The 72,089-nt window shown below is 43.4% G+C and overlaps 2 long non-coding RNA genes across 2 annotated transcripts; one reads left to right on the forward strand and one right to left on the reverse strand.

Annotated features, from left to right (window-relative positions):
- Nucleotides 1-16,938: 16,938 nt before the first annotated feature.
- Nucleotides 16,939-31,562, reverse strand: LOC140583981 (uncharacterized). The gene is made up of 5 exons (XR_011986039.1): nucleotides 31,351-31,562; nucleotides 31,034-31,065; nucleotides 18,649-18,687; nucleotides 17,589-18,218; nucleotides 16,939-17,509 (listed from the first exon to the last, which is right to left on the reverse strand). It is a non-coding gene; the product is annotated as an uncharacterized lncRNA (long non-coding RNA).
- A 196-nt stretch (nucleotides 31,563-31,758) lies between these two features.
- On the forward strand, nucleotides 31,759-35,076 carry LOC140583985 (uncharacterized). The gene is made up of 2 exons (XR_011986044.1): nucleotides 31,759-31,845; nucleotides 32,427-35,076. It is a non-coding gene; the product is annotated as an uncharacterized lncRNA (long non-coding RNA).
- Nucleotides 35,077-72,089: the final 37,013 nt, after the last annotated feature.

The following is a 72,089-nucleotide window of genomic DNA, read 5'->3' on the forward strand; positions in this document are numbered from 1 at the left end:
CAGGGACTGATCTGATACCACACACACACACACACAAACAGGTCTGTAATTATATCTTCGTGGGGACTCACCATTCATTTCTATGGGGAAAACTGTAATCCCAACATGACAACCTTAACCTCTACCCAGCCCTAACCTTAACCATAAGTAACCAAACCAAATACAAGACTTCTGGCATCTTTAGTTTTTTATTGTATTGACAGATCTTTGTGGGGACCTGAAAAATACCCCCAAAGCATCAAAATAACAGGTTTTTATCACATTGCGGGGGACATTTGGTCCCCACCATGTAATATAAACCTAATCCACACACACAAACAGACACACACACACACATGTGCGTGCACACACACACACACAGATTAGGTATCTGAGTCTTTGTGGGGATTCTCCATTCATTTTTATGGGCATAACCCCAATCCTAACTATGGCAATCTTAATCCTTAATCCCTACAGTAGTAAGCAAGAAGTAACAGTAAGTAACCAAACAAAATACAAGACTTTTGGAATTATTATTCCTTTGATTGCATTCACAGAATTTTATAAAACTGAGTCAGTTTTTTCTTTTGGGGACCAAAAACATGTCCCTACAAAGTCAAATTAACGTGTTTTTATAACACTGTGGGGACATTTGGTCCCCACAACATAATATATACATGACCACCCACCCAAACACACATAGACACACACACACACACACACACACACACAGACTGGCTTACCTATATAATCTATAGATTCTTGAATGAAATATCTGCAAAGCAGCTATTATGGCATGGCCTTAGGTTTGAACATGCAGTTTTTAAGGACACTGCACTAACTATAAACGAAACACTGCACTTATTCTGCCCTCACTTCAGAGTGTCCTACGCTTTCTTCAGCTAGGCAGAGAGATAACTCGTCCATGCACGTCGTATTTGAATGGTTTATTTTAATGCTTCATTCGCTTGGACAGTGTGCCAGGAACAGAGTAAAACTAAAACACAAGAGTACATATAATAGATATAAGAGACATATAAGCATGAATAATATCATAAATTTACCCCATAAACCAAACAAAGGTCCAAGAGCATCACGAATTAGAAAAAAAAGAAATCCCAATTTAAATATGTATTAAATTTCGCCATATTTCCTCAAAGATATGCATAAAATACAGTTTAACAGGTATAGTTGTAATCATACTCACAGACGATGCCTCCAACATATAATTGCGTGTAGGATGGCCTTAGATGCACATATTAACTGGTGCACCATGTGTTTCTCTGTTGCTAAACATAGAACTAACTCAACCCAAAGGGAAGTGGCGCTAAAGGCAACCCCAAGTAACAGCACCACCTGCAGGCTAGGAGTACATTAACACAATAACAGAACACTCCCCGCCTGGTATCCAAGGGATACCATCAAAAAAAACAGCACAACATGAACACATCATTTAAGCCTCTGAAGGAAGAAGTAACACAGTCTCGGTGACTGGACGAAGGAATGTCTTCCACGTGTCTCTTTTGGTTGTCTTCACCTCTACCTTCCTCACCTTCCCATCCTCACTAGCGAAGGCATGTGTGACTACGCCTATAGGCCAGTCATTCCTTTTAACCGTATTGTCCTTCAGCATCACAAGATCACCCCTTTGGAGGTCCCTCTTATCTCCTTGCCACTTCCTGCGAGCCTGCAGGGTCGGAAGGTACTCCTTCCTCCACCGGTCCCAGAAAATGTTGGCGAGGCTTTGGACCTGTTTCCACTGACTTGCGTACAGATTACTGGCATCAAACTCCCCTTGGGGAGGCGGGAGCACCCCGACCTTCTGAGTGAGCAGTGTTGCTGGTGTTAAGATGAGAGGGGAATCTGGGTCAGTGGACACCGGTACCAGCGGACGAGAGTTCACAATAGCAGAGACTTCGGCCATGAAGGTGGTCAGGACCTCATGAGTGAGCTTGGATGGGGCTATCTTTGCCAACATTGAATCAAGAATACGCCTGGTGACTCCTATGAGCCGCTCCCAGCTACCCCCCATGTGCGAACTGTGCGGAGGATTGAAGACCCAGACGCATGTGTTTTTGGATAGGTAATCTTGAAGTTTCCTCTCAATGAAGACTGAGTCCATTTCCAATTTCCTACACGCGCCGATAAAATTCGTCCCACGATCTGACCTGATTTGCTTAGCTGGTCCCCTGATTGAAAAGAACCTTCTCAGGGCATTTATGAAAGAAGAGGCGTCCATTGACTCAAGGACTTCAATGTGGATGGCCCTAGTGCTCATGCATGTGAATATCGCTGCCCAGCGTTTGCCTGTAGCCAAGCCTCCTCTAGTACGGCGAGCAGCTACCGTCCATGGCCCAAACACATCTACTCCTACGTGAGAGAATGGAGGGTCTGTGTTCAGGCGCTCTAATGGGAGATCCGCCATCTTCTGTGTTTCCGTCCTTCCACGTAGCTTCCTACAAGTTACACACTGGTGGAGTATGCTGCTGATGCACCGTTTCCCACCTATGAGCCACCAGCCAGCAGTCCTTATGGCACCTTCAGTTAAGTGGCGTCCTTGATGGTGAACCGTCTCATGATAATGACGTATGAGCAAAGTTGGAACATGACTCCGTGCTGGAAGAATGAATGGGTGGATTTCGTCCCTTTCGAAGTTAGCTTGCGACAAGCGTCCTCCAACTCTAATTGTCCCACGATCGTCCAGGTATGGGTGCAAGTTGTACAGCACGCTCAGCTTGGAAATTGGCGAACTGTCTTTGAGGGCCTTTATCTCCCCACTGAAGGCTCGCTGCTGTACACTTCGGATTATAGCAATCTTAGCCTGATTCAGTTCTTCTGAACTCACACTGTCACAGATGTGCCATCCCTTGCAGGTGGCTCCTTGTCTAAATGACTGGGCAACATGTATAAGGTTTTTTACTGCGCGTAACAGTGACTTCCAAGTCGAGAACCTTTCAAAGCGTTGTGGGTCTAGACCTTTAGCGGTGACAGCTGTAATGTTGTTCATGACCTCTGGATGAACTTCGATGTCTGACCCTGGTTCAAGTAGGTCAAAGGACTCATGTGACACCTCTAGCTCAGATTTGAGCAGGAATGGTGGTCCTCTCAGCCACGTGCTGTTAACTAAGCTGCTTGCCGGGACTGACCTTGTGGCTTCGTCTGCAGGGTTTCGATCACTTCGAACGTACCGCCACTGATCCGGAGTAGTCGACTTCCTTATTCGTTGCACACGGTTGTTCACATACACATAGAATCGCCTTGACTCATTGTGAATATACCCTAAGACAACTCTGCTGTCTGAGTAAAATATCACTGCGTCAAATCTGATGTCCATCTCATCAATGACTGCGTCGGCAACTTCCACTGCTAGTACTGCAGCACAGAGCTCTAGACGTGGGACTGTGATCTCTGGGCGAGGTGCAAGTTTTGTCCTCCCAAATATGAATCCGACCTTTGCTATCTGATTTGAATTGATGGTTCTGAGGTATGCCACAGCCGCGATAGCCTTTATGGATGCATCACAGAAAACATGCATCTCCCTTTTGTATGCTTGGCTGATGGAGGCAGGAGTGTATTGCCGTGGTACCTCGACTTGTTCAAGCGCAGAGAGTGAATCTTCCCACGTTTTCCATCTGTTGTATTTGTCCTCTGGCAGAGGTGCGTCCCAGTCACACGACTGCAGGGTAAGCTCTCGCAACAAAGACCTCCCCTGAATACTCACCGGGGCAACAAAGCCTAGGGGGTCAAAAAGACTGTTTATGGTGGACAGAACTCCTCGCCTGGTGTAGGGTTTTCCTGTCACTGACACCCGGAAGGTGAACAGGTCTCTGTCTATGTCCCAGCTCACTCCCAAACTTCTCTGCATTGGAGAAGGCTCCTTTTCCCTGTCAAGGTCTTTGAGCCCTTTAGCCAGATCCTCTAGTGGGAATGCTCTCATCACGCCTGGTTTGTTGGAGGCGATTTTATGCAACCGCAGGTTTGAAAGACTGAGCATCCGCTGGGTGTTGTGAAGAAGGGCTATAGCTTGCTGCTCTGTAGGTACAGATGTGAGCCCATCGTCCACATAAAAGTTTCGCTCAACAAAGTGCCTAGCTTCCCAACCACAGCCACTTTCGCCATGGAGAGCTGCTTTCCTGAGCCCAAACATGGCCACTGCTGGGGACGGGCTGTTGCCGAAGACATGTACACACATACGATATTCTACTACTTCATCATCGAAGATGTTGTCGCGGTACCAAAGGAACCGCAGGAAGTTACGGTGATCTTCACGAACTACAAAGCAGTGAAACATCTGTTGCACGTCTGCTGTCACGGCGACCAATTCTCTTCTGAAACGCATCAGTACGCCGACTAAACTGTTATTCATGTTGGGTCCAGTGAGGAGGATGTCGTTGAGTGAAACACCGCAATACTGGGCGCTTGAGTCAAAGACCACTCGTATTTGTCCTGGCTTTTGGGGGTGGTATACTCCAAATATCGGAAGGTACCAACATTCGTCTTCTGGCTGTACAGGTGGAGCAATCTCTGCATGTGCGTTTTCAAAGACCTTGCCCATAAACTCAACAAAATGTTCTTTCATTTCAGGATGCCTCCTGAGCCTGCGGGTAAGTGACTTAAGGCGATCCTCTGCCTGCCCACGATTGTTCGGTAGCCTTTGTCGGGGGCTGCGGAAAGGGAGTGGTGCGACCCAGCTGTTGACATTATCCTGATGGAACTCCTTCTCCATTATCCTTAGGAAGGCAAGATCCTCCATTGAAGGGGCTAGTTTGTCATCATCCTTGGTATAATAGAAGATATGATCGCTTGTTGAGTCCTTCAGCATGGCTGGTGCCCACTGTTGTTTTCTATGTAAAGGAAAGAGGTTCGGAGGTGAGTTGTAACCTTCTTTAATGTGCATGGAGCTAGAGCAAGGGGTCATGCAGCTGGGACGTCCATTCTCGAGAATGTTAGTCTTAAACGTGTGTACTGACGTAGGTTTATGTGCACCCCGAAGGCAAACGTCACCTATTATTACCCATCCAAGGGCTAGACGTTGCGCAAAGGGAGCACCAAGTGGTCCGTTGCGTTGTTCTAGCACTTTGTGAACTTGGATGATGTCTCTTCCCAGAAGGATGAGAATTTGAGCGTTTGGATCCATTGCTGGAATCATGCTAGCTAAGGCTTTAAGGTGGGGCTGATGCGCTGCTGCATCCGGTGTTGGAATTTCTGCCCTATTGTCGGGAAGTTCGTCACACTCAAGAAGAGTGGGAAGGGACAGACATGTCTTCCTGTCGATGGACTCCACCACAAGTCCTTTAGCTCTCCGACCGATGACATCTGAAACACCAGAGCACGTTTTAAGGGTGTAGGATGATGCATAATCGGTAATCCCAAACATGTCGAATAGCGTCGATCTAGCCAGAGATTTATTGCTCTGGTCGTCCAGAATCACATAAGCCTTTATCTTCCTTTCAGGTTGACCTTCAAGATAAATGTTTACGAGACATATTTTAGAGCAAGACCTCCCTGATAAGCCATTGCCGCAGACTTCAGTACAGGTGGTAGTGGCATGTGAGGTGGCGGAGGTCTGATCTTCCTCCCCGCCGTGACTGGTCGAAGGGTTGACTATCTCCTTGCTTAACCATGGAGCTGGGCCGTCGTGGAGTGCCGCAATGTGCCTGTTGCTGTCACACTCAGAGCACTGTATAGCAGCTCTGCAGTCCTTTGCCTTATGGCTCGTCGAGGAGCAGCAGCGAAAACATATAGAGTTTTCCTTTAAGAAGGCCTTTCTCTGCTCAAGTGACTTCCCTCGAAAGCCCCTGCATTTGCGCAGTGGGTGTGGCTTCTTGTGGAGGGGGCAGTTCTTATTAAGGTCCTCAGTGTTCTTAACAATATCGTTGCCTTTCATAAGGCTGCCCACTTCTGTCTTGTGCACAACAATTGAGGCATGTGCCGGCCCTTTAAGCGGCTTGTTAGCTCTCATTGGAGGTGCACTGGTAGTCACCATTTGGAAACTCGGATCGTTCCTTATTCGAGCTTCTGTACGAACGAAACTAGAGAAGAATGAGAAAGGTGGAAAGCCCACACGATGTTTCTGTTTATATCTGGACCCTGTCAAAATCCACTTCTCCTGTAGGCTGACTGGAAGCTTCTCCAGGATGGGACTGATGCCGCGAGCAGTGTCCAGGTAGGACAAGCCAGGCAAGTAACCTTCGGCCTTGGCTGACTCGAGTTCATGGAGTAAGTCCCCTAGATCTCTGAGACGTTGGGGCTCCCTGTTAGAGATCTTCGGGAAGCCCTCCAGTTTCTGAAACAGAGGCGCTTCTATTGCTTCGGCTGATGCATAACATTCTTCCAACCTCTCCCAAACCCTGTTAAGTGCTATGCCTGGGTATCTAATGTGCACTGATCTTACTCTTCTCACATGCTCAGCCGAGTCAGGTCCTAGCCATTTAATGAGAAGGTCGAGTTCTTCACTTGGCTTCAACTGTAAACCTTCTATGGCATTGTGAAAGGTGGATTTCCACGATAAGTAATGCTCTGGTTTATCGTCAAACCTTGTCAAACCTCCTGTCAGAAGGTCTCGTCGAGCTAAGAACCTGGCCAGATCGATGACACTGGATTCGGAAGGATAGACTGCACTGATCTTGGATCTCTCACCAGCTGGGAGGGTATCCCTGTGGTGAGTTGGTAAAAATGACCTGGCTGATTTGTAAACTGGTGAATTAATTGTTCCTCTATCGACTTCGGTTTTCTCTCCTAGCTTGACGATGTCCTCCCAGGGCATGGACTGCTGATGTGGAGTACATTGAGGTGGCATGTTCATGACTGGAGAGAAGCAGTAGGGCTGATCATTCCTCTTAACACAAGATGGTGTATACATAAAGTCAACTTGTGAATTGCATTTTTGTGAGGCAGACTGGTTAGCTTTAACAAAATCCATTTGATCTTGAACATACCTCCTTGTGTTTTCAGACGAATTAATGGATGCTGCGTGGTGGGTGCTAACCTGAGAGAGCTGCTCTGAGTTGGCTACATCAGCAGCTGTTTCAAACACAAAGGCTTCTGCAATAGCGACTTCAGCCTCCCTTTCGTGTCTGAGTGCCTCTAATGTAGCTTCAAGACGTGTTTCTTCCACTTTAAGCTGCGCCTGTTTTACCTTTACTTCTATCTCCCTTTGTGCATAAGCAGCTCTCGCCCTCAATGCTTCAGCCTTAGCACGAGCTTGTATAGCAGTTTGGCCAGATGAAGACCTTTGTGAGTCTTTAGATGATTTAGTGGAAGAACGTGAACTCACGGATTTAGTTTCACTCATCCTTACTTCTGCTGAGGATATTTAGTTAGTTAATACAGGAAACGCTGAGAGAGAAAGTGATCCACCTCTAAGCTGCAATCGCAGATGGCCGTCTTTTTACTATTCTGCCCTCACTTCAGAGTGTCCTACGCTTTCTTCAGCTAGGCAGAGAGATAACTCGTCCATGCACGTCGTATTTGAATGGTTTATTTTAATGCTTCATTCGCTTGGACAGTGTGCCAGGAACAGAGTAAAACTAAAACACAAGAGTACATATAATAGATATAAGAGACATATAAGCATGAATAATATCATAAATTTACCCCATAAACCAAACAAAGGTCCAAGAGCATCACGAATTAGAAAAAAAAGAAATCCCAATTTAAATATGTATTAAATTTCGCCATATTTCCTCAAAGATATGCATAAAATACAGTTTAACAGGTATAGTTGTAATCATACTCACAGACGATGCCTCCAACATATAATTGCGTGTAGGATGGCCTTAGATGCACATATTAACTGGTGCACCATGTGTTTCTCTGTTGCTAAACATAGAACTAACTCAACCCAAAGGGAAGTGGCGCTAAAGGCAACCCCAAGTAACAGCACCACCTGCAGGCTAGGAGTACATTAACACAATAACAGAACAGCACTAATTCTAAAATGGTTTTATGTGAACTTTATTTAACATAGAATAAAAAAGAAATCAAACCAAAATTTAGTCTCTCGAAAAACTTGTATATGACATATCTTCGAAATTTAAAATACCAGGATACAGAATTTGAATAACAAGAACTATAGTCTTCCTTCTCAAAAGCGTGAACAACTATCTGAAGACCTACTAGTTCCTGAATTGTTGATGTTGCCTATGAAATTCGCTGAGAGTTGACGTCGCCCTACCAAAGTCGCAAAAATGCTAATTGCGTCAACCAGCTATGGAAATACAGCGGCGGTACACCCCCAATACAGTGGTATTACGCATTACCGTAATGCTGCCTAGCAAAAACATAATGTCATAAAAAAAATTACAGACAGACATTATAGACAGAGCTGCGTGGTTTCCTATTGACAAGTAGATATATGATTTGGGGACTGAAAGGCGGCTAGATATCCAATCACGCCCAGCTACAGTAAGCACAAACTGAAGATACTACTCCTGATTGGACTAGCTTCAAATTCGTCCCGCCCTGACAAAAAATTCTTTGTTTTCATTCGTTGAACATAATGTCAATACATATCTTCATACTATTCGACCAATTAAAACTCTCGGTGGTTTCCATAGAAACAAAATAATTGCAGTTTAAAGACAAACTTTCTGACAGAGAGATGGCGCAGAGGTGAGCAGCATCTCTTCTTATGTTTCTTGCTATTTCTTCAGATTATGTTTTGTTAGCATATTTAATTCTATATTTATTTTTATGTCCTGATATAGTACATGCAAATTTTGCGGCACAATATCGTTGAAATATATATATATAATTAGTTGTTTAAACTGTAGATGCTGTGGCCATTATTCTAAATATGGTTGTTTACATTTAAATGGTAAGAGAATATATTTGTGTTAAACTTAAAAACAATAAGTCTTATGGTTGATATGATTGGTTATACTCATCCGGCCTGTGATAATGCATTTCATCTGAAGATGTTATTCTGAAAAGATCGCCTATACGTTTACTTTTTAAATGTCCCATGTTCTTGAAGTAAGATTAACTTTTTGCTAGGTTCGGTATCATGGTGATGTTATAGCGTATCGAAGCAGCGTCATAATTTCGCAAGCTTTACTGTATTGTGAAGCAGTTTTAGCAATTCGGTCGTTACTGCCGGAGTAGCCTCGACGCCACGAGCAGCTAATGAAGGCTCCATCTCTTTCCATAGGCATTCTTGATGAATAGCATTTAGGAAAGAAGTTGAAAAAATACCGTGCCTAGTTTGGCTTTGCGAGTATCACATATGGCTAGTTAATTATTAGTTCTTATTTATTCACCAGAATGAGAATTGCGAGAGCTGTTTCCTGGACCAACGACCAGTACTGGGGAGCCTGGGACCTGTGGGACGAGGTGATCGACTGGGGAGATAAGGAAGGTTTGGAGGAGTACTCACCAGCGACACCCCCCACTGTCCAGACTGGGGAGGTTATGGGGGGACTGGGAGGTGTGACTGACTGGTGTAAGGGAGGGGAGGGTATGAGCATGAAAGGCTCTGAGACTCTTCAGAGCAATTACGGCCTGACATCTGAAGAGTGGGAAATTTATAAGACGTACTACCTTCAGAAAAAGAAGAAGGTCAGGAAGAATAGGAGCACTCAGGGGATAGATGAGGTAAAGGGTGCGATTAGTGGGGAAAAGGTGGAGCTGGCAGAGAGGGAAAAACATGTGGGGGTGACCTCCAGTGTACAGGTGGAGGCCGCAGACCTGAATGTAGGCATTAATAAAATGCAAAATGGAAGCAAGGGGAAGCAAGGTGAGGTGGGGGTGAATGTGAAGGTGGTTAAGGTGGAGGGGGGGATAATTTCCCTGAAGGCAGAGGATACGAAAGGAAATGTGAAGGTGGAGGCTGTGCAAGTCCAAGTGTGTGAGTTTGGGCTTGCAGAAGTAAATTCTGGGGATGTAAATGTTGAGATTGTGGGGGTAGAAGTAGGGGAGGTAATTATTGAGGGTGCGGACATGGTGAGTGATGTAACCATATTGGAAATTATAGTAAATGATGTACTAGTTGAGATTATAAATAGAGAAGGAGGTCAGGAGGAAACTGGCGGTGTAGAGATAGATGTGGGTCAGGTAGAGATAGAAGAGGTAGAAGTGGTGGGGAATTAATATAAAAGTTGAGCGTGTAGAGCTCATTACATAGAGAAGAGCCAAAATACGAAAAAGATGAAGTTGTGGTTCTGCTGCTGCTGTTTAGGAAACATTAAATAATTGAAACAGTATCTAAGATAATAAATCAAGTATGATAAATTTTGAGATATGTGGAATGTTTCATAATAATGTTTAACGTTTATTAAGAAAAAAATGTATATTTCTAAGTAGATTTGTAAACTGCTCTTTAAAGTATTAATTTTCAGAATTCCAGAATTTCCAAAATCTCCAGGTAATTTAATTTGATTTCATTTTGTTTAAACTGCACACACATAAAAATGATTAGCCCTGTTATGTATTTGTGTTTTATTTATTGTTTATTTATTAAGCACCCTATCCCTCATGGATGGCATGTTGTACAGGTCACCTGTGTTCCCATAAACTTTAACTTGTCTTGCAGTCTTGTTCCCCCCACACCCTCTGCTTTTTCCCTTCCTCTGTTTCTATCTTCACTCCAGGTCCAAGACGTTTCCAGCCCACTGTCCTTGGGAAAAGCCACCATCCGTGGCCACCGCTCCGGTTTCTCTGGGCCCTCCTGCCCTGCAGGCCCCTCGGGCCCCTCTGGTTCCTGTTCCTGCCCCCGTCCATGTCCTTGCCTTGCAGGTTCCCCTTCACCCTCAGGTCCCAGGCTTGTGGTACCGACGGTGTCCCTCCCCGCCCTATGGTCCCGACAGCGCCCCACTGCCTTACCATCCTTTCGTCCTGGTCCTAGTTCTCTCTTACCCGATCGTGATCCGTTTCCTTACTCCTGCGTGGTCTTCTCCTGTCGGGTCAGCAGTCCATATGGCTCTTTGCCCCGCTTGTGTCCTCTATCTGGCCCCGTTAACGGCCGTTCTCGTCTTCCCCGGCTCCTGTAACCCACACGAAATGTTTCTTGTCCCGTGTTATCACTCGTCTGTGGACCTGTCCTGGTGTGTGATGTACGTTCTATCATCCTGGTTGTCCCTAGTCTGACCCCAGTTCTCCTAGTGGTGTCCCGTCTTGCCCCCAGAGTGCCCTGTGCTGGTGTTGCCCCTGCCTACCCTGGTCTGCCTCGTCCCCTAATGGTGTTCGGTCTCTGCGCCCTTGTCCCGCAGCAGTGCCCATCTGTTGTCTTGTCCTTGCCTCTTCCACTGTGTCTCCCATCTTAGTGTACGTATAGCCTGCTGTCTTCCCCGCTGTCCCATCTGCTCCCTCACATGCCCTGTAAAAAGTGTCCTTCAGTCCTGCGATCCTCAGTCCAGTCATTGATGTTGCTGCCTGCATGTGCTCCCCAGTGTGTCCTGTGTCTAGTGTTCTTGCCTGATCCTCCCTACCCTGTTTGGACCCCTTGTGGTCTGTTTCCTTTGCCCTTCCTGTAGTGTAGTTTTCTTTAATAAAGCCCCTTTTGGTTTTCCTCCATGCCTGTCTTAGCCTCTGTCCTTGCCCTCGACGTGACACCATTACAGTGTGACCAGGTAAATGCTTCTAGCTGGACACCACACTACTGTAAATGCTGCTGAAGGCTTACCTCAGTTTATCATTATTCCCTTCATCTTGAAAGAGAACAGCAGCAACAAGTGGGAAAATGATTAAAAAGTAAAGAACACTGTTCTGTTAGTAAGCTTCTTAAGGTAAAGTCATTTTAAATAATAGTAGTTACTGATACTTTATTAATCCCTGTGGGGAAATTGTCTTTACGCCTCCCTCAACTTGCTCTTCATAGAGTAAGCTCTCCATAAAGGGCAGCCACCCATAGTGGCGCCCAGGGAGCTGGGGGTTAAGGGCCCTGCTCAAGGACCCGCAGACATGCTGAGGATGGGTTTGAACCGGTGACCTTGTGCTTACAGGCACACAGGCTCAGCCCACTGAGCCATGAATACAGGTATGAGATTCGCTGCTGAAAGTTGCAACACTGGCACAAAGCTTCAGCAGCAGAGATGTATGCGTGTGCCATGTTGTAGCCGATCAGTGTAAACACTACCCAGACGTGCTCTTGTTTATTTCAATCACAATGGGCGTATTCACATATTTCTTTACCCAGTACCAACTGTCGGATTATCATGTTATTATCATGGGAATAGCACGATTTGCAAGTGGGCAGGCGATCAGAGCTGCTTCGAGACGCCAAGTCAGTCACTCTTGTTCTTCCTATTTGTATCACGAAGCTGTAAAAATATATTTAGTTTCTACCTATATATATATTTGAAAAGTAGACCGTCCAAGGTTTCTGAGGGTGTTTTTTATATGACAAAAACTCGCAGAGTTATTTAAACGGTTTGGGTAAATTTCTGTCAGATCCCACCGGTGGGACGGCCGACTCCAGAGGGTTAATATAGCCCCTTTTGGTTTTCCTCCATGCCTGTCTTTGCCTATGTCCTTGCCCTCGACGTGACACCATTACAGTGTGACCAGGTAAATGCTGCTAGCTGGACACCACACTACTGAAAATGCTGCTGAAGGCTTACCTCAGTTTATCATTATTGTCATCGTCTTGAGAACAGCAGCAAAAAGTGGGAAAATGATTAAAAAGTAAAGAACACTGTTCTTCTTAAGGTAAAGTCATTATTGGAACTGAAATTAGAATAATGAAATACATTCAACAGAATGGTTGTCCATCCATCCATCTTCTGAAACTACTTTATCCCAACCAAGGTCACAGGGAGTCTATCCCAGGAACAATGGGCACAGACAGGGACCAACCCTGGGCAGTTGCCAACACACCTCAGGGCACACGCACACACAACTACAGGGCCAGTTTAGACTAATCAATCAACCTATCCTGCACATTTTTGGACCGTGGGAGGAAACTGGAGCCCCCAGTGAAAACTCACACGAACAGCGTGCAAACTCTACACAGATAGGACCCAGGACCAGACCCAGGACCTTCTCGCTGTGAGGCAGCAGCACTAACCACCGCGCCACCCTGTTGAAATGGTCGTTTGTAAAATAATACATTCAGGTTATGTTATTGTAGATCTGGAACGTGGTGTTAAAATGTAGTGGTGAACTTAAGACTGCCCATTCAGTATCGCTGTTCTCCTAATGATAGACACAACAATTAATATTAAATATTTTATATAAGACATCCGGAGGCTGCAGGACATCATCCAAGCAGCAGAGAAGCTCATTGGCTGCAGCCTCAACCTCAGTGATTCACTACCTGCCCCAAGAACAAAAAGGCGACCTGGCGAGATCATCGCCGACCCCTCCCACCTCAGCCATAAACTCTATCAAATTCTCTGTTCTTGGGGACGGATCTGATCCATCAGAACCACCAAATCAAAAGAAGAGCAAAGCTTTTTCTCCGAGCGGTTGCTCTGCTCAACACCTGATCCGCACTCTGCCGCTGGACTACTGGGCACTTCACTCTATATTTGAATTTATTTTATTATTACATATTTTTTTGCTTCTTTAAAACTAATCCCCTGCTTATTGCCTTTAGACTTTGTTTCAATATTTATTAGGATAGAATAGAGAGATAGAGACACACCTCAGAATAAATGAAGGCGATCAACTACACAGTTAAATGTCCAACAACCCAACCTAAAATCGACCTGCCCAGATGCACAGTCTTACTCTAAGGCTGGTGGAGAATGATGGAGGGGGTCCACTGTTCACCTGGCAGACGTCCTGAAGTCTGTTTCGACAGGGATTCCACAATGAAATTGGCTTGTTGCATCTTGGAGCTCGTCTGGCAGAGACGTCCTTTGCAGGGTCTCAGGAAGGGATTGAGTCAACCCAATAAAGCAGAGAGTGCTCTGGCCACAGGGTCTTTCTTCCCAAACATAAGCATATACAACATATATATCCATATATAGATATAAATTTAACTGAAGACAAGAAATATATGCAGTTACCAATGTAAAACAGGCATGCATACATACAGGAACTATACATAACAATGTAAACTATAGATATGGGTATGGTATCGGAATGTGCAGTGCAAAGTGGCTGCTGCTTATCAGTCCAGAAAACTTAACCTATACATGACAATATACATGCATATGAGGACCGTAGGGAAGAAGAAACTGCAGCATGAAGTGACTGGTGCTTATCAGTCCAGTATAAAAAGCAGGTGCAACTGCATGTAAGGTGCAGAGTGCAGTGAGCTGGGTGACCATTACCATAGTGCCTGGGGTGGGGGCACAGCTGGCAGAGGGTGGCAGTTGCTGGGGGTACAGACTGTTCCGGAGTCGGGATGTTCTGGTATTAACACTCCAGTACCATCTGCCTGGTGTCATGAGACTGATGATTTGTTGGGTGAGGTGTAGGCAGTGTAGACTACAGAAAGTGTAGGCATTGGTGAGCCTCCTTAACCAGCCGCTCCATGGTCTTTAACCAGTTTAGATCCTAAAACCAGTTGAAACAAGCAAAGCACGCAGGCACAGAAACACAAAGTAAGATGACTGAACAAAGCCAAGGCGGAGAGGGAGGGAGCAAGATGCATAAGAAGCCTCACAATACGTTGCTTAATATGATGAAGGGCAGCTCTGCCCCCTGCTGGTGGGATGGCAACAGCTGTTCAGTGAACATCTGCTTTAATTAAGTTCTGCATCATTTTCATTCCAGTGCTGGAAATGCTAGGAAACATGGATGGGTGATATGTAGCTTAATTAATTAATGTAGGTTAATTCATGTCAAAAGAAAGAAAGCTGAATTTTACACCACTGCATACAGTTAATTAAGAAGTTTAACCTTTTGCATGGCTGGATAGGCCAGCTTTACAAATACCAAACTGAAATTCACTAAGATGATTTCGGTCCAACTCGCAATATGCAAGGCTCATTTCAGCAGCATAGACACATGGTTCGAATTACGGGGGGAACTGGGGGGTACAGTACCCCCCGATCAAGACCTAGACCCCGCCAAAGAGACAAAAATAGCAGTTTGGGGGGGTTTTCTTTTGTTGTAAAGAAAAAAAAAAAAGCTAAACTCACCTTGCAGGAAAATTTCTATGTAAAACTATTTCAGACACCGTACTATTTTAACCACCTCGGCGCTAGAAGCAGCTTAGCCAGTCGGTTGCATCATTCATTCTCATTTACTGACCTGTTCATTGTGTTTGTCTGTCATGGTGCTGTTTGTCGTGCATTGGTAAGTGTAAATAGCCAGCAGAAGTCTAGCCTGTTGAAAATCTGTTATTTTACAACCTTCATTTATTCGTTTAAGTGTTTCATCTACTAATGCAAGCTGACGTCATTATAAGTTGAATTACTTACCATTGTACTTCTGAGGCCGGTACAGTCAACGTTAGTCAATTTAACTTGCAAGATAAGCTAAGTTCTCTATTTAAAACAGGCTTATTTGGTGAGGTAAAATCGATCATGGTCATTTTCCAAGGAGATGAACTCCCTATGTTTTCATTCTCATTTTATCATGAATAAATTGTGCCCTATTATTTGAATTTTAGTGGTATTGATTCTGCATTCCACTATTTCATATTTCTAGACATTTTTAGAAGCTTCATCTGATAGCCCAGATACTGCTTTGTTAAGTATAGATTAGATTTTATTCACAGACACACTACGAGGAAAAGGAAAGATGGAGACATCAGACACTTTTTCGGTGGTAAAAGAAGAGTAAGTAGGAAATATTAGTGTTAAGAGCTACAGAACATTACACCAAAAGTATAGGTGCAGTTTTGCAAACTGTTACTGTGTATGAAGGAAAGTGGTGGTCAGCAGAAGGCAGGAGAGGCACAGGAGCAGGAAGCAGGGAGATGGCAGGATGAGGACAGTGTGCAGGCAGCGGGGAGATGGCAGGATGAGGACAGTGTGCAGGCAGCAGGGAGATGGCAGGATGAGGACAGTGTGCAGGCAGCGGGAAGATGGCAGGGTGAGGACAGTGTGCAGGGAGCAGGAAGATGGCAGGATGAGGACAGTGTGCAGGCAGCAGGAAGATGGCAGGATGAGGACAGTGTGCAGGGAGCAGGAAGATGGCAGGATGAGGACAGTGTGCAGGCAGCAGGAAGATGGCAGGATGAGGACAGTGTGCAGGGAGCAGGAAGATGGCAGGATGAGGACAGTGTGCAGGCAGCAGGAAGATGGCAGGATGAGGACAGTGTGCAGGCAGCAGGGAGATGGCAGGATGAGGACAGTGTGCAGGCAGCGGGAAGATGGCAGGGTGAGGACAGTGTGCAGGCAGCGGGGAGATGGCAGGATGAGGACAGTGTGCAGGCAGCGGGGAGATGGCAGGGTGAGGACAGTGTGCAGGCAGCGGGGAGATGGCAGGATGAGGACAGTGTGCAGGCAGCAGGGAGATGGCAGGATGAGGACAGTGTGCAGGCAGCAGGGAGATGGCAGGATGAGGACAGTGTGCAGGCAGCGGGAAGATGGCAGGATGAGGACAGTGTGCAGGCAGCAGGGAGATGGCAGGATGAGGACAGTGTGCAGGCAGCGGGAAGATGGCAGGATGAGGACAGTGTGCAGGCAGCAGGGAGATGGCAGGAGAGGCACAGGAGCAGGAAGCAGGAAGATGGCAGGATGAGGACAGTGAGCAGGCAGCGGGAAGATGGCAGGGTGAGGACAGTGTGCAGGCAGCAGGAAGATGGCAGGATGAGGACAGTGTGCAGGCAGCAGGAAGATGGCAGGATGAGGACAGTGTGCAGGCAGCAGGGAGATGGCAGGAGAGGCACAGGAGCAGGAAGCAGGGAGATGGCAGGATGAGGACAGTGTGCAGGCAGCAGGGAGATGGCAGGATGAGGACAGTGTGCAGGCAGCGGGAAGATGGCAGGGTGAGGACAGTGTGCAGGCAGCGGGGAGATGGCAGGATGAGGACAGTGTGCAGGCAGCGGGAAGATGGCAGGATGAGGACAGTGAGCAGGGAGCAGGAAGATGGCAGGATGAGGACAGCACGCAGGACCAAGAGGTGAGTTAGAAATGAGGCTGTACTTTAAGATCTACTGCATCATCAAGACAGATATTAGCCCAACAGGTAAATATTTATTTCTGAAGGCTGTTGGAGCTGGGGGGACTGAGAGGGCAGGAATAACACCAGACTGCTGGACCAGACCAGGCTGTTCGTAAATGTATAGGCTTATTACTTTTACTAGTATACTTCTCCTAGGATAATTCCTGGGAGTTATCAAAACCAAGTTCTTTTGGATAGGGATAAGGATAATGAGATCTTCTGCATTGATTCTCATTTTGTCGCATGTCCAGACCATGACCGTTTGTTGCATACATGTTAGTAAACACCCCTGGCGCATCTTGTACTCTTAACATTGATCTTGGTGGCGACTATTTGTATTGACGCGGTAGCAGACCATAATGGTCATAGAAGTGTTATGAAGGCAGTACCCCCCAATTATGGAGGGGTAATTCACATTCTGCATCAACCATAGGTTCACTGGTGACAGACTGTGTTACTGCAGACACATTGTCCTCAGATTCACTTTCATCATTGTCAACAACTTCAGAGTCACTTACTTCAATTTCACCTGGAAAAGATTATTAAAGAGATATGAATGCGTGTGCAAGGTTTTTTTCTCTTTAAATTGTACCAGTTTTAATACTAACCATCAATTTCGATGTCATCAAGCGATTTCCCTCGCACACTGGAAAGCTGCCCTTTTTCCATTGCCAAAAGTAGCTTGGAAATTTTAGCCAGTTGCATGGTGGGAATGGGTAACCTGTAGAACTCGCGATGAACATGGAGGTCATGACCAAGGAAATCTGCGAGTTGGTCCAGTTCATTGTTTTTTAAATTGAGCACTTGTGACAGTGTAGCCACATGTTTTCGCAGTTGGGTCGACCTGAGGTGCTCAGGATTTTTTGCTCCACACCAACTTGCATGGATGCATAAACAGTCCTGCCCTCTGTAGTAGCTCAATGATTTAGGTCTTGCAAACAAGAATATATTTGTATCACAGACACTGCATTCAGTTCTCTTACTGACCAATAGTGACAAGGCATCCACCATGATTGGTGTAAGTAGAATAGCAACTTTCCTGCCCCTTTTCCCCACAATCTCAATCCGTCTGAAATAGTTGCAGAGCTTCTGTTCAGTCTGTTACAATCCCATAGCGATGTCTTCATGGAGGTCTGTTTGGTCTCTCTCGTGAAAACTCTGGAGTGGCATTTTCTTCAGCACGTCTTCTATTGAAAACCATGATTTGTGCAAGGGTGACCTTTGCAAGTTCAGCATAGCTGTGTCATATGAAAGCACTGTAAATTTTTTTTTTTAATTTTTAATATTAAACCAATTAATTGTACTGTGAACGATATCAAATGACACAGACTACTATAAATATCTGTGAAGTGATATTTATATTTATCTATGATCCGACTTTTACTACACAATGATAAAAGGTCATTGATGTATATTTGTATTTCAAAACTTTTACAAGCTGTTAGATCTTAATATGGCCAGTATCAAAAGTCTCTTTTAAATAATCATACTGTGTCGTACTTAATCGTAAATTGATTAAAAAAAAATAATGTAAGTACATGGGTTAATTCATAAGTGTTTCCATTTTCACATTTCTCGAGGGTTAGACTTGCATTAGTCAGGTTAGGGTATAAAAAAGTTACACGGGCAAATAAAATCTTTGCATAAGCTTTTGCATCACCAGTTTACCTTTTCTGGACACAGTGTTGGAGTCTTCTCAATGGTCATCTGCAACAAAGAACAAATACAGCATCAGCAGGCTCAATGGTTAACCTGAATACCGTAAGCAAATCAACAAATAGAAAACATAATGGGGAAAAAACGGTGGTATTGTTGCATTCATAATTCATTGTACACAGGGACGGATTATGGGTTGTGTGGGCCCCTGGGCCCTTGGCAGCCAAACGCCCTTGTAGGAATTATTAGCTCAGGTAAATTTTAATATCTCCACCAATATGTTTCAATTAATTAAAGTTTAATTAATTATTATTTAATGCTGATTATTAATCAATCGTTATGCCAAATGGTCGGCTCCTCCAAACTCGATTGCGGTATCCCTGTGAGTCTGTTAATGTGAGACTTAAATGGGATTCACTAATTACCAATATCACTTAGTAACCTGGGTTAGAAGGCTCGTCCACCGAGCTGCGTCACCAGATAATGTAAACGATTGGTAGCAGAGCCCCCCCCCTCATGGCCGATGAGAGAGAGTCTCGCGATGTTTCAGGCGAGTTTGAGGTTCAGAGCGTGTAGCAAGATCGCACAGAGGCAGGAACTTATTATGAGACACACAATGACGGAGGCTAAAGTTGTGTAAAAGACATGCATTTATTCCTAACTAACACTACAACTAACATAAGACAGACATTACACCTAACACAAACAACAAACACGAAATAACGGAATACAACAAACAATGTAATTATGAAAATGCAATGACCGGATTTAAATGAGTAACCTTAAATGGGAAATACTGTTCTGCAAAGCAAGCACAGTTTGTGGAAACACGACCCTAAAGTCTTATAGCAGGTTAACAGAACAGCTTAAGTTGTTAGAATGAAAGGAAGTTGGTTTACTTGGTTGAAGAGTGGGGGGGGGTCTTGGCAGTTGATGGCAGAGCTGCTGAGCTGATGGCACTCAGGAAGGCGCGGCGTTTGGAGCAGTGGAGTGGAGCCCCTTTGGATTATCTCTCCTGGTGAAGCTTTGTCTTGGGTGCTGTTCTCTGTTCAGCTGGGCCTTCACCGGAGGGTTTCTGGTGGGCTTCTCGTCTCCCGGGCTGATGGTCTTTTCCGTACGGCTGCTGGGTGTTCTCTGCGCTGCTTTGTTCTGAGGTCCAGGTTTTTATGGTCTAAAGTTCATGAATAGGGATGACCAGGAATTCGAATCCTGGCCCAATGGCTGGCCATCCATTTGGCGGGCTTTCAGAAGGGGGTCTGTATCAGTCCTTTTGGGATTTATGGCCCAACTGAATCTCCCTTTACTGATGATTTTCATTAAGCTGTTATAACTTTTGATACATCCACTTTTATGGTAATCACTGACCAGATTTAGAATCAGGAGTGATTTTCCATCAGTTTGACACCAAACATGCCATACCAGCTTCACAGGTACATACCTCATACCATCTGCATTAATTGATTAAACAATTAATTATTTTATCTATGTGACTCATTCACATCAGTATGGGATACAGGTGTTTTGGGTTGCACCTCAACAGATGTTACACTTTGTGCAGATATTACATCAAATATTCATATTACAAACAGCACATCTTATCCATAGATAGGCGTGGCCGTTAGTTTGTGGTAATAACAATATAAGTTGCACATCTGGAAACAACATATTTTGTTTGGTGTGGCTTATGCCAATTCATCTTCTCCAGAATGGATAAGATACACCTAAATTCAGTTCTTTTAACATAGCATGGTAGAAACAAAGAAACTTGGTAACCGTCCACCAAGATCAGATAAGGACCACAAAGGAATGTTGGAAGAGAAGGGGGGGGGGGGGGGGGGGGTTTAACAAAGCAGACTCTCTAAAAGTTAGTACACATTGGTTACACTCACTTTCCAGATTCTTCTGGTATACCATGAGAACATACATACAATGGTAGCTATACCTATCTATTTATTTAAATTTATATGTGTTCAAGTGCAAAGGGGTGAAATAGGTGATACTCCGTGAACATGGTTATAAGGGTGGCACACAAAACACTAAGATTGTCTAAGGACACATACAAACATAACGTATCTGTATATTGAGACTAGTAGTCGTGAGTAAATCAATATACAGGGTATACAAAAGCAAACTTAAATGAAATTTCCTTTAGGGTGTTCGTCTGTTGGGTGAGTGAGATGTAAGGCAGAGTGTATGGGGAGGGGGTTGTGTGCCAAGTCGAGGGACCCCTGTCCGTGAAGTCCACTCTGCTTGTCTGTAGGTCCCTAAATCTTTGGGCAATAAAAGTTGGAGTGCTGGCCTCCCTGGTTATCTGTGTGTGTGTGTGTTTGTGTGTGTAACCCCCCCCTTTGGTGCCTCTCGTACCAGGCTCGGCCTTGTCTCAGGCCACCTGGAATTTAGGCCCTGTGATATGTGCATGTGTGATCCTACACCCTCCATCCATGTTTCCATCAGAGGCCCTATAGGGTCAGGGGCCCTTGTAGGCAGAGGATCAAAGAATGTAGGCCCTCTAAAATAGACAAACGAAAATACATTGTTGATAAGCGTTGCAAATTGTTTTGGGCTAGGGGCCCCACGGGCCCCCTGCACCCCAAGGGCCCCTGGGCAGCGGTCCCGCTGGCCCGGTCCGTAATCCGTCCCTGATTGTACAGAATAGGGTTGGGTGATGTGTAACTTCTTCGCATATGACAATGTCTACAGTGAAACAATTGGATCATGACATGGGGGAAGGGTGATGTTTTGGTCGTCTTGTAAATGTACTACAAATTTCTATAAAGTTTCTTTTACACTATTTAATGACTATTTATAAATTCATCAAGTACTTGAATACCATTAATTTATTTCATATTATTGTAGTTACAGTAATCCCAAAGCTGACATTTCAGATGTACCTCTTTAGAAGGTATAGATGTTGAACCACACAGGAGAAGTAGGTCCCTATGAATCATCAGGGCCTCATATAACATCCTGGTTCACACCATACTCAACACCACATCTAGTGTGTGTGTGTGTTTACAGTAACATGGTTACACCTGTTATTAAGAACCTTCCGTACCAAGAGGCTTTTCTGAAAGGTGAGAGTGGACAAGCAGGTCCCTACAATCCACATGGGCTTCATAGAACACATTCTAGATTACACCTTAATATACACACACATAAGGCCCTTACTTGCGTTCCCATATACCATGTTCCTGTATACGCATACACATGCACAATGGACTTGAGGCAAAATGATACCCTAAACTGAACTGTGGGATATTATTAAAATATTATGTTTCACATTGTCTGGATTCCAGACACAAAACTCCAAACATCAAACACTCTGCTGCAGCTTTAAACTCAAGTCTCAAAACTCCCACAAATAGACTTTGCAAAGAAGAAAAATGTTCATCCATTGGATGAATCAAATGGAAACTAGTGCTGAACTAGAAAACTAAACTTTGAAAGCTAACATAAATAAAGCTAATATAAATAAAGGCCCCCCTAAAATACATCCTTTTTTTGTTTTTCGGGGGACTTGCCCCTTTAAGCTTAATTTGGCTATCACTGATACATAATATATTTAATTGATGTAAATGTTCGCCCTCCAGTTTACAGACCTGTCAATCAGTTTAAGAGCCCCAGCAGGTTCAATTATAATAAAATTTCAGCAGTGAGTTGTAATCAGGCCCGGCACCACGGGGGGTAAGGTGGCGTCGCCCCATCAGAGGGAAAATGCCGCCCCCTCTGTTAAAATAAGCCCTAATTGAACTTTTAAAAAAAAAAAAAAAATAATAATATTCATTTTTGAAGACTAATATATAAGTTAGACCACTATAGTTAAAAAATAAAGTCTACGTTTTACATACGTGTCAGTACGTTCTAGACTAGATTTTCAAATCCAGGCACTTGATTGGTCAATTGGGTGAGCAGAGCAAACTAACTCATTCACAACTTTGGGTTTTAGTAACTGGAAATATGCTACGGACACTGCAAAAGGGTTTAACAGACATGCCAATAGTAAAGAACATCAAACGTGTGTGGCTTTTTGGAAAGAGAGACAGTTGCGATGTTCTACAGGCAGTGAGATTTCAACTGTGGTTAATTCCGATCAGCTCTCTCGAAACCGCCTGTATGTCTCTGCCATTGTAGACATTATTGGATTCCTTGTCTCAAACGAATTGCCATTGAGGGGATCCATCGATTCGGTTGATAACCGAGATCAAGCGGGAAGTGGACTTTTTCTGTCTTTGTTTAATTACACTTTGAGACAGAATGAAAAGCTTGGCCAGGCTTATAGTACAGTTCTGAAAAACACTGTTGAGGTATGGTTCAATTTTTAAATGTTTTGGTGTGTTGGCTTGATCGAGAAACAGCTAACAAGCTGTTGTGACGCTAAACACTCTAGAGATAGACTGATAGATACAGACTGGGAGATACACTTAGACTGACAGACACAGGTTGAGAGATGCACTTGATTGATGGATTCTGGCCTCGACATACACTTAGACTGACAGACACAGGTTGAGAGATGCACTTGATTGATGGATTCTGGCTGGGAGATACACTTAGACTGACAGAAAACAGGTTGAGAGATGCACTTGATTGATGGATTCTGGCCTCGACATACACTTAGACTGACAGACACAGGTTGAGAGATGCACTTGATTGATGGATTCTGGCTGGGAGATACACTTAGACTGACAGAAAACAGGTTGAGAGATGCACTTGATTGATGGATTCTGGCTGGGAGATACACTTAGACTGACAGACACAGGTTGAGATGCACTTAAATTAACAGTGACACATAGATATGAAGGGTTCCACTCTTCAAACAGGATCTCTGTGCTCCAGTTGGGATCTATGGCCTCCAAGCACTCCGCTCTTACTGCAGCTCAGCCAGGCTGGGCTGGGCCCGGCGAGGGTGGCGGGGGCCACTCGCACTCGGCCTTCTGTATGAGGGAGATCTGAGTGATGTGGGGCCTCTGACAGCCGTTCTCTGTGTCCTGCTGTCCTGCCCGCCGGCCGCGTGTGTGACGGTAAGAGACCTGTTACAGCTAGTATGCATGGAGTGGGTCCTTGCTGAACCACAGGCAGGCCAGGCCTCGTTCCACATCAGTGTTGTGTGCAGACCTCCCTGTGAGCAAAAACAAATGGCTAATTTAACATGCGCTCTGACAGGCTCCTGAGGGCCTGTGGGCCCAGGGTTTGCTTGTCCTCCTAACGAGCTGGAACAGCCAGGAGCCCGATCTGGATGGGCCCACTACAAGAGCCTGGATAATGAGAGAACAGCCAGGCAGGAACTCTGGTTGTCTACGATACATCTGTCCACATGGATGTAGATCCTAGCCAGATCACAGACTCCCTCATTACAGCACTCAGCCAGGGGACAGCTCTTCCAGGGAATGCTGAGAACGTGAGACCCAAGAGGCGTGTTTTGGACAGAACAGGAGCAGTCAGTCACCGGGTATAATCAGTGAGATTGATGTGCACACCCACCAGGGATATGTGTGCTCCTGTGGAGGGCTGTCATTTTGGGCTCTGCTATTGTGAGTTCCTGTGTGGAAGAAGAGAAGCCTTCCAAAGCAACAGAGTATGGCTGTGTGAGTCACTGAATGCAGTGTTACCCAAGCACACTGCAGCTCAGCGGCTCCACACGTGTCTCCAGCCCAGAGCATGCTGGGACAGCATGCAGACGGCTCATGCATAGAATTAGCCCTCAATTTCTGGCACAGGGGCTCCATTACCATCACGCCTTAGGGTGTTCTGGGAGAGTGAAACACAGGGTCGACAGGGTCAAACAATGCATCGCCAGTGCTGGACCCAACACCATATTCAGTGTTGCTGGCGTGCCACAGGTTTCTGCTGGACCAGCAGTCTCTGCATGAGCAGCTCTCCATCCCAGCAGCATGGTGGGAAAACCAGCTGTGAGTGGCACCTTCACTCTGTAAACAAAAAAAAGCCCCGTCTATGGCTCACAGCAGATTTTTGGAGCCCTCTGGCGTCCATTCCTGGGAAAGACAACATTCCATTTGCTGGGCTGCTTGGCCCGTCAGTGTTTTGATGAGCCATAGCCATAGTTTATCCGACGTCCTCCCTTGTAGGCTCTTCGGAAAAGTGTTTTAGTCCATAGGCCCGTGTGTTACCAAAATGGTTAACCTCTCCCTGTCAACCGGTGTGTTTCCCAATAATTTTAAACATGCCATAGTGGAGCCATTATTGAAAAAAGTAGGCTTAGATGTAACGGACCCCAACAGCTTTAGGCCTATTTCTAAGCTTCCGTTTCTTTCTAAGCTCCTTGAGAAGGTGGTCTATGAACAGTTGTCTTCTTTCCTGAATCAAAATAACATCTTTGAACCGTTTCAGTCCGATTTTCGTAAATACCATTCTACGGAAACGGCTTTACTGAAAGTGTCCAGCGACATTATGATGGCTGCTGATTCTGGAGAACACACTGTTCTGGTTCTCTTGGACCTGTCTTCAGCTTTTGATACAATTGATCATCAGGTCCTGCTGATGAGACTGAGGGATCAAATAGGTTTATCAGGGACAGTTTCACAGTGGTTTTCTTCTTATCTATCAGGGCGTAGTTTTAGTGTTACAGCAAACCAAATAAGGTCTGAGTCTGCGGATTTATTGTGTGGAGTGCCCCAAGGCTCTGTCCTGGGTCCTGTTCTTTTTTTGCTGTATTTGACCCCTTTGGGTAAGATCATCCAACAGTTCAGTGACGTTTCTTTCCACCTATTTGCCGATGATATTCAGCTGTATTGCTCTTTTAAACCATCTGAGATGCATACATTAGATTCTTTGTTTCATTGTTTAGTGGAATTAAAAAAATGGCTAAGCATAAACTCCCTTCAGCTAAACGCAGACAAAACTGAAACTCTGGTTATTGCCCCTGTTGATTCAATCCCGGGGATTAAACAGTTCCTGGGTAATCTAGGCCTGTCTGTGAAGTCCAGCCTTAGAAATCTGGGAGTTATATTGGACAGTGAAATTTCATTTATGCAGCATTGTAAGCAGCTAACGAGAAACTGTTTTTTTCAGCTTAGGAACATCTCCAAACTTAGATCAATGGTCTCACGAGATGATTTGGAGCTTCTCATTCATGCTTTTGTGTCTTCACGTTTAGACTATTGTAATAGTTTGTTTTCATGCCTGAATAAAAAGGAGCTCCTTTGTCTGCAATTAGTACAAAACTCTGCAGCGAGAATCTTGACTCGCACTAATAGGAGCACTCACATATCCCCTATTTTAAAACAACTTAATTGGCTGCCTGTGTCTTTTAGATATAAGTTTAAGATTCTGGTTCTGGTTTTCAGAGCCTTACATGGACAGGCTCCGTTTTATATTAGCGACTTGATCCACCTCTGCACCTCTGCGCATGCTTTGAGGTGTATGGATCAAAATTTGTTGAAAGTTCCTCGCACTTATTTTCGCACTAGAGGTGACCGTTCTTTCCAGGCTGTAGCTCCTAGGCTTTGGAATGATCTTCCCTCCTCTTTGCGTTTAATGGAATCTGTCGTCAGTTTTAAGAGAGAACTAAAGACTCATTTATTTGTCCAGGCGTTCAAATAGTTATTTATGGGCAGTTATGATTTTTGTGTGGTCTTGGCTTTTTTTGTTATGTTTTTCTTTGTTTACTATGTTGTGAAGCACCTTGTGGCTTTTGCCTGTGAAAGGTGCTATATAAATAAAGACTACTTACTTACTTACTCTATGACCTCATTTGTATAAATGGTAACAAAGCAGCAAGCAAAATTACGAAGTTTCTGCTAAAAGCATAATTATTTGTGTTAGTGCAAGTGCATAGTGTCCTTTGTCAAAATGCAGCATATTTCAATTTACAGTGCAGTAAAATTTCATTGAAATTCACTGAAAGTTAACTGTTTTGAACAGATTATCTAAACGTTTGAAAAATCGGCTGTAGTTGTACAAAGTTTTGCTGGTGGGAAACACTGACTGAGAGAAGTATTCATGAAATTTGGGGGAAGTGGTGATTGAATGCAAATTGAGTCAAAGCAATGCAAAAGTATTCATAGTTTAGCTCACATAGTCCAATGGTATGGTGCATGTGTTAAGTGTTTGGAAAAAGTGGACATGGAATTGAGACACGTGTTAAAATGACTGGAAAAAAGTGCAATGCATTTAACCCGAGTGTGTTTTATGGCTTCACTGTGAGGCTTGACTGTATCTCCCTCCTCAATGATCAGTTTAATCTAGCTGGTGAAGCTGAAGGCAAAGCGGGAAATTAGTTTAGTCATGACTTCAGAAATTACCCTGACAAGGGATTCTGTACAATCAGAGATGGAGCTGCTGGTTGGGCTGGTCATCGCCTGCTTTTTCTAACTGATGTAGGTCTGAATGTAAAGTTTCAAACTGCTTAATATGTATTAATCTGTTTTATAATGTTCACACAAAAAGAGCTTTTAATGTGTGTTGCACCTTACATCTTCTACTGTACAATGTTATTCTGCATTTGATTCCTCCTTGAATGGGGGGTGAAGAGAAATAACTAGCAAGAGAGACAGAGAGAAACTATTCGGAGGTGCTATTGTCCAAAGTTGAACTGATTGTCCAAAGCCTTTTTGTTGTCAAATTTAAAAAAGTTAATCTAAATCACCTATTACCCACTGTAATCCTTTCTATACCCACCTCTGTATGACTTCACAGAGCATCACTACCAACAAAATAAGAGGGTTACAGTTAAAGTAGGTGAAAAGGAAGGAAGAAACCTTGGGAGGAACCAGATTCAAAGGGGAAGCCCATCCTGCAAGAGCTGGCAGAGGAAGTGATATGAGCAAAATGGCAAAGTCCCAATTCACACTGTCCATGTTTTAAGATTAAAATGAGTAAAAAGTGGCCGGTCCTGATTTCGTGTCTTACATCACACTCCAAGATGGTCACTGATTGGTGGGCTCTGAGATGGACCTGTGATCTGAAAACCACAAACCATTTACATTTAATTTTGAAATATTAAAAAAATATTAATTAATTCAGAATATTTATTAAATTAAAATAATGACGAAAATACATTAAATATATATTTAAGACTTAAGCAATGCAATAAGACTTTTACTTTCACTAATTAATAAACCAATATTAAACTTTGACCAGCAGGTGGCAGCAAAGCATGTGTGAAGAAGAGGCCATCAGCGGTACAAAGCACTGGCTGTACAGGTTCCAACACTGCAGACAAACCTCCCTGTTTAACTGACTCACATGGTATGACTAAGATTGAGCAGGGCCGCATGAGAGAGGTCTCACTGCAGTTAGTGTAACTATTTATTTTACAACTTTTCTGTCTCATTCTGCTTCATAAAGGGCACACCCCACTTCCAACTTCCTCTGACGCAAGGAGATTCGTGCACAAATGGCTACAGCATAAACTGAAACAATAATGATATATAAAAAGGCATTTCATACAAACACAGCATAACCTTGCTGATAAAGCCTTGCAGTTTGTGCATTTATTTACACTAATAGTGGGTGTATGCTAATTATATTAACAGGATTAATAAGCCAGTATATTTAATCAGAATTCCCTAAGACCTGTGCTTTGTATTGGCCCCTCCCATTTTGACAACAACAAACTACATGTCACTGCAGGGCTTTAGAGACTAACTACTCCAATAATTGCGTAGTGATATTGAAGAAGAACATGTCATCGACTACGCCCACTAATCATGCCAGCCTTAATACATATATCAATAAAAGTTTTTACATTTTTAATACGTATTGTCTGCGGTTATGTGATAACGAAGACCTAAATATATATTTGCTTTAAATATGTGACTCATGTTAGAGAAAATATAAGTAAACCATGAGGACAGAAAAGTCACTGAATAACAGGAATGACCGACATATAGTGCCAAACAGATAAGGTGCAAAGACTGTACTCATAGTACAAACAAAGTAAACGTAGTGCACTATGTAAGGTAAGTTGTAAATTTGTTTGCACTTTGCAGCTTACCTTGCGTTGACTCTTTGTAGTACGGTCCCCACGACGGTGGTGGAAATATAAGGGGCTGGTTATCAGGGGGCATGGATTTTGTGGCAGTTTCTATATTGGCGTTGCTGGTGGAGGGAGCCGCATTTGTGGGTTTGTATTCTGCAATGGCTTGAATGCCCTGTGTATTAAGGCGAACTTGTGGACGATTACATCGTCCACACAGCATAGAATTAATAAGACTTGTTCACTGTCCCCCTGTTGCTGTAATATTCTGGGAAGTTGTGATTGTTTAACTCCTCTGCGCACAGTTAGGAGCTACTCCAACTCCACCTAGCAGACATACGTACGAGGAGATTGCGGTATGGAATGATTCTGTCCCTGTATGGACTAATCATCCCCAAATTCTATTGCGTCCATGATTCACCTATATCATTGTGCTAAGGTTGAGCAGCACAACATGTTTTTCTCAGATCTCAAGACCAGACGATAGTGAGGATAGCTGAGAAGATCACTAGAGTCTCTCTCCCCTCCGTCATGGACATTCATATCACACGCTCCATCTGCAAAGCCACCAACATTGTGGATGACCCCACCCACCCCTCACATTATCTTTTCACCCTCCTAGCGTCTGGAAAAGCATTCAGGCCGTCACACCCAGACTCAGGAACATGGTGTCAGACTACTGAACTCTCAGGGACTGATCTGATACCACACACACACACACACACACCATAGCTGTCAAGTCTCCCGTTTTGGCCGGGAAACTACCGTATTTTACCTCTCTTTCCCGCCGTCCTCCCGTATTAGTATTTTCCCATAAATCTCCCGTATTATAAGATCATTTAAAAAAAAATTCATCTGCCTCTCCAAACTGAACTGTCAGTAGCCTCGCGAGAACTGCCACCTGCAGTAGTCTTCAGGTCATTCACAACATTAACCAGGTCATAAATGCGGAATTTTAAATGGCAATGCTGTGTGCTAAAAACAACGTTACTTTCACCTTCTGTGACGTCTTCAACAAGGATACAAATTCTGCAACAAATCTGTATAATAAGTCATTAGTGAATGCCAGAGAGCCACATGAGTGAACATGAGAAATTAAGAGAAAATGTGTAATGAAAATAAAATGTAAATGACAAGTGGTTATTTTAGATTTCTTGTACACCTGTCTTAAAATGTAAGGGATACTGTAGCTTGGTTGGGCTGGTGGGATGGCTCGCGGTGGGTGCCGGAAAATTTCCCTTATTTTCCAATCCAAAACTTGACAGGCATGACACACACACACACACACACACAGGTCTGTAATTATATCTTCGTGGGGACTCACCATTCATTTCTATGGGGAAAACTGTAATCCCAACATGACAACCTTAACTCCTTCCCAGCCCTAACTTTAACCATAAGTAATCAAACCAAATACAAGACTTCTGGCATTTTCAGTTTTTTGATTGTATTGACAGATCTTTGTGGGGACCTGAAAAATGCCCCCCAAAGGATCAAAATAACAGGCTTTTGTCACATTGTGGGGGACATTTGGTCCCCACAATGTAATATAAACCTAATCCACACACACACACAGATTAGGTATCTGAGTCTTTGTGGGGATTCTCAATTCATTTGTATGGGCATATCCCCAATCCTAACTATGGCAACCTTAATCCTTAATCCCTACAGTACTAACCAAGAAGTAACAGTAAGTAACCAAACAAAATACAAGACTTTTGGAATTATTATTCCTTTGATTGCATTCACAGAATTTTATAAAACTGAGTGAGTTTTTTCTTTTGGAGACCAAAAACATGTCCCTACAAAGTCAAATTAACATGTTTTAATAACACCAGGGCTCTCAAGTGTCACGCATTGAGAGTGATAGTCACTCTTTTCAGTCTTTTGTCACGCACTCCCGCCACACATTGTATTTCTCACGCGGAAAAATAATTTGTAGGCTAATATGCCGCAGAGCCCAATTTTTCCCCAGACCAGGGCACAGTAGCGCCTCACTATAAAACAAGCGTGTCTCCGCTGGAGTCTAATGGTGCGTTCGTTTTTCTCTCGGAACTCGGAAATTCTGAGTTGAGTGACATTATGGTGCGTTCGATTATTTCTCTCCAAGTCGGAACTCGGATAAAAACGTCACGAAACGTCAAGAAAAACGTCGCTTCCCGTCGGAAATACGCCTCTTTTATGAAGTCGGACAAGATTTGCCCCAAGAGCCTGTCACTTACCAGGCAATCAAAAAAAAAGAAAGGGCCAACACAATAGCCAATCAGAAAATAGTACGATTGTATCTGGGTAAAATACAACACAACAACCAATGAAAAGTCATCCTGTGGAATGTCACTCTTGCCTGTCTTCAAAATTTGACAGCCCTGTAACACTGTGGGGACATTTGGTCCCCACAACATAATATATACATGACCACCCACCCAAACACACACAGACACACATATACACAGACTGGCTTACCTATATCCTCTATAGAGTCCTTAATGAAATATCTGCAAAGCAGTTATGGCATGGCGTTAGGTTTGAACATGCAGTTTTTAAGGACACTGCACGAATTCTGAACGAAACACTGCACTAATTCTAAAATGATTTTATATGAACTTTATTTAACATAAAATAAAATAGAAATCAAACCAAAATTTAGTCTCTCAAAAAACTTATATGTGACATATCATCGTTCATATTATTAGAAATTAAAAACACCAGGATACAGAATTTGAATAACAAGAACTATAGTCTTCTTTCTCAAAAGCCTAAACAACTATCTGAAGACCTACTAGTTCCTGAATTGTAGATGTTGCCTATGAAATTCGCTGAGTTGACGTCGCGCTACCAATATTGCTAAAATGCTAATTGCGTCAACCAGCTATGGAAATACAGCGGCGGTACACCCCCAATACAGCGGTATTACGCATTACTGTAATGTTGCCTAGCAAAAACATATTGTCAAAAAAAATTACAGACAGACTTCATAGACAGAGCTGCGTGGTTACCTATTGACAAGTAGATACCTGATTTGGGGGCTTGAAAGGCGGTTAAATATCCAATCACGCCGAGTTACATTAAGCACAAACTAAAGATACTACTCGTGATTGGACCAGCTTCAAATTTGTCCCGCCCTGACAATAAATTCTTTGATTTCATTCGTTGAACATTAGTGTCCGTACATATCTTCATTTTATTCGACCAATTACAAATATCACGGTGGTTTCCATAGAAACAAAATCATTGCAGGTTAAACACAAACTTTCTGACAGAGAGATGGCACAGAGGTGAGCAGCATCTCTTCGTGTGTTTCTTGCTATTTCTTCAGATTATTTTTTGTTAGCATATTTAATCTTATATTTAATTTTATGTCCTGATATAGTACATGCAAATATTGCGGCAAAATATCGTTGAAATATATTTATAATTAGTAGTTTAAACTGTAGATGCTGTGGCCATTATTCTTAATATGATTGTTTATATTTAAATGGTAAGAGAAAATATTTGTGTTAAACTTAAAAACAATAAGACTTATGGTTGATATGATTGGTTATACTCATCCGGCCTGTGATAATGCATTTCATCTGAAGATGTTATTCTGAAAAGATCGCCTATACGTTTACTTTTTAAATGTCCCATGTTCTTGAAGTAAGATTAACCTTTTGCTAGGTTCGGTACCATGGCGATGTTATAGCGTATCGAAGCAGCGTCATAATTTCGCAAGCTTTACTGTATTGTGAAGCAGTTTTAGCAATTCGGCCGTTACTGCCGGAGTTTCAAGAAGTTGAAAAAATACAGTGCCTAGTTTGGCTTTGCGAGTATCACATACTGTATGGCTAGTTTATTATATGTCTTGTTTATTCACCAGAATGAGAATTGCGAGAGCTGTTTCCTGGACCAACGACCAGTACTGGGGAGCCTGGGACCTGTGGGACGAGGTGATCGACTGGGGAGATAAGGAAGGTTTGGGGGAGTACTCACCAGCGACACCCCCCACTGTCCAGGCTGGGGAGGTTATGGGGGGACTGGGAGGTGTGACTGACTGCACTCAGGGGATAGATGAGGTAAAGGGTGCGATTAGTGGGAAAAAGGTGGAGGTGGCAGAGAGGGAAAAACATGTGGGGGTGACCTCCAGTGTACAGGTGGAGGCCGCCGACCTGAATGTAGGCATTAATAAAATGCAAAATGGAAGCAAGGGGAAGCAAGGTGAGGTGGGGGTGAATGTGAAGGTGGTTAAGGTGGAGGGGGGGAAAATTTCCCTGAAGGCAGAGGATACGAAAGGAAATGTGAAGGTGGAGGCTGTGCAAGTCCAAGTGTGTGAGTTTGGGCTTGCAGAAGTTAATTCTGGGGATGTAAATGTTGAGATTGTGGGGGTAGAAGTAGGGGAGGTAATTATTGAGGGTGCGGACATGGTGAGTGATGTAACCATATTGGAAATTATAGTAAGTGATGTACTAGTTGAGATTATAAATAGAGAAGGAGGTCAGGAGGAAACTGGCGATGTAGAGATAGATGTGGGTCATGTAGAGATAGAAGAGGTAGAAGTGGTGGGAAATTAATATTAAAGTTGAGCTTGTAGAGCTCTTTACATAGAGAAGAGCCAAAATACGAAGAAGATGAAGTTGTGGTTCTGCTGCTGCTGTTTGAGAAACATTAAATAATTGAAACAGTATCAAAGATAATGAATTAAGTGTGATAAATTTTGAGATGTATATGTGGAATGTTTCATAATAATGTTTAATGTTTATTAAGAGAAAAATGTATATTTCTAAGTAGATTTTTAAATTGCTCTTTAAAGTATTATTTTTCAGAATTCCAGAATTACCAAAATCCCCAGGTAAGTTAATTTGATTTCATTTTGTTTAAACTGCACACACATAAAAATGATTAGCCCTGTTATGTATTTGTGTTTTATTTATTGTTTATTTATTAAGCACCGTATCCCTCATCAAGGGCATGTTGTACAGGTCACCTATGTTCCCATAAACTGTAACTTGTCTTGCAGTCTTGTTCCCCCCACACCCTCTGCTTGTTCCCTTCCTCTGTTTCTATCTTCACTCCAGGTCCAAGACGTCTCCAGCCGACTGTCCTTGGGAAAAGCCACCATCCGTGGCCACCGCTCCGGCTTCTCTGGGCTCTCCTGCCCTGCAGGCCCCTCGGGCCCCTCTGGTTCCTGTTCCTGCCCCCGTCCATGTCCTTGCCCTGCAGGTTCCCCTTCACCCTCCAGTCTCAGGCTTGCGGTATTGACGGTGCCCCCCCCACCCTGTGGTCCCAACGACGGCCCCCTCCCCGCCCTGTGGTCCTGACAGCGCCCCCCAGCATTACGGTCCTGGCGATGCCCACAGTGCCTCTCGGCCCCAACCCTGCCTTCCCCTTGGCTCGATGTGGCCCTACCGGCCTCCTGAGACCCAGCAGGGGCTCGTGTCCCAGGGTCAATGCCCTGCTTTCTGGGGACCAGCAGACCCCCTAGCTCAGTCCTGTCCCCTCCTGCCTCAGTTAAGTTTTTGCCCCAAGGTCCTGTCCCACCTTTGTTCTCCCAAAGCCCATTTCCAGTTCACCCTGTAGCGCCCCCATGTTTGTTTGCTTGCCCTGCCTCAGTTCCTGCCCCAGTGCCCTATCCTATCTTGACTCCTCCTGGGCCCATGGTTCTCCCTTATCTGTCTGTCCTTCAGCTGTCCACCCTGTGTTGGTCTGTGTGTCAGTTGTGCCCTGCGTTCCCTGTCTTTTCTGGTTTCTTGCCCGTGTTTGGTTCCTGTTAGTGCGGTGCCCCTGTCTGAGCATCATGTTTGTCCTGCTGTGTACCCAGTGTGTCTCTATGGTGTTCTGTTGTGTTTTCGTCCTGGTCCTAGTTCTCTCTTACCCGATCGTGATCCATTTCCTTACTCCTGCGTGGTCTTGTCCTGTCGGGTCAGCAGTCCATATAGTTCCTTGCCCCGCTTGTGTCCTCTGTATGGCCCCGTTAACAGCCTGTCTCGTCTTCCCCGGCTCCTGTAACCCACACAAAATGTTTCTTGTCCCGTGTTATCACTCGTCTGTGGACCTGTCCTGGTGTGTGATGTACCTGCTATCATCCTGGTTGTCCCTAGTCTGGCCCCAGTTCTCCTAGTGGTGTCCCATCTTGCCCCCAGAGTGCCCTGTGCTGGTGTTGCCCCTGCCTATCCTGGTCTGTCTCGTTCCCCTAATGGTGTTCAGTCTCTGCGCCCTTGTCCCGCAGCAGTGCCCATCTGGTGTCTTGTCCTGCCCTCTTCCACTGTGTCTCCCATCTTAGTGTACGTATAGCCTGCTGTCTTCCCCGCTGTCCCATCTGCTCCCTCACATGCCCTGTAAAAAGTGTCCTTCAGTCCTGCGATCCTCAGTCCAGTCATTGATGTTGCTGCCTGCATCTGCTCCCCAGTGTGTCCTGTGTCTAGTGTTCTTGCCTGATCCTCCCTACCCTGTTTGGACCCCTTGTGGTCTGTTTCCTTTGCCCTTCCTGTAGTGTAGTTTTCTTTAATAAAGCCCCTTTTGGTTTTCCTCCATGTCTGTCTTAGCCTCTGTCCTTGCCCTCGACGTGACACCATTACAGTGTGACCAGGTAAATGCTGCTAGCTGGACACCACACTACTGTAAATGCTGCTGAAGGCTTACCTCAGTTTATCATTATTCCCTTCGTCTTGAAAGAGAACAGCAGCAAAAAGTGGGAAAATGATTAAAAAATAAAGAACACTGTTCTGTTAGTAAGCTTCTTAAGGTAAAGTCATTTTAAATAATTAGAATAACTGATACTTTATTAATACCTGTGGAGAAATTGTCTTTACGCCTCCCTCAACTTGCTCTTTATAGAGTAATGTCTCCTAAGTAGACATTAGTTTTAAATGGCTGTTTTGGTTTCAGTACAAAGGAGACCATCCCTCTGGATTGTACCAAAGTCTACTCTGCATTACGCCACTTTTTAAAACCCTCCGTTTAACCCATATATCATAGAAAAACTGACATTAATACCAGTGGCTATAGGTATATTTGGTGCTTTCAGATGTCTGTGAATTCTTTTAATGTTTTCCCGGTGTGTGTAGAAATCGCTGAAGTGCTTCATGTCATACCTTTCAATGTGAATGAACCGAGTCATTATGCCTTGGTGAGAGCTGGCTAGGTATATGTTATACTCCACTAGGCCCACTTTTCTTCATAACTGTCATTCAGCAATATTAATTCCTTTCCTTATATTTAATGCCTCTGCTGTGCTGGGAGTCAGCTTCCATTGGGATCCATGCTCTGGATCAATATTCCGTTAACCTGAACTGTTCAACAGACTGCAGACCACATTCTGCAATTTCATCTGCTGTCTGACCACTAACAGGAAGTATAAAAGACAAGCACACCCTCAGAATGGATTCATATGTGGCCTTCCCAGTATGCACCTCTGTCAGCAGGTCAATGACAGATCTAAACCAATTTTGCCTGAGCTACGGAGCCCCTGCATCTCTGGACAGACCTAATCCATCTCTGGTCCAGTTGACACCCATAGGCACTGCTCAGGCTGAAGTTGACAGCCGCAGGCAGAATCCGTTGTGCGTGTTTCTCCTCACCGTTTGACCCCAGATGCCCCCCAGGGAGTACTATGTGGTCCTACCTTTTCACCACCAGAGTTGCCCTCAGTTGAGAACTGATCTCCATGATGTCTCACTCAACTTGAGGCCTGATTGGTGGAATCCCAGCTGGTAGGATGAACGCTGAGGAGGGACGTACATAAGTTATTGTGTTGCTGTAGAAGAGGAAAGATCTTAGTTTTGCTATCTGTTGTTGCATGGCTTGGATACAAACAATACTGATTAGCAGGGATTAAAATAGGAATAGGAGACATTTAAGATCTACCCTGAAGGTTTTTCAAACCAGTCATTTAGATCAGGAAATTCATATACATAATAGCCAGCTGAAACTTTATAAAACTTCTGTCAGAACAAATAAATACATTTTTAATCTGAAAAATAATAAATAAAAATGGGAGGATGGTGCTAAAGGGGTCTAGTTTCAATCTTCCAGTCTGTCAGCTTAACATTTATAGAAAGTGCCAGACAGTAAAACACCTTTGCCAAGTGAATGAAAGAAGCTTGACCTCGTTGGATGATGGACTAAGAGCAGTGCTAAACAACGCTCACGCCCTGACTCCCCCCACCTGTCCCAAAGCAGGATGCATGGGGAAGTGCGGGGAAGCATTGGTGAATGCTGGTGAAGGTGCCGCTATTGCAACTTCAGACAAAGGCACTAGGACTTCGAGCCTCAGTGCCGAGTCTCTGAGAGCTCATCAAAACACTGACGGGCCAAGCAGCCCAGCAAATGGAATGTTGTCTTTCCCAGGAATGGATGCCAGAGGGCTCCAAATATCTGCTGTGAGCCATAGACTGTGAGTGTCTGTGCCTTTGTTTGTGTACAGAGTGAAGGTGCCACTCACAGCTGGTTTTCCCGCCATGCTGCTGGGATGAAGAGCTGCTCATGCGGAGACTGCTGGTCCAGCAGAAACCTGTGGCACGCCAGCAACACTGAATATGGTGTTGGGTCCAGCACTGGCGATGCATTGTTTGACCCTGTCGATCCTGTGTTTCACTCTCCCAGAACACCCTAAGGCGTGATGGTAATGGAACCCCTGTGCCAGAAATTGAGGGCTGATTCTATGCATGAGCCGTCTGCATGCAGTCCCAGCATGCTCTGGGCTGGAGACACGTGTGGAGCCGCTGAGCTGCAGTGTGCTTGGGTAACACTGCCTTCAGTGACTCACAGAGCCGTGCTCTGTTGCTTTGGAAGGCTTCTCTTCTTCCACACAGGAACTCACAATAGCAGAGCCCGAAATGACAGCCCTCCACAGGAACACACAGCGCTGTGTGCATATCCCTGGTGGGTGTGCACATCAATCTCACTGATTATACCCGGTGACTGACTGCTCCTGTTCTGTCCAAAACACGCCTCTTGGGTCTCGCGTTCTCAGCATTCCCTGGAAGAGCGGTCCCCTGGCTGAGTGCTGTAGAGAGAGTCTGTGATCTGGCTAGGATCTACGTCCATGTGGACAGATGTATCGTAGACAACCAGAGTTCCTGCCTGGCTGTTCTCTGGCTTTCATTATCCAGGTAAAATTATCGGACCCTTTCAAAACTGTTTTGCTCCTTAAACAAATTAATTGAGTTGATTTTGTTGAAAAAGGAGGAAATTAATTCATTTAGGCAGACTCTCAAACATGCCTGTCGGTATGTCGAGCCCACACTCACTGAACACCAGGGGGCAGTGTTCACACCCACAATGGCACCTCGGATTTTTTTGCCACATGTACTGAGGATAGTGTCACATGATGAGCATGGTTGATCGATCTCTGATGAGATGATGAGTGTTCACTGGTCCAGTACCTTTCCTCGCATACTGACTTCCCCAGAATATATGGTTCTGATGTGTTTTGGGTCACCGATGCCCTCAGTTTGGTGCTGATAGATGAAGGTTTGGGTCCGTTAGGTAGCTAGTGCCACGGCGCACACCTGTGGCTGAGCGTGCCGGCTCTTGTAGGCCTGGCAGTGGGCCCATCCAGATCGGGCTCCCGGCTGTTCCAGCTTGTGAGGAGGACAAGCAAACCCTGGGTCCACTGGCCCTCAGGAGCCTGTCAGAGCGCATGTTAAATTAGCCATTTGTTTTTGCTCACAGGGAGGTCTGCACACAAAACTGATGTGGAACGAGGCCTGGCCTGCCTGTGGCTCAGCAAGGACCCACTCCATGCATACTAGCTGTAACAGGTCTCTTACCGTCACACACGCAGCCGGCGGGCAGGACAGCAGGACACAGAGAACGGCTGTCAGAGGCCCCACATCACTCAGATCTCCCTCATAAAGAAGGCCGAGTGCGAGTGGCCCCCGCCACCCTCGCCGGGCCCAGCCCAGCCTGGCTGAGCTGCAGTAAGAGCGGAGTGCTTGGAGGCCATAGATCCCAACTGGAGCACAGAGATCCTGTTTGAAGAGTGGAACCCTTCATATCTCTGTGTCACTGTTAATTTAAGTGCATCTCTCAACCTGTGTCTGTCACTCTAAGTGTATCTCCCAGCCAGAATCCATCAATCAAGTGCATCTCTCAACCTGTGTCTGTCGGTCTAAGTGTATCTCCCAGCCTGTATCTATCAGTCTATCTCTAGTTTAACAGCAGCAACAGCTTGTTAGCTACTTTTCTTTATATGTTTGACATTCTGATTATTTGGTTTTAAATTTCTTACAAATTACTTCCCAGGTACAAACTGATATTAAAATAATATAAAAATTCCAACAAACTGCCACGCATCTGGCTTGAGACTGTAAGGATTGCAGTCCCTTAATGACAGGTGGGAACAGTTTCTGAAGCACGGTCCCCTTTAAAACCACTCTGGAGAATAAGGTCCCTTCACAGAGCCCTGCTGCACGACACTGAGCTGAGGACAAGCAGGCTAACATTTGAATTAGCATCCCTGCACGCATCTGCCTTCTGGAGTGAAACCCAAATCACCCCACTGTGCAGGTTCCAGGCTGTATTTGGTTCTTGTGTTCAGAGGCCTCTAATGTAACTGTGCTGCCGCTGTCACCGACAGTGATTCATTCTCTTGAATATCCATGTTTATTTAATGTGTGATCTGAAGCCTGTGATGTCATTGTGATGTTAGTGTCTCAGACAGTGATTCATTCTCTTAGTTGAATATCCTACTTTTTATAAAGTTTGTCTGTTCAGAATTCTGTGTCATTGAATTGTTACTGTGCTGTCACAGTCCAAGACACCGCCTTGGTTCATAATCCTGCTGTTGAATGGAGAGTCCCCACAAAGATGTGAATACAAACATGTCATATATGCTGTCTTGGTTCACTCTACTACTGTTTATTTAGTTTATGTGTTCAGAAGCCTGTATCACTGGGCTGTCCTCTGTTAATTTCCTGTCACTGATCCGGGCAGCATAACTTTAATGAATAAATCCATCATGCTCCAATGGGGCAGGAAAGCTGTATGTTTGCCGCTGTGAGATTTCTGTGTGTCTGCCCATGCTACCTGCATCCCACTTTACCCCCCCAGGCAGGTTGCTTTCTGTCCCCTGGCTTCCCATACCCCTGATCACCCTGGCAGAGATGTACTTCCACTTTGAATGAAACGATTGTCAACTAACCTCACAGGTCAACAGTTACAGGTCAGCAGGTGCCTTTGCTTAAATGTTAGTGATGGCTCCGTGTCACACCATCCATATGGAACAGTTTGTTTGGTCACGTTTCCCCCATTATGACACCCTTTGGCCATCTGCTCCTGGTCACATGTTCTAATGAGCCATACATCAAACAGGTTTGTGGGGGAGGGGTGTTCAAGTGATTAAAGACAGGGAGGAGACAGACTGTCATGCATCTTCACGAGCCCCGCTTTGCTTCTGAAAATCAGGACTTGTTTCTGTACACTTGTTGCGTGTCCTAATTTTACCCACTACTGGCGGTGATTCCCATATATCAGCACTATATCTGCCTTTTCATAATCTGTAAACCTAGGTACTGTGATGTATATTCTGCCTGTTCATGGGATAATCTCTAATCTAATCTAATCTAATCTAATGTGTATTCTACCTCTACATGGGATAATCTCTAATCCCAGGAAGCATTATGTGTATTATACCTCTACATGGGATAATCTCTAATCTAATCTAATCTAATCTAATGTGTATTCTACCTCTACATGGGATAATCTCTAATCCCAGGAAGCATTATGTGTATTATACCTCTACATGGGATAACCTCTAATCGCAGGAAGCATTATGTGTATTCTGACTGTTCCTGTGGTAATCCCACAACCAGCAGTGTATATTCCATCTGAGGAAAATCAGAATCAGAACTTACTTTACTGCCAGTATGTACCAACATACCAGAATTGTTTGTGGTCCAATGCCAAACATGAAGTACATAATATTAAAGGAGAAACACTTCACAGAATACTATGTATAAAAATAGAAATTCAACAAAGCACACAAACATGTACGGAAGACCTGTACGGTCATACAGATTATAGAATGAAAGAGATCTTATGACAACAATGAACATAGAAGAGGAGAATTATCCCTGGCTGAATGGACTGCATGTGAGTGACAGGGATACTGAAGTACTAGATGAGTTTATTTATCCCTTCTGTTCCTCTTCTGATCAACATCCTTGTTTATTAAATCAGCATTCACGTAGTGCTATATTTACATCAAAGTGAAGTGCTGCTTTCTAAATTCCATTTTTAAAATGAATCCTGGGTCTAGATTATGGAGAAGTGCCTACTGGGAATTGCATTACAGAAATGATGGCAAAATCGTAATTTTATGACTTCTACTAACAGTGAATGGCTCACAGTGTTAATCACTAGCAAATGCACCATACAAGCATTCTATGTTCTTTTAGTGCCCCTTGTGGTGAAATGTCTCGCTGATTAAAAGATGATAACATTAGCTTTGGCTTGGTTCAGCAAGCAGGTAGGAGAACCGGTGTCTGTAAATAGCCTACAGTGTGTGAGATGGACTTCCATTCCGTCTCCAGTGTCCCCATGCTTCTTGGCGTTCAGACACAGAGTAGGACACCTGAGTGAATTGTCGTGGTTGTGATGGGCTCTGCTCTGGCAGGAGGTCATCTGAGCATGGGAAGGAAGAGCACAAAAGGACAGGGCTCTACAGTATGCTACTGAGGTGTACACACGGTCTGAAGGGCAGGTGCTCAAACAGGGCTGTGGGGTTCTCAGTGGATTTTGCATGACCTTCAGTTATTGAAAAGGGACAGATTATTTAAACATACTGCCAAAGGAAGGCACCATTTTATAATCCCTCTAAAAATACTTCTTTCAGCCTTTTAATTTTCTGAGGCATACACTTACCTGTCAGACGCAATCGTTTCATTGTACTGTGTCACTTGATGTGAACTCTGAATGGCTGGGCCTTAGTTCCATCTGGGTGCTGCAGTTGGTGGCAACTGCTTTAAAGATGCAATGCTACGGACACATCTGAAGGGGGCGTTGTAGTGTCTGAAGTGTGCAAAGTGGAAGGATCCTCAGTAGTCCTTCTTAGCACCATTGTGAGCCATTGGAAAAAGGTGCTCCAAGAGGGCACCCCATGGGGAGGATGTTCAGAATTGTCTCCAAGGGGTCCAGGGTCAGTCCTGTAAGGGAGCTGGGCTTGCCTGGTGAGTGTGGTCAGGCATTTGGTGTCGCCTCAACTAATAATGCTTCCTGGCAGTCCACAGTGTAAAAGTACACCGGCCTCAATGGATTGGTAAAACATCCGTGGCAGTTCACTACACACATTTTTACACCAGAGGTCCATCACCAACTCCTTTGTCTTGCTGATGTCCTGCTTGTTCTCCCTGCACCACAGCACAAAGTTCTCCACCAGTGTCCTACAGACTTATATCCATTGCTGATGCGTCCTACAATGGAGGAGTTGAAGAACTTCTGTAGATTGCAAGAACAGGTGTTGCGCTAGCTGTCCAAATTGTAGAGCATAAGCAGAAAGGGAGACAGGATTCCTGAAGAAGTTCCATCCATCCCAAAATCTACAACTACCTTCAGCAAATAGCTTGAACACAGTCACACATTTGTATTCATATCTTTGTGTGAACTTTCATGTCATTTCTACAGGAAAAGTTTTTTGATTGCAGTCATGGATTTTTATAAAACTTAGTTTCCCCTTGTGGGGACTGATAAAGTGGTCCGCACAATGTCAAAATAACAGGCTTTACATTACTATACAAACACACACCGATGAATGCTTTAACAGCTATTTTCTGCAAGAGTTTCAGACTCATATCTGTTTATTTTTATATACCCACTTAGTGTACAGTGAGGGATTGGATGCAAGGTAAGAATAACTTGGGAAGCCACACCTGTTACCAAATCCTTCAATGTGGGCTAGTGCAGATATTTGGCAGCTACAACAAAAGCTGCATGTGAACAGAACAAGGCAGTGGTGTGAACAGATCTTTGACTCATGATGCAGTGCTCTGCTCACTCTCCTCTCTAGAGATCCATTGATTCACAGCGCTTTTCCACTGGCGTACAAGAAGCAGACTGTACCCGGCCCACTCCACAAAGAGACTACAGTTGCAGCATGATTCCAGCTCGCTTCAATTTTCCACTGCAGAAGGTTGTTCACACAGTGTACATCATGATTTACTAAGAGCTCATTTCTGCTAGTATGTCCATGAGCATCAAACACTAGTGGAATTAGCATTAACTTGCATAAATTTGCATAAATCTATTCCATTCAATCATTCTATAATACATTTTCCAAGTAGGAGGTTGGAAATTTTCAAGTTCTGAGTTATTGGGAATGCATCAATTCAATACTACTAATCTATGCATATCAACACAGATAACTGTTCTCTAGTCTCCATGCATTTCAACCAATCAGATCGTCGCAAAATGACCAAGGTTGGATTTCCCAAAAGCAATTGATCTTAGCAAATAGCTAACAAGATAATGAATAAGGGAAGTAAATACGCAAGTAAGGTCCAGGAGTATTTGCGAAAAGCCTTTGTTATTCCAGAATTAATGAACAAACTAAATAGTACTTTGCTGGCTCTTCTCCAGCTTCTGTGTGACAAAAGCACAGACTGACAATAACAGTAAAATTGATTCCACATATATGGCGAAATACAAGTCAAATCATTGCCAGAAACACTTTTTAAAAATGAATAATACAACATTTAATCCAAAAACTACCAAAACACGCAAAAAACACACAGACTGGATCCCAAATTAAATTATTAGCTGCAAATGTACCCCAGAGGAGTAAATATTTGAAAAATTCTGCAGCAATGTCTCTTACCAGAAATCACACTTTGTAGTAAGCAGTACCCTAAAACACTGTTTGGCGTCATTTCGTACCCTAGAGGGGTTTAAAACTCCATTTAACCGTACTAAATAGCAACATATCATGGTGAAATCACCAAAACTAAAAGTTATTCAGATTAATAATAATTGTATAATTGTCTGTTTAATCTGATATTATAATTATTGCGATACAGTCACATGACCTTTCACCACGTGCAGATTCATTTCATTTCCACCACTCTGTCTGGGTACTTAACTTTTTTGTTATGTTTTTTTAAACTTTGTTGATAAAATTTGATGAAATTTGGATGGCATCTGGCTTGTGTTAATATTTTGTTTATTTTTACTCTAAAATATAATAAACATTGTGGTATGAACTGTAGAGGGAAAAGTGTGGGCAAAGTATCTTGGTGTATTCTCGGGTAAGTAAAAGCATACAGTAAATCGCTGGCTTATTATTCATCATATATTATTGTATACATTTTGCTATCTTAATATTGTCCTGTTACGTTAAGCCATTTATTCTGTGTTGTAATGTTAACATTACAGTGCTGTGCCTGTTTTCATTATTACGACTAATTTGGTTTGATTGCACATAAGTGAATGTTTTGTAGGTAAATTACACATCGATTTATTTGCTGTTGCATTATAGTTATTCACTAGGTCAACCACTCCCAGCAAACTTGCGTTACTCCCACAAGAACCATGTTTCTTATCAAGAAAGTTGGAGAAGTTCACACTATACTATGTTTTACATATTTGTTTGCGCCTGGATGGTAGAGGCTGTTCATGCTGAATCCAATTAAACATTGAAATATAGTTTAGGATTATTTAGAGCGTGTTAAGGCTGTGAGCAAGGAAGCATAGAACACAGAGGTGCAAGTTTTATTATGTATATATTTAAATACAAGTAAAAAACAAAAATCATTTAAGGGCTCAGGAGAGAGGCCGTCGCTTTGAGGAGGTGGGTCAGAAACCACAGGCACCATGTTTATATGGCTTCCAGGGTGGAGAGCTCTGAAAAGCAGAAATAAAAATGTCCTTGTTAGTGTGACACATAAAGAAATACGACATCCTTCAATATGCTGATCCCCTTCCTCATCATTTTTTCCTCCTCTAGTCACTATCAATGGGAATTCCATTGATCCCTTCCTCTTTTTTCAGTGGACCTCCTCACTCTCCATCTCTGTCTGTTCTCCTATTTCACACCTCTTCTTCTCCTCTCTCCTTTGCCTAGGCTCCATGCTCCTCATCCGTCCATTCATGTTCTCGTTTTCTTTCACACTTCCTTCCTCTGCCTTGTCTTTCTTCTCTTTCTCTCTCATGGCAACAATCTCTTCTGTACACTTACTCAAAAACCCCTTGATTTCCATTTCCAGCTCAGAAGCTGAATTTTCTAAATCTTCTAATTCATGCAATATAAAATCCACCATCTCCCTCAGTTTCTCCTCTCGTCTTTCCTCCAAGAAATCAATGCACGTTTTCACATCCATTATGAATCTGAGGGTACAAGACAAGCAGCCATTTATGACCTGTCTTAAACTGAAGACTCTCCTAATTAGGCTCCCTCACAAATGAGTGTGCAAACTGCAAACATGCAGAGTGGAGGTATGAAGCCAAAAAGTGAGCCAATACACCTTTCATATGCCATTCATATTTTGCATATTAATTACGCACAATATATACAGTTAGTGAAGCGTAGTATATTTAAGTAATATTCAAAATATTATTGACCATATTAATCTGCTTCTCTAAAAGAATTACTTCTCAAGCTGGACTGTACTCACCGTTTCGGATCAAACTGAAGTATTCTTCACACTTGATAGTGAAAAGAATATTATAAAGTACTATTTCACTAATTTTGAAAAACTTCAAAAACGCAGAAATATTTGAAAGTCTACTGAAGCCAAGTCCTATTCACAATCAGCGGTGGCCATAGGCCTGGCTTTTGATTTCCCGCAGCTTTGACACTGGGTTCTTGTTTAAAATCTCACTGATCTGATTTTCCGTAATGCTTTTTAAGAAAAGGGGGACTATAACGGTCTCATTTTAAAATGTCACAGCTCCAGAGTCGTGCCGATGATTCCTGTGATATATGGACCCCTGCAGACAGTTTTAGCTGCCCACAGCTTCCCACATTGTTCACCATTTGGAAGTTTTTGCTTCCTCAATTTTTCTGAATATTTTAAACCAGTAACTCTGTGAAAAAGTTGGGCTTAGACTCTCCTGAGAGTAGGTTGGCTTTCCAAGGCTATGCAGTCCCACACACACACACACACACACACACACAGTCATGTAATCATATGTTTTTGGGCACTGCTCATTCATTTTTATGGGAAAAATGCTAAATAAGTAACCAAGCAAAATACTACAGTTGTTGAATTTTTTTTTTCTCATTGGAGTCATAGATTTTTATTAAATTGAGTTTTTCCTGATGGGGACCAGGAAATTGGTCCCCATAAGGGAAAAAAACAGGTAATCATCATGTTGTGTGGACATTGTGTCCCGATAAGGTAAGGTATACCTGCTTACACACACAAACACGCAGACACACACACACACACACACATATTGGTGTACCTATCTAAATGGGGACCTTCCATTCATTTCTATGGTTGAAAAAAGACTCTAATCCTATTGACGGGACACATAACCCCCACCCAGCTCTAACCTTAACCAAAAGTAAGTTTCGAGTTTTACCAAACTTTGGGGACATTTTGATCAACAAATGTGATCTGTGCAAAGCCAAACAGACACCGACACACACACACTGATCAACATTAAAAGCACTGGCAAGTGAATATGCAAAATATGTAAAAAATAAAGTAAATAAATAAATAAATTGATTATCTCATTACAATGGCAGTACAATATGTATGTGTGTGTGTGTGTCTGTGTGTGTGTGTGTGTGTGTAAATCCCTCATCCTACTGCCTTGAATGAGAGGATTTTTGTCACTCTATCTGGTGTTTTTTTTTTTATCATTCCAATTTTTTATGAGTATGTCAATTTATTCCTCATAATGTCGCATCATTGTTTGCTATTTCTGGTTTGATTAGTGCTTTTAAAAACACAAATTTCCACTTATGCTACTGTAATAAATGGAACTATTTGTTCAATTAATGTTTTCTAGGGTCCTAATTTAAAGTATCACACAGAATCAAGGACTAAATTTGAAGACACAGATGCAGCAGCCACAGATTTCCACATGTGCTCCGTCAACAACTTGAGATACTGCTGTTCCTACGGTAAGATGATGTTCTGTCTGCGAGGGAGCTTGGAGCAGCAAAAACAAGGACCGGCATCATTACCGCAAAGATCATTACCGGGCGCACACACGCCCACACACACAAGCCAATTTAGAGACACTAATTTACCTAAGTACACCTCTTTCAATCTTGGGAGTAAAACAGAGGATCCAGAGAAAATTCATATAACACTAGGAGAACATGCAAACCTCACACACAGAGCAAAAGTGATCTTTGACTCCCAGCCCCCAAAGGTGTGATGTAACTTATGTGTCCTGAGCCTCTGTGCCGTCCAGACCCGAAAAATCACCCAACCATCAGTTTGTTTGTACTGGGCAGAGTCACCTGGGGCTCGTGCCAAGCAGCACAGGGCACAAGGCTGGGGTACATCCTGGGCAGGATGCTAGTCCATCACAGGTCATATACACACACACTCATACACTATGGGAAATTGTAGATGTACCAATTAGCCTAAACAATGTCTGCAGGAAAACATTCATGCATACACCGAGCAGCAGGGGCATTGCTAGAGATTGTGGGCCCCATGAAGGCATATCATATTGGGCCCCCCAGTCCAGACCAATCCAGCTATTCTCCCAATTTTTTAGGCCGCCTGTCATTCAGGGGCCCTTGGAATCATTGTAACTTTCCCCTGCCATTACGGCACCCCTGCCAAGGAGTGATGAGATTCAAAGCCCCAAACCCATCGGTGACAGACAACAGGGCCACCAGCTAAGCCTCCATGACACCCTACTTTCAAGTCAATACATACTTAAAAGTGTTGAAGTTTAAATGACCATGTGATAATTTCAATTATATTATATTGGGGTCAAAATGACCCCATATTAGTTTCATCATATTAACACAATTCATGTTTAATTGAAGTTACTGAAAACTACCAGCATTAAAGGATGTCAAACAAGCTTTTAAGTAATAATGTGGATAGTATTGGTAGGATAAGGGAAAACACACACACGCACACAGGTATTATTTTTCTAAACACACAGGTATTTTTTTTTTAAATAATAATTTTATATTATTTTTTTAATCAATCAGCATACCCTATACTGGTATAAACAATGAAATGACAAATGCCTTATATGGAGGGCCCTCTGTGATGTCAACAGAACAGAATTCCGGAACTGGTCAGTGATGTCATCGAAGGAAGATTTTTCTATATAAGAAGCAATTGCACCTTCACATTTCATTCTTAGAGACTCTCTCAAAGGAAGCACTGGTGAAAGAGAATCTAAGCTATATCGTTTGCATAATTTCATTATGGGTTTAAGTTGCACAAAGGTGCAGGGCCCTAAACAAAAAAATGTTCAGGGCCCAAAAAAGAAAGGCACTCTTCTCAGGTTCTGGAAGAAGCTGAGGAGGACTACGCCAAGAGATACAGACACTGCTACCATGGCTGAAGGCGGCATTGAGATGGCTAGTGATTGCCCTGCTGCCAAACAAGATGGTAACGTACAGCAGGAGAGCAGCCCACTTGACAAGGCTGGCTCAGACATGGCAATGGATGACAGACAGCAGGAGAGCAGCCCTCTGGACGAGGCAGGCTCAGACATGGCAATGGATGACAGACAGCAGGAGAGCAGCCCTCTGGACGAGGCTGGCTCAGACCTGGAACTAGACGACGGACAGCAGGAGAGCAGCCCTCTGGACGAGGCTGGCTCAGACCTGGAACTAGACGACGGACAGCAGGAGAGCAGCCCTCTGGACGAGGCTGGCTCAGACCTGGAACTAGACGACGGACAGCAGGAGAGCAGCCCTCTGGACGAGGCTGGCTCAGACCTGGAACTAGACGACGGACAGCAGGAGAGCAGCCCTCTGGACGAGGCTGGCTCAGACCTGGAACTAGACGACGGACAGCAGGAGAGCAGCCCTCTGGACGAGGCTGGCTCAGACCTGGAACTAGACGACGGACAGCAGGAGAGCAGCCCTCTGGACGAGGCTGGCTCAGACCTGGAAATAGACGACGGACAGCAGGAGAGCAGCCCTCTGGACGAGGCTGGCTCAGACCTGGAACTAGACGATGGACAGCAGGAGAGCAGCCCTCTGGACGAGGCAGGCTCAGACATGGCAATGGATGACGGACAGCAGGAGAGCAGCCCTCTAGATGAGGCTGGCTCATGCTGGAAAAAGGTGACAGACAGCAGGAGAGCAGCCCTCTGGATGTGGCTGCCTCAGACATGGCAATGGATGACGGACAGCAGGAGAGCAGCCCTCAGGACGAGGCTGGCTCTGACATGGCAATGGATGACTGACAGCAGGAGAGTAGCCCTCTGGATGAGGCTGGCTCATGCTGGACAAACTGTTTTCCAGCAAGCTCACAGAATATATATTTTTTCATAATCATTTTTATATTTGTTTTGAAGAATAAAATATAGTTATTAAGGAACTGTGTGTGGTTTATCTGTTAAACTGACCACTGAACTTTAACATAAACAGAGGAAACATCACATAATGCTATAATCACTGTAGATTGCAAGAACAGGTGTTGCGCTAGCTGTCCAAATTGTAGAGCATAAGCAGAAAGGGAGACAGGATTCCTGAAGAAGTTCCATCCATCCCAAAATCTACAACTACCTTCAGCAAATAGCTTGAACACAGTCACACATTTGTATTCATATCTTTGTGTGAACTTTCATGTCATTTCTACAGGAAAAGTTTTTTGATTGCAGTCATGGATTTTTATAAAACTTAGTTTCCCCTTGTGGGGACTGATAAGAACATAAGAACATAAGAACTATACAAACGAGAGGAGGCCATTCGGCCCATCGAGCTCGCTTGGGGAGAACTTAACTAATAGCTCAGAGTTGTTAAAATCTTATCTAGCTCTGATTTAAAGGAACCCAAGGATTCAGCTTGCACTACGTTATCAGGAAGACTATTCCATACTCTGACTACACGCTGTGTAAAGAAGTGCTTCCTTAAATCCAGTTTGAAATGTTCTCCCGCTAATTTCCACCTATGGCCACGAGTTCTTGTATTTGAACTAATGCTGAAGTAACTATTCGGTTGAACAGCATCCAAACCTGTTAGAATCTTATAGACCTGGATCATGTCCCCCCTCAGTCTCCTTTGCTTGAGGCTGAACAGATTTAGCTCAAATAACCTTTCCTCGTATGACATTCCTCTAAGACCAGGAATCATTCTTGTGGCCCTACGCTGCACCTTTTCTAAGGCCGCTATGTCCTTTTTAAGATATGGTGACCAAACCTGTACACAATATTCTAGGTGAGGTCTCACCAAGGAATTGTATAATCTTAGCATTACCTCCCTTGACTTAAATTCCACACACCTGGAGATGTACCCCAACATCCTATTGGCCTTTTTTATTGCTTCCCCACACTGGCGAGAATGAGACATGGAAGCATCAACATACACACCAAGGTCTTTCTCATAATCAGCTACCTTTATTTCAGTAGGTCCCATAAAATACCTGTACTTTATATTTCTGCTCCCTACATGGAGTACCTTACATTTGTCTATGTTAAATTTCATCTGCCAGGTGTCAGCCCAGTCACTAATTAAATTAAGATCCCGCTGTAGCTGCTGAGCCGCTAGTTCAGTATCTGCTACACCACCCACCTTGGTGTCATCTGCAAATTTCACCAGTTTACTGTATATATTGGTGTCTATATCATTTATGTAAATTAGGAACAAAAGTGGTCCTAAAATTGAACCCTGCGGTACCCCACTATGAACGCAGGCCCACTGTGACATCGAGCCTCTTATAACTACTCGCTGCTTCCTATCCGTTAACCAGTTATCAATCCAAGTCGCTACAGTTCCTAAAATACCTGTCGCTTTGAGTTTAAGTGAGAGCCTCTTGTGGGGAACAACATCAAAAGCCTTTTGGAAATCTAAATAGATGACATCATAGGCCTTCTTATCATCAACTTCCTGAGTAGCTTCCTCAAAAAACTCCAACAGATTTGTTAAACAGGATCTACCTCTCCTAAATCCATGCTGGCTATCCCTCAAAATGTTATTTGAGTCCAGGTAATCTACCATTTTCTCTTTGATTATAGCCTCCATAACTTTACCAGTTATACAAGTTAGACTGATTGGCCTATAGTTTGACAAATTACTTCTATCCCCTTTTTTGAAAATGGGCGTTATGTTGGCATGCTTCCAATCAGAAGGTACCACACCTTCAGATAAGGATTTTTGAAACAGTAATGTTAAGGGTCGGCAAATAATATCCCTCATCTCTTTTAACACTATAGGTAAGATGCCATCAGGGCCCTGTGATTTATTTATTTTGAGCTTAGCTAGGCTTTGCAAAACATCAGCTTCAGTTATATATATATTAGTTATAGACGATGTTGAATTAGTAATAAGAACTGGTAAGTTACTAGTGTCCTCGACAGTGAATACCCGTGCAAAACTATCATTGAACTCATTTACTATGTCAATGTCGTTTTCAATTATAAGACCCTTACTATCCTGCAGATTAGTAATTTCAGCTTTTAGAGCTCTTTTAGAGTTAAAATACTGGAAGAAACTTTTAACGTCATCCTTAGCCTCCAATGCGATCTTCCTTTCGACATTCCTTTTAGCTCGTCTAATGTCATTTTTTAATTCAGCCTGTAGATTTAGATACTCTTGCTTTATTATGTCATCATCAGTTATTTTCCATCTCTGGAACAAAGCCCTTTTCCTCCTTACTTTATACTTTATGTCCCTATTAAACCACCTAGGTTGCAATTTCCTAGATTTATTCTTGCTAGAAACAGGTATGAAGTCCTCTTGTACTTGCAATAATGTGCTTTTAAAAAATTCCCATGCCTCTTCAACAGTTTTGTTATTTAACTCCATCCAGTTCACGGTTTCTAGTTTTAATCTCATACAATTGAAGTTAGCCTTCCTAACATTATATATTTTTGATTTGGACTTTGCTCTTCGGGCACTAAACTTAACCTCAAATTTAACCATGTTATGATCGCTACTGTCAAGTGGTTCTAAAACATCTAATTTACCAATCCTGTCCTGGTTATTAGACAAAACAAGATCAAGAATGGCATCTCCCCTGGTAGGGGTGTTAACAAACTGAGTAAAAAAACAATCCTGTACTAATTCCACCATCTCAAGTTCATTTTCAGAAGAGCCAGCAACAATGTCCCACTGTATCCCCGGTAGATTAAAATCACCCATAACTACCACATCATTTTTATTGCTCATAATCCTAATATCACTGTATAACAATCTGCTTTCCTCAGCAGCTACATTGGGTGCTCTGTAACAAACACCGACAATTAGGCTATTTGAGTTTGTAGCATCTAATTTTACCCATATAGCTTCCGTACTTTTACTTATATCAGTAAGCTCCCTTGCCTGCAAGATTTCCTTTACATATACTGCAACACCACCTCCCTTCTTACCTATACGGTCTTTACGGAACAATGTGTAACCATCCATATTATATTCTTGTCCATCCTTATCACTCAACCACGTTTCAGTTATTGCTATAATATCATAAGAGTCCGATGAGATAAGAGCCTCTAAATCATGAATTTTATTCCTAATACTCCTGGCGTTTAAATACAGACAACAAAGGGTAGGCTTATTACAGTGCCTACTTATAATATGATTTTTTTGGGCTTTCCGTTTCCCCCCAGTTACATACTTAACTAACCTCCCTGCCCCCCCAGTCCCTAGTTTAAACATTCCTCAACTACTCTACAAATACGCCTTCCCAGTACACTGGTTCCCCTCCGGTTCAGATGCAACCCATCCGGCTTGAACAGGTCCCACCTGTTCCAGAAGGTCCTCCAGTGCCCCATAAACCTAAACCCCTCTTTCCTACACCATCCTTTTAGCCATGCATTTAATCTCCTTATCTCAGCTAACTTAGCCTCACTTGCGCGTGGCACGGGGAGTATTTCGGAAAATACCACCATGGACGTTCTGCTTCTAAGCTTATTGGCGACTTCTATAAATTTATCCTGCAGAACAGCCCTTCTACCCTTGCCTATGTCGTTGGTGCCAACATGCACCACGACAACTGGATCCACCCCAGCTGGGGCCAAAAGCTTGTCCACACGATCTGGAAGGTCTCCTACCTGGGCACCAGGCAGGCAAGACACCGTACGGGACCCTCTATCACGCGTGCACACATAACTGTCTACTCCCCTAATAATTGAATCCCCCACTACCACAACCTCCCTCTTTCTGGGGGGAGGGGGCTCCTCAGTGCCCAAGGGCCCACCTGCTTCCCCAGTCCCTTCCGGCTCTAAAGCTGGAAGCACCTGAAACCTGTTAGACACAGACACCTCAGGTGATGCCGCCTCTGTAACGTGTGTACGCCTTTTCCTGCGTCTACGACCTACGGTCACCCAGCTCTCTCGACCTCTCTGCTCTTCATTCTCCCTCCCCCCCGTTAGTGGCGTACACACCGTCTCCCTAAACGGCGTATCAACTAGCTCATCTAACTCACTGTTGCATTGGATGCGAGCCAGTTGCTCCTCAAGGTCGCGAACCTTGACCATGAGTGAGTCCACTAGCTTACATCGCTCGCAGATGAAGTCCGACTGGACACTAACGTCCAGAAGGGCAAACATCTTGCAAACGCAACACTGAGCTGGCCCCATAATTAACTAACTCACTATGACCCCGTACTCCCAGCCCAGTAAATTTATATAGTGTATTTAACTATAAAGATTAATTTGCGTAACAATAAATGCAGTAACGTGCGGAGTACACTAAAATAAGTTATTACTTGTGTTAAAACGGAACTTAATTATTATTTTATTAAAAATTTTAAACCTGATAAACTTACTACTACTTACCAGAAGAACTTCTGCCTGAACCAAGTATGAACTAAAAACAAGGCGAAATCGAAGTTGCTCTTGGGAGGTCGAAAAACCACAAAAACCCCCTCACAGCAGGCTACTGCCGGAGCGGGAAAAAAGTGGAAAATGTCCTCCCGGCCCCGACTGGCGACCGAGCAAAGCTCAGGAGCAACTGTCCTTTTCCGACGCTTGGTAGCGATACCGACGTTAGATGTTATTAGTTATAATCGCCCCGCGGGTGTTTGTTACGGAGTTTAAACGCGGACAGAAAAACGCCGCGCACGCGACACCCGCAGCTCTCTGTCGGTAATAATCGCGCTGTTGATTAACAGACAGGACAGACAAGCACTCACGCTGACCGAAATAAGAACAATAAATAGAAATAAACAGCCACCCACGTAAACAGGTAAAGCACACAAACACTCAAAACACTCCAAAAAAAACAATCCCAAACAATCGCTGCAGCTCAACACCACTCTCTCGCAGCAATCCCAGCAATCCTCGCAGCAATAAAGTGGTCCGCACAATGTCAAAATAACAGGCTTTACATTACTATACAAACACACACCGATGAATGCTTTAACAGCTATTTTCTGCAAGAGTTTCAGACTCATATCTGTTTATTTTTATATACCCACTTAGTGTACAGTGAGGGATTGGATGCAAGGTAAGAATAACTTGGGAAGCCACACCTGTTACCAAATCCTTCAATGTGGGCTAGTGCAGATATTTGGCAGCTACAACAAAAGCTGCATGTGAACAGAACAAGGCAGTGGTGTGAACAGATCTTTGACTCATGATGCAGTGCTCTGCTCACTCTCCTCTCTAGAGATCCATTGATTCACAGCGCTTTTCCACTGGCGTACAAGAAGCAGACTGTACCCGGCCCACTCCACAAAGAGACTACAGTTGCAGCATGATTCCAGCTCGCTTCAATTTTCCACTGCAGAAGGTTGTTCACACAGTGTACATCATGATTTACTAAGAGCTCATTTCTGCTAGTATGTCCATGAGCATCAAACACTAGTGGAATTAGCATTAACTTGCATAAATTTGCATAAATCTATTCCATTCAATCATTCTATAATACATTTTCCAAGTAGGAGGTTGGAAATTTTCAAGTTCTGAGTTATTGGGAATGCATCAATTCAATACTACTAATCTATGCATATCAACACAGATAACTGTTCTCTAGTCTCCATGCATTTCAACCAATCAGATCGTCGCAAAATGACCAAGGTTGGATTTCCCAAAAGCAATTGATCTTAGCAAATAGCTAACAAGATAATGAATAAGGGAAGTAAATACGCAAGTAAGGTCCAGGAGTATTTGCGAAAAGCCTTTGTTATTCCAGAATTAATGAACAAACTAAATAGTACTTTGCTGGCTCTTCTCCAGCTTCTGTGTGACAAAAGCACAGACTGACAATAACAGTAAAATTGATTCCACATATATGGCGAAATACAAGTCAAATCATTGCCAGAAACACTTTTTAAAAATGAATAATACAACATTTAATCCAAAAACTACCAAAACACGCAAAAAACACACAGACTGGATCCCAAATTAAATTATTAGCTGCAAATGTACCCCAGAGGAGTAAATATTTGAAAAATTCTGCAGCAATGTCTCTTACCAGAAATCACACTTTGTAGTAAGCAGTACCCTAAAACACTGTTTGGCGTCATTTCGTACCCTAGAGGGGTTTAAAACTCCATTTAACCGTACTAAATAGCAACATATCATGGTGAAATCACCAAAACTAAAAGTTATTCAGATTAATAATAATTGTATAATTGTCTGTTTAATCTGATATTATAATTATTGCGATACAGTCACATGACCTTTCACCACGTGCAGATTCATTTCATTTCCACCACTCTGTCTGGGTACTTAACTTTTTTGTTATGTTTTTTTAAACTTTGTTGATAAAATTTGATGAAATTTGGATGGCATCTGGCTTGTGTTAATATTTTGTTTATTTTTATTCTAAAATATAATAAACATTGTGGTATGAACTGTAGAGGGAAAAGTGTGGGCAAAGTATCTTGGTGTATTCTCGGGTAAGTAAAAGCATACAGTAAATCGCTGGCTTATTATTCATCATATATTATTGTATACATTTTGCTATCTTAATATTGTCCTGTTACGTTAAGCCATTTATTCTGTGTTGTAATGTTAACATTACAGTGCTGTGCCTGTTTTCATTATTACGACTAATTTGGTTTGATTGCACATAAGTGAATGTTTTGTAGGTAAATTACACATCGATTTATTTGCTGTTGCATTATAGTTATTCACTAGGTCAACCACTCCCAGCAAACTTGCGTTACTCCCACAAGAACCATGTTTCTTATCAAGAAAGTTGGAGAAGTTCACACTATACTATGTTTTACATATTTGTTTGCGCCTGGATGGTAGAGGCTGTTCATGCTGAATCCAATTAAACATTGAAATATAGTTTAGGATTATTTAGAGCGTGTTAAGGCTGTGAGCAAGGAAGCATAGAACACAGAGGTGCAAGTTTTATTATGTATATATTTAAATACAAGTAAAAAACAAAAATCATTTAAGGGCTCAGGAGAGAGGCCGTCGCTTTGAGGAGGTGGGTCAGAAACCACAGGCACCATGTTTATATGGCTTCCAGGGTGGAGAGCTCTGAAAAGCAGAAATAAAAATGTCCTTGTTAGTGTGACACATAAAGAAATACGACATCCTTCAATATGCTGATCCCCTTCCTCATCATTTTTTCCTCCTCTAGTCACTATCAATGGGAATTCCATTGATCCCTTCCTCTTTTTTGAGTGGACCTCCTCACTCTCCATCTCTGTCTGTTCTCCTATTTCACACCTCTTCTTCTCCTCTCTCCTTTGCCTAGGCTCCATGCTCCTCATCCGTCCATTCATGTTCTCGTTTTCTTTCACACTTCCTTCCTCTGCCTTGTCTTTCTTCTCTTTCTCTCTCATGGCAACAATCTCTTCTGTACACTTACTCAAAAACCCCTTGATTTCCATTTCCAGCTCAGAAGCTGAATTTTCTAAATCTTCTAATTCATGCAATATAAAATCCACCATCTCCCTCAGTTTCTCCTCTCGTCTTTCCTCCAAGAAATCAATGCACGTTTTCACATCCATTATGAATCTGAGGGTACAAGACAAGCAGCCATTTATGACCTGTCTTAAACTGAAGACTCTCCTAATTAGGCTCCCTCACAAATGAGTGTGCAAACTGCAAACATGCAGAGTGGAGGTATGAAGCCAAAAAGTGAGCCAATACACCTTTCATATGCCATTCATATTTTGCATATTAATTACGCACAATATATACAGTTAGTGAAGCGTAGTATATTTAAGTAATATTCAAAATATTATTGACCATATTAATCTGCTTCTCTAAAAGAATTACTTCTCAAGCTGGACTGTACTCACCGTTTCGGATCAAACTGAAGTATTCTTCACACTTGATAGTGAAAAGAATATTATAAAGTACTATTTCACTAATTTTGAAAAACTTCAAAAACGCAGAAATATTTGAAAGTCTACTGAAGCCAAGTCCTATTCACAATCAGCGGTGGCCATAGGCCTGGCTTTTGATTTCCCGCAGCTTTGACACTGGGTTCTTGTTTAAAATCTCACTGATCTGATTTTCCGTAATGCTTTTTAAGAAAAGGGGGACTATAACGGTCTCATTTTAAAATGTCACAGCTCCAGAGTCGTGCCGATGATTCCTGTGATATATGGACCCCTGCAGACAGTTTTAGCTGCCCACAGCTTCCCACATTGTTCACCATTTGGAAGTTTTTGCTTCCTCAATTTTTCTGAATATTTTAAACCAGTAACTCTGTGAAAAAGTTGGGCTTAGACTCTCCTGAGAGTAGGTTGGCTTTCCAAGGCTATGCAGTCCCACACACACACACACACACACACACAGTCATGTAATCATATGTTTTTGGGCACTGCTCATTCATTTTTATGGGAAAAATGCTAAATAAGTAACCAAGCAAAATACTACAGTTGTTGAATTTTTTTTTTCTCATTGGAGTCATAGATTTTTATTAAATTGAGTTTTTCCTGATGGGGACCAGGAAATTGGTCCCCATAAGGGAAAAAAACAGGTAATCATCATGTTGTGGGGACATTGTGTCCCGATAAGGTAAGGTATACCTGCTTACACACACAAACACGCAGACACACACACACACACACACATATTGGTGTACCTATCTAAATGGGGACCTTCCATTCATTTCTATGGTTGAAAAAAGACTCTAATCCTATTGACGGGACACATAACCCCCACCCAGCTCTAACCTTAACCAAAAGTAAGTTTCGAGTTTTACCAAACTTTGGGGACATTTTGATCAACAAATGTGATCTGTGCAAAGCCAAACAGACACCGACACACACACACTGATCAACATTAAAAGCACTGGCAAGTGAATATGCAAAATATGTAAAAAATAAAGTAAATAAATAAATAAATAAATTGATTATCTCATTACAATGGCAGTACAATATGTATGTGTGTGTGTGTGTGTGTGTGTGTGTGTGTGTGTGTGTAAATCCCTCATCCTACTGCCTTGAATGAGAGGATTTTTGTCACTCTATCTGGTGTTTTTTTTTTATCATTCCAATTTTTTATGAGTATGTCAATTTATTCCTCATAATGTCGCATCATTGTTTGCTATTTCTGGTTTGATTAGTGCTTTTAAAAACACAAATTTCCACTTATGCTACTGTAATAAATGGAACTATTTGTTCAATTAATGTTTTCTAGGGTCCTAATTTAAAGTATCACACAGAATCAAGGACTAAATTTGAAGACACAGATGCAGCAGCCACAGATTTCCACATGTGCTCCGTCAACAACTTGAGATACTGCTGTTCCTACGGTAAGATGATGTTCTGTCTGCGAGGGAGCTTGGAGCAGCAAAAACAAGGACCGGCATCATTACCGCAAAGATCATTACCGGGCGCACACACGCCCACACACACAAGCCAATTTAGAGACACTAATTTACCTAAGTACACCTCTTTCAATCTTGGGAGTAAAACAGAGGATCCAGAGAAAATTCATATAACACTAGGAGAACATGCAAACCTCACACACAGAGCAAAAGTGATCTTTGACTCCCAGCCCCCAAAGGTGTGATGTAAATTATGTGTCCTGAGCCTCTGTGCCGTCCAGACCCGAAAAATCACCCAACCATCAGTTTGTTTGTACTGGGCAGAGTCACCTGGGGCTCGTGCCAAGCAGCACAGGGCACAAGGCTGGGGTACATCCTGGGCAGGATGCTAGTCCATCACAGGTCATATACACACACACTCATACACTATGGGAAATTGTAGATGTACCAATTAGCCTAAACAATGTCTGCAGGAAAACATTCATGCATACACCGAGCAGCAGGGGCATTGCTAGAGATTGTGGGCCCCATGAAGGCATATCATATTGGGCCCCCCAGTCCAGACCAATCCAGCTATTCTCCCAATTTTTTAGGCCGCCTGTCATTCAGGGGCCCTTGGAATCATTGTAACTTTCCCCTGCCATTACGGCACCCCTGCCAAGGAGTGATGAGATTCAAAGCCCCAAACCCATCGGTGACAGACAACAGGGCCACCAGCTAAGCCTCCATGACACCCTACTTTCAAGTCAATACATACTTAAAAGTGTTGAAGTTTAAATGACCATGTGATAATTTCAATTATATTATATTGGGGTCAAAATGACCCCATATTAGTTTCATCATATTAACACAATTCATGTTTAATTGAAGTTACTGAAAACTACCAGCATTAAAGGATGTCAAACAAGCTTTTAAGTAATAATGTGGATAGTATTGGTAGGATAAGGGAAAACACACACACGCACACAGGTATTATTTTTCTAAACACACAGGTATTTTTTTTTTAAATAATAATTTTATATTATTTTTTTAATCAATCAGCATACCCTATACTGGTATAAACAATGAAATGACAAATGCCTTATATGGAGGGCCCTCTGTGATGTCAACAGAACAGAATTCCGGAACTGGTCAGTGATGTCATCGAAGGAAGATTTTTCTATATAAGAAGCAATTGCACCTTCACATTTCATTCTTAGAGACTCTCTCAAAGGAAGCACTGGTGAAAGAGAATCTAAGCTATATCGTTTGCATAATTTCATTATGGGTTTAAGTTGCACAAAGGTGCAGGGCCCTAAACAAAAAAATGTTCAGGGCCCAAAAAAGAAAGGCACTCTTCTCAGGTTCTGGAAGAAGCTGAGGAGGACTACGCCAAGAGATACAGACACTGCTACCATGGCTGAAGGCGGCATTGAGATGGCTAGTGATTGCCCTGCTGCCAAACAAGATGGTAACGTACAGCAGGAGAGCAGCCCACTTGACAAGGCTGGCTCAGACATGGCAATGGATGACAGACAGCAGGAGAGCAGCCCTCTGGACGAGGCAGGCTCAGACATGGCAATGGATGACAGACAGCAGGAGAGCAGCCCTCTGGACGAGGCTGGCTCAGACCTGGAACTAGACGACGGACAGCAGGAGAGCAGCCCTCTGGACGAGGCTGGCTCAGACCTGGAACTAGACGACGGACAGCAGGAGAGCAGCCCTCTGGACGAGGCTGGCTCAGACCTGGAACTAGACGACGGACAGCAGGAGAGCAGCCCTCTGGACGAGGCTGGCTCAGACCTGGAACTAGACGACGGACAGCAGGAGAGCAGCCCTCTGGACGAGGCTGGCTCAGACCTGGAACTAGACGACGGACAGCAGGAGAGCAGCCCTCTGGACGAGGCTGGCTCAGACCTGGAACTAGACGACGGACAGCAGGAGAGCAGCCCTCTGGACGAGGCTGGCTCAGACCTGGAAATAGACGACGGACAGCAGGAGAGCAGCCCTCTGGACGAGGCTGGCTCAGACCTGGAACTAGACGATGGACAGCAGGAGAGCAGCCCTCTGGACGAGGCAGGCTCAGACATGGCAATGGATGACGGACAGCAGGAGAGCAGCCCTCTAGATGAGGCTGGCTCATGCTGGAAAAAGGTGACAGACAGCAGGAGAGCAGCCCTCTGGATGTGGCTGCCTCAGACATGGCAATGGATGACGGACAGCAGGAGAGCAGCCCTCAGGACGAGGCTGGCTCTGACATGGCAATGGATGACTGACAGCAGGAGAGTAGCCCTCTGGATGAGGCTGGCTCATGCTGGACAAACTGTTTTCCAGCAAGCTCACAGAATATATATTTTTTCATAATCATTTTTATATTTGTTTTGAAGAATAAAATATAGTTATTAAGGAACTGTGTGTGGTTTATCTGTTAAACTGACCACTGAACTTTAACATAAACAGAGGAAACATCACATAATGCTATAATCACTGTAGATTGCAAGAACAGGTGTTGCGCTAGCTGTCCAAATTGTAGAGCATAAGCAGAAAGGGAGACAGGATTCCTGAAGAAGTTCCATCCATCCCAAAATCTACAACTACCTTCAGCAAATAGCTTGAACACAGTCACACATTTGTATTCATATCTTTGTGTGAACTTTCATGTCATTTCTACAGGAAAAGTTTTTTGATTGCAGTCATGGATTTTTATAAAACTTAGTTTCCCCTTGTGGGGACTGATAAAGTGGTCCGCACAATGTCAAAATAACAGGCTTTACATTACTATACAAACACACACCGATGAATGCTTTAACAGCTATTTTCTGCAAGAGTTTCAGACTCATATCTGTTTATTTTTATATACCCACTTAGTGTACAGTGAGGGATTGGATGCAAGGTAAGAATAACTTGGGAAGCCACACCTGTTACCAAATCCTTCAATGTGGGCTAGTGCAGATATTTGGCAGCTACAACAAAAGCTGCATGTGAACAGAACAAGGCAGTGGTGTGAACAGATCTTTGACTCATGATGCAGTGCTCTGCTCACTCTCCTCTCTAGAGATCCATTGATTCACAGCGCTTTTCCACTGGCGTACAAGAAGCAGACTGTACCCGGCCCACTCCACAAAGAGACTACAGTTGCAGCATGATTCCAGCTCGCTTCAATTTTCCACTGCAGAAGGTTGTTCACACAGTGTACATCATGATTTACTAAGAGCTCATTTCTGCTAGTATGTCCATGAGCATCAAACACTAGTGGAATTAGCATTAACTTGCATAAATTTGCATAAATCTATTCCATTCAATCATTCTATAATACATTTTCCAAGTAGGAGGTTGGAAATTTTCAAGTTCTGAGTTATTGGGAATGCATCAATTCAATACTACTAATCTATGCATATCAACACAGATAACTGTTCTCTAGTCTCCATGCATTTCAACCAATCAGATCGTCGCAAAATGACCAAGGTTGGATTTCCCAAAAGCAATTGATCTTAGCAAATAGCTAACAAGATAATGAATAAGGGAAGTAAATACGCAAGTAAGGTCCAGGAGTATTTGCGAAAAGCCTTTGTTATTCCAGAATTAATGAACAAACTAAATAGTACTTTGCTGGCTCTTCTCCAGCTTCTGTGTGACAAAAGCACAGACTGACAATAACAGTAAAATTGATTCCACATATATGGCGAAATACAAGTCAAATCATTGCCAGAAACACTTTTTAAAAATGAATAATACAACATTTAATCCAAAAACTACCAAAACACTCAAAAAACACACAGACTGGATCCCAAATTAAATTATTAGCTGCAAATGTACCCCAGAGGAGTAAATATTTGAAAAATTCTGCAGCAATGTCTCTTACCAGAAATCACACTTTGTAGTAAGCAGTACCCTAAAACACTGTTTGGCGTCATTTCGTACCCTAGAGGGGTTTAAAACTCCATTTAACCGTACTAAATAGCAACATATCATGGTGAAATCACCAAAACTAAAAGTTATTCAGATTAATAATAATTGTATAATTGTCTGTTTAATCTGATATTATAATTATTGCGATACAGTCACATGACCTTTCACCACGTGCAGATTCATTTCATTTCCACCACTCTGTCTGGGTACTTAACTTTTTTGTTATGTTTTTTTAAACTTTGTTGATAAAATTTGATGAAATTTGGATGGCATCTGGCTTGTGTTAATATTTTGTTTATTTTTACTCTAAAATATAATAAACATTGTGGTATGAACTGTAGAGGGAAAAGTGTGGGCAAAGTATCTTGGTGTATTCTCGGGTAAGTAAAAGCATACAGTAAATCGCTGGCTTATTATTCATCATATATTATTGTATACATTTTGCTATCTTAATATTGTCCTGTTACGTTAAGCCATTTATTCTGTGTTGTAATGTTAACATTACAGTGCTGTGCCTGTTTTCATTATTACGACTAATTTGGTTTGATTGCACATAAGTGAATGTTTTGTAGGTAAATTACACATCGATTTATTTGCTGTTGCATTATAGTTATTCACTAGGTCAACCACTCCCAGCAAACTTGCGTTACTCCCACAAGAACCATGTTTCTTATCAAGAAAGTTGGAGAAGTTCACACTATACTATGTTTTACATATTTGTTTGCGCCTGGATGGTAGAGGCTGTTCATGCTGAATCCAATTAAACATTGAAATATAGTTTAGGATTATTTAGAGCGTGTTAAGGCTGTGAGCAAGGAAGCATAGAACACAGAGGTGCAAGTTTTATTATGTATATATTTAAATACAAGTAAAAAACAAAAATCATTTAAGGGCTCAGGAGAGAGGCCGTCGCTTTGAGGAGGTGGGTCAGAAACCACAGGCACCATGTTTATATGGCTTCCAGGGTGGAGAGCTCTGAAAAGCAGAAATAAAAATGTCCTTGTTAGTGTGACACATAAAGAAATACGACATCCTTCAATATGCTGATCCCCTTCCTCATCATTTTTTCCTCCTCTAGTCACTATCAATGGGAATTCCATTGATCCCTTCCTCTTTTTTCAGTGGACCTCCTCACTCTCCATCTCTGTCTGTTCTCCTATTTCACACCTCTTCTTCTCCTCTCTCCTTTGCCTAGGCTCCATGCTCCTCATCCGTCCATTCATGTTCTCGTTTTCTTTCACACTTCCTTCCTCTGCCTTGTCTTTCTTCTCTTTCTCTCTCATGGCAACAATCTCTTCTGTACACTTACTCAAAAACCCCTTGATTTCCATTTCCAGCTCAGAAGCTGAATTTTCTAAATCTTCTAATTCATGCAATATAAAATCCACCATCTCCCTCAGTTTCTCCTCTCGTCTTTCCTCCAAGAAATCAATGCACGTTTTCACATCCATTATGAATCTGAGGGTACAAGACAAGCAGCCATTTATGACCTGTCTTAAACTGAAGACTCTCCTAATTAGGCTCCCTCACAAATGAGTGTGCAAACTGCAAACATGCAGAGTGGAGGTATGAAGCCATACAGTGAGCCAATACACCTTTCATATGCCATTCATATTTTGCATATTAATTACGCACAATATATACAGTTAGTGAAGCGTAGTATATTTAAGTAATATTCAAAATATTATTGACCATATTAATCTGCTTCTCTAAAAGAATTACTTCTCAAGCTGGACTGTACTCACCGTTTCGGATCAAACTGAAGTATTCTTCACACTTGATAGTGAAAAGAATATTATAAAGTACTATTTCACTAATTTTGAAAAACTTCAAAAACGCAGAAATATTTGAAAGTCTACTGAAGCCAAGTCCTATTCACAATCAGCGGTGGCCATAGGCCTGGCTTTTGATTTCCCGCAGCTTTGACACTGGGTTCTTGTTTAAAATCTCACTGATCTGATTTTCCGTAATGCTTTTTAAGAAAAGGGGGACTATAACGGTCTCATTTTAAAATGTCACAGCTCCAGAGTCGTGCCGATGATTCCTGTGATATATGGACCCCTGCAGACAGTTTTAGCTGCCCACAGCTTCCCACATTGTTCACCATTTGGAAGTTTTTGCTTCCTCAATTTTTCTGAATATTTTAAACCAGTAACTCTGTGAAAAAGTTGGGCTTAGACTCTCCTGAGAGTAGGTTGGCTTTCCAAGGCTATGCAGTCCCACACACACACACACACACACACACAGTCATGTAATCATATGTTTTTGGGCACTGCTCATTCATTTTTATGGGAAAAATGCTAAATAAGTAACCAAGCAAAATACTACAGTTGTTGAATTTTTTTTTTCTCATTGGAGTCATAGATTTTTATTAAATTGAGTTTTTCCTGATGGGGACCAGGAAATTGGTCCCCATAAGGGAAAAAAACAGGTAATCATCATGTTGTGGGGACATTGTGTCCCGATAAGGTAAGGTATACCTGCTTACACACACAAACACGCAGACACACACACACACACACACATATTGGTGTACCTATCTAAATGGGGACCTTCCATTCATTTCTATGGTTGAAAAAAGACTCTAATCCTATTGACGGGACACATAACCCCCACCCAGCTCTAACCTTAACCAAAAGTAAGTTTCGAGTTTTACCAAACTTTGGGGACATTTTGATCAACAAATGTGATCTGTGCAAAGCCAAACAGACACCGACACACACACACTGATCAACATTAAAAGCACTGGCAAGTGAATATGCAAAATATGTAAAAAATAAAGTAAATAAATAAATAAATAAATTGATTATCTCATTACAATGGCAGTACAATATGTATGTGTGTGTGTGTGTGTGTGTGTGTGTGTGTGTGTGTGTGTGTAAATCCCTCATCCTACTGCCTTGAATGAGAGGATTTTTGTCACTCTATCTGGTGTTTTTTTTTTTATCATTCCAATTTTTTATGAGTATGTCAATTTATTCCTCATAATGTCGCATCATTGTTTGCTATTTCTGGTTTGATTAGTGCTTTTAAAAACACAAATTTCCACTTATGCTACTGTAATAAATGGAACTATTTGTTCAATTAATGTTTTCTAGGGTCCTAATTTAAAGTATCACACAGAATCAAGGACTAAATTTGAAGACACAGATGCAGCAGCCACAGATTTCCACATGTGCTCCGTCAACAACTTGAGATACTGCTGTTCCTACGGTAAGATGATGTTCTGTCTGCGAGGGAGCTTGGAGCAGCAAAAACAAGGACCGGCATCATTACCGCAAAGATCATTACCGGGCGCACACACGCCCACACACACAAGCCAATTTAGAGACACTAATTTACCTAAGTACACCTCTTTCAATCTTGGGAGTAAAACAGAGGATCCAGAGAAAATTCATATAACACTAGGAGAACATGCAAACCTCACACACAGAGCAAAAGTGATCTTTGACTCCCAGCCCCCAAAGGTGTGATGTAACTTATGTGTCCTGAGCCTCTGTGCCGTCCAGACCCGAAAAATCACCCAACCATCAGTTTGTTTGTACTGGGCAGAGTCACCTGGGGCTCGTGCCAAGCAGCACAGGGCACAAGGCTGGGGTACATCCTGGGCAGGATGCTAGTCCATCACAGGTCATATACACACACACTCATACACTATGGGAAATTGTAGATGTACCAATTAGCCTAAACAATGTCTGCAGGAAAACATTCATGCATACACCGAGCAGCAGGGGCATTGCTAGAGATTGTGGGCCCCATGAAGGCATATCATATTGGGCCCCCCAGTCCAGACCAATCCAGCTATTCTCCCAATTTTTTAGGCCGCCTGTCATTCAGGGGCCCTTGGAATCATTGTAACTTTCCCCTGCCATTATGGCACCCCTGCCAAGGAGTGATGAGATTCAAAGCCCCAAACCCATCGGTGACAGACAACAGGGCCACCAGCTAAGCCTCCATGACACCCTACTTTCAAGTCAATACATACTTAAAAGTGTTGAAGTTTAAATGACCATGTGATAATTTCAATTATATTATAATGGGGTCAAAATGACCCCATATTAGTTTCATCATATTAACACAATTCATGTTTAATTGAAGTTACTGAAAACTACCAGCATTAAAGGATGTCAAACAAGCTTTTAAGTAATAATGTGGATAGTATTGGTAGGATAAGGGAAAACACACACACGCACACAGGTATTATTTTTCTAAACACACAGGTATTTTTTTTTTAAATAATAATTTTATATTATTTTTTTAATCAATCAGCATACCCTATACTGGTATAAACAATGAAATGACAAATGCCTTATATGGAGGGCCCTCTGTGATGTCAACAGAACAGAATTCCGGAACTGGTCAGTGATGTCATCGAAGGAAGATTTTTCTATATAAGAAGCAATTGCACCTTCACATTTCATTCTTAGAGACTCTCTCAAAGGAAGCACTGGTGAAAGAGAATCTAAGCTATATCGTTTGCATAATTTCATTATGGGTTTAAGTTGCACAAAGGTGCAGGGCCCTAAACAAAAAAATGTTCAGGGCCCAAAAAAGAAAGGCACTCTTCTCAGGTTCTGGAAGAAGCTGAGGAGGACTACGCCAAGAGATACAGACACTGCTACCATGGCTGAAGGCGGCATTGAGATGGCTAGTGATTGCCCTGCTGCCAAACAAGATGGTAACGTACAGCAGGAGAGCAGCCCACTTGACAAGGCTGGCTCAGACATGGCAATGGATGACAGACAGCAGGAGAGCAGCCCTCTGGACGAGGCAGGCTCAGACATGGCAATGGATGACAGACAGCAGGAGAGCAGCCCTCTGGACGAGGCTGGCTCAGACCTGGAACTAGACGACGGACAGCAGGAGAGCAGCCCTCTGGACGAGGCTGGCTCAGACCTGGAACTAGACGACGGACAGCAGGAGAGCAGCCCTCTGGACGAGGCTGGCTCAGACCTGGAACTAGACGACGGACAGCAGGAGAGCAGCCCTCTGGACGAGGCTGGCTCAGACCTGGAACTAGACGACGGACAGCAGGAGAGCAGCCCTCTGGACGAGGCTGGCTCAGACCTGGAACTAGACGACGGACAGCAGGAGAGCAGCCCTCTGGACGAGGCTGGCTCAGACCTGGAACTAGACGACGGACAGCAGGAGAGCAGCCCTCTGGACGAGGCTGGCTCAGACCTGGAAATAGACGACGGACAGCAGGAGAGCAGCCCTCTGGACGAGGCTGGCTCAGACCTGGAACTAGACGATGGACAGCAGGAGAGCAGCCCTCTGGACGAGGCAGGCTCAGACATGGCAATGGATGACGGACAGCAGGAGAGCAGCCCTCTAGATGAGGCTGGCTCATGCTGGAAAAAGGTGACAGACAGCAGGAGAGCAGCCCTCTGGATGTGGCTGCCTCAGACATGGCAATGGATGACGGACAGCAGGAGAGCAGCCCTCAGGACGAGGCTGGCTCTGACATGGCAATGGATGACTGACAGCAGGAGAGTAGCCCTCTGGATGAGGCTGGCTCATGCTGGACAAACTGTTTTCCAGCAAGCTCACAGAATATATATTTTTTCATAATCATTTTTATATTTGTTTTGAAGAATAAAATATAGTTATTAAGGAACTGTGTGTGGTTTATCTGTTAAACTGACCACTGAACTTTAACATAAACAGAGGAAACATCACATAATGCTATAATCACAAATAACACAAATGCTTCGTCATGAAGCCCTGGGTTTCATCACAAGCGACGCTCTCTGTGAGCGAGTGGAGTCTTTGGCTATGTAGCCGTTCGTGATGGTGTCTGTATCTCATGGCCTGCTGTTCCCTTGCACGCTGCTCTTCCAGTGTAGGTATTGAGGCACTGAGGTTGTCTGTCAGGTGGATGAGGTGAGTAGAGTTGCACCACCTCTTCCAGTAGCTGCTCCAGGACCCTCCCAGGTAGAGCTCAGCCTGACAAATGGTCAGTGTTAGGGTGTACTCACATTTGGCCCGGTTGCCTTATATCATGCCTGAGCATGATTGTTCCCCCCTCCACACTCCCCAACTCGCCTGTGCCCACATTGCGCTTAACGTTCCAGGTCTGAGCATGCTTTCATCATCACTGTGCAATGTTTTGTTTTGAAAAAAATGAAGGAAGAAAAGTGCTATTGCACAGCACAATGGAGCTCATGATTACTGTCCTAATTTTATGGCTGATTTGGAGTCATTTTGGGCACGCAGACACATGGCCATCATATAGAGCCATGCTAGTATGCCACACAGGCATTTCTATTTATTCGTGCTACACATATAAGAAGATAGACCCATATTTTACCAAATATTTTTTTTTTTTTAGTTTTTGTGAGTTGCATCAAGTTTTTCCTGGATACTCTTGTCAGCCCAAATTTCCAGCAAACACTGTCCCTCTGCTGTATAGCAAAGTTATTCATTGTCACCATGTCTGTTAAATATTTGTTGCTGCCCAATCTGTACTCATCCCTTTTTTCCACAATGCAGTTTTGAGGGGAATAAAAGAAAATTTGGAAGAGATTATGGCTGAGGTGGGAGGGGTCGGCATGATCTCGCCAGGTCGCCTTTTTGTTCTTGGGGCAGATAGTGAATCACTGAGGTTGAGGCTGCAGCCAATGAGCTTCTCTGCTGCTTGGACGATGCCCTGCAGCCTCCGGATGTCTTATATAAAATTTTTAATATTAATTGTTGTGTCTATCATTAGAACAGCGATACTGAATGGGCAGTCTTAAGTTCACCACTACATTTTAACACCACGTTCCAGATCTACAATAACATAACCTGAATGTATTATTTTACAAACGACCATTTCAACAGGGTGGCGCGGTGGTTAGTGCTGCTGCCTCAGCGAGAAGGTCCTGGGTTTGGTCCTGGGTCCTATCTGTGTAGAGTTTGCACGCTGTTCGTGTGAGTTTTCACTGGGGGCTCCAGTTTCCTCCCACGGTCCAAAAATGTGCAGGATAGGTTGATTGATTAGTCTAAACTGGCCCTGTAGTTGTGTGTGCGTGTGCCCTGAGGTGTGTTGGCAACTGCCCAGGGTTGGTCCCTGTCTGTGCCCATTGTTCCTGGGATAGACTCCCTGTGACCTTGGTTGGGATAAAGTAGTTTCAGAAGATGGATGGATGGACAACCATTCTGTTGAATGTATTTCATTATTCTAATTTCAGTTCCAATAATGACTTTACCTTAAGAAGAACAGTGTTCTTTACTTTTTAATCATTTTCCCACTTTTTGCTGCTGTTCTCAAGACGATGACAATAATGATAAACTGAGGTAAGCCTTCAGCAGCATTTTCAGTAGTGTGGTGTCCAGCTAGCAGCATTTACCTGGTCACACTGTAATGGTGTCACGTCGAGGGCAAGGACAGAGGCGAAGACAGGCATGAAGGAAAACCAAAAGGGGCTATATTAACCCTCTGGAGTCGGCCGTCCCGCCGGCAAGATCTGATAGAAATTTCGCCAAACCGTTTAAATAACTCTGCGAGTTTTTGTCATATAAAAAACACCCTCAGAAACCTTGGACGGTCTACTTTTCAAATATATATATAGGTAGAAACTAAATATATTTTTACAGCTTCGTGATACAAATAGGAAGAACAAGAGTGACTGACTTGGCGTCTGCGTCTCGAAGCAGCTCTGATCGCCTGCCCACTTGCAAATCGTGCTATTCCCATGATAATAACATGATAATCCGACAGTTGGTACTGGGTAAAGAAATATGTGAATACGCCCATTGTGATTGAAATAAACAAGAGCACGTCTGGGTAGTGTTTACACTGATCGGCTACAACATGGCACACGCATACATCTCTGCTGCTGAAGCTTTGTGCCAGTGTTGCAACTTTCAGCAGCGAATCTCATACCTGTATTCATGGCTCAGTGGGCTGAGCCTGTGTGCCTGTAAGCACAAGGTCACCGGTTCAAACCCATCCTCAGCATGTCTGCGGGTCCTTGAGCAGGGCCCTTAACCCCCAGCTCCCTGGGCGCCACTATGGGTGGCTGCCCTTTATGGAGAGCTTACTCTATGAAGAGCAAGTTGAGGGAGGCGTAAAGACAATTTCCCCACAGGGATTAATAAAGTATCAGTAACTACTATTATTTAAAATGACTTTACCTTAAGAAGCTTACTAACAGAACAGTGTTCTTTACTTTTTAATCATTTTCCCACTTGTTGCTGCTGTTCTCTTTCAAGATGAAGGGAATAATGATAAACTGAGGTAAGCCTTCAGCAGCATTTACAGTAGTGTGGTGTCCAGCTAGAAGCATTTACCTGGTCACACTGTAATGGTGTCACGTCGAGGGCAAGGACAGAGGCTAAGACAGGCATGGAGGAAAACCAAAAGGGGCTTTATTAAAGAAAACTACACTACAGGAAGGGCAAAGGAAACAGACCACAAGGGGTCCAAACAGGGTAGGGAGGATCAGGCAAGAACACTAGACACAGGACACACTGGGGAGCACATGCAGGCAGCAACATCAATGACTGGACTGAGGATCGCAGGACTGAAGGACACTTTTTACAGGGCATGTGAGGGAGCAGATGGGACAGCGGGGAAGACAGCAGGCTATACGTACACTAAGATGGGAGACACAGTGGAAGAGGCAAGGACAAGACAACAGATGGGCACTGCTGCGGGACAAGGGCGCAGAGACCGAACACCATTAGGGGACAAGGCAGACCAGGGTAGGCAGGGGCAACACCAGCACAGGGCACTCTGGGGGCAAGACGGGACACCACTAGGAGAACTGGGGTCAGACTAGGGACAACCAGGATGATAGAACGTACATCACACACCAGGACAGGTCCACAGACGAGTGATAACACGGGACAAGAAACATTTCGTGTGGGTTACAGGAGCCGGGGAAGACGAGAACGGCCGTTAACGGGGCCAGATAGAGGACACAAGCGGGGCAAAGAGCCATATGGACTGCTGACCCGACAGGAGAAGACCACGCAGGAGTAAGGAAACGGATCACGATCGGGTAAGAGAGAACTAGGACCAGGACGAAAGGATGGTAAGGCAGTGGGGCGCTGTCGGGACCATAGGGCGGGGAGGGACACCGTCGGTACCACAAGCCTGGGACCTGAGGGTGAAGGGGAACCTGCAAGGCAAGGACATGGACGGGGGCAGGAACAGGAACCAGAGGGGCCCGAGGGGCCTGCAGGGCAGGAGGGCCCAGAGAAACCGGAGCGGTGGCCACGGATGGTGGCTTTTCCCAAGGACAGTGGGCTGGAAACGTCTTGGACCTGGAGTGAAGATAGAAACAGAGGAAGGGAAAAAGCAGAGGGTGTGGGGGGAACAAGACTGCAAGACAAGTTAAAGTTTATGGGAACACAGGTGACCTGTACAACATGCCATCCATGAGGGATAGGGTGCTTAATAAATAAACAATAAATAAAACACAAATACATAACAGGGCTAATCATTTTTATGTGTGTGCAGTTTAAACAAAATGAAATCAAATTAAATTACCTGGAGATTTTGGAAATTCTGGAATTCTGAAAATTAATACTTTAAAGAGCAGTTTACAAATCTACTTAGAAATATACATTTTTTTCTTAATAAACGTTAAACATTATTATGAAACATTCCACATATCTCAAAATTTATCATACTTGATTTATTATCTTAGATACTGTTTCAATTATTTAATGTTTCCTAAACAGCAGCAGCAGAACCACAACTTCATCTTTTTCGTATTTTGGCTCTTCTCTATGTAATGAGCTCTACACGCTCAACTTTTATATTAATTCCCCACCACTTCTACCTCTTCTATCTCTACCTGACCCACATCTATCTCTACACCGCCAGTTTCCTCCTGACCTCCTTCTCTATTTATAATCTCAACTAGTACATCATTTACTATAATTTCCAAT

This window comes from Paramormyrops kingsleyae, unplaced genomic scaffold (assembly GCF_048594095.1).
Source record: "Paramormyrops kingsleyae isolate MSU_618 unplaced genomic scaffold, PKINGS_0.4 ups28, whole genome shotgun sequence".
Lineage (NCBI taxonomy): Eukaryota > Metazoa > Chordata > Actinopteri > Osteoglossiformes > Mormyridae > Paramormyrops > Paramormyrops kingsleyae.